Source organism: Pelecanus crispus, chromosome 1 (assembly GCF_030463565.1).
Source record: "Pelecanus crispus isolate bPelCri1 chromosome 1, bPelCri1.pri, whole genome shotgun sequence".
Lineage (NCBI taxonomy): Eukaryota > Metazoa > Chordata > Aves > Pelecaniformes > Pelecanidae > Pelecanus > Pelecanus crispus.
This window is the reverse complement of record NC_134643.1, coordinates 181,017,933-181,090,021: the sequence shown is the minus strand read 5'-3', so window position 1 is coordinate 181,090,021 and position 72,089 is coordinate 181,017,933.

Sequence of the window (72,089 nt, the reverse complement as noted above, 5' to 3'; positions counted from 1 at the left end):
GATCATTCATGGCCTGCCTTTTCCTCCTTCTTTTCTCCTCCCGGTCGGAGCTGTGGTCACAGTGGCCCTAGGCACAGTCTGGCTGGTGGCATTGTGGGATGTCCACCCTAACTGATGTCATCTCACCACCCTACTACCAGAAAAGTAATTTTCTCTTCCAGGGCAGCAAGAGAGAGACTCAGCCTCTTCTTCCTTGCTGCATCAGGTCCATCCATTGCATTCCCTCTGCTCTTTCCTACCACACCAGTACCCCAATCCCCTCACATAAAGAAAACTTAGGATTAAATTGTTCCACCAGCAGCTAACAAGCCACAGCAAAACTGGCCTGGCTGGTTGGAGACCAGCCAGACAGCAATACAGTGGATCATGTGTCATGGGTACTTATAGAAATGAAATGTCACAACACTCAAATAGAGAAGGAAGACTTGGTCTCAGGCCATGAGGTGTAAAAAAGCTTTATTGGAATCTTTGCTAGTTGAAACTGATCATATACTACTTATTGCCACTGCTAAAAGGGGCCTGGCAAGCATCTTGCTGGCAAACAATTTTTTTTTTTTCAGTTACAAATGTAAGAATTACAAACTGGATGCTAGCCTGAGTGAGCCTTGTGAAGCAGATAGACTCTCTAGAGCACCTGGGGAAAAATGCAGTGGAATAAAGTCCAGAGGTAGGTTATTTACATTGCAATTTTATTGAAAAGCCTGTCTGAGACAAAATATGCAGTGTGACTGCTATATATAAGCATGTGATCACACAAAAAGAGGCTGAGGCTTTCAGCATAATGTTTCTGGGAAAGTCTATTTCCAGTTTCTATTATCAGTGTTAAAAGAAGCTCTTAGTACTAGTAGGATTTTGGTTTAAGTGGTCAGGAGAATGAGCCTTAAAGTGTTATAATAAAGACAAGCGTTTTAAAGAATAATGTGAGTAGCAGGAAAGCAATCTAAGAAAGGTGCAAGAGACTGCCTTCAGACAAACAGAGAAATCTGTAAAGGCTTGACCTGTGTTGTTGATAGGTAACAAAGATGTGAGAGAATCCATATTCAGTATTTCAATCTAGGACTAGAAATAAAACAGGCTTCCTGACCCAAGTAATTATAATTAAGATGGATGCAAAAGCATACATTAATTTAGCAAGATGTACCACAACCAGGCAGGTCATCATGCATGTCAAGTATCTTTTTACTGGACAGGGTGCACTGTAATATCCGCTTGTGTGTCACAAGTCAGGCAAAAATTAAACAATGGGATTAAAAGGGCAGTGGATAATGTCAGAAATAGGCACCTGTTGCATCCAGCCTCTTGCCTGCTGCTTGATTCCCTGCATAGCTGGTCCCAGCCCTCTGCCAGGATTTGCTATGACCCAGCGTGGTCACACAACTCCAGACTTTTGGCCTTGTCAGGAGGTCTGCCCCAATGCCCAGCCTGTAGTTTTTCTGTGCTGCTGTGCCATGTCCACTCCACCCCCATGCTCCCCCCAGGCCTGCTTCCCATTCCCAAGGTTTTGCTTCAAGAGTCCTCCAGCTCCAACACTTAATCTCATTGTCTTTTTGTATCCTGCCTGGTCTTCCCTCATGCCGAAACTGCTCATATCCATTACCAAACCATGGTCATGTAGTATTTGTCTTCCTCTTTCTCAAGCTCTTTATCTAGAATTGCTGTCTGCATTTACACCATTGGACCCAAGAGTGCTTCCCAGTTCCCATGTCTGGATGTGTGCTTAGTCATGCCCTGGCTCCATGCTGGGATGGAAACCTGGACATGTGTGCTGGATGAGAGCTGCAGCGTGTCCCAACAGGCCCAACAGTTCAGATGACCAGGAAATGAGGGCCCTAAGATATGCTGCAGAGCAAGTAAGTACAGATGCAGCTGCTGTTTCTAAGCTAGCTGGCTCTCTAGTCCCAGGTCCCAGTCCAATTTTCCATACTCACTCATCACTCCCCATCTCTACACCCAGCCAGACTAGGTTTCTGTTCCATGCTTTGGGACCATCTCACAAAACTTCTCCTCCCAGTGGATCCCATTCTGACCCTCTGATCTGACTTTTATCACCTCACCCTTCAAACCACATCTCCGATTCCTCTTCCTGCTGCCTTGGTTCCAGCAGCAATCTCCCAGAGGATGCAGGAGAGACAGGTTTCTTGCTCTTGGTTCTTGTACATGATCCCTTTCCACTCCTAACCATTGCTACCAGCCACTGAGTCACAAAGAAGGTCTGCTTTCCTTTAGCTCAGCTGCTTTGTGGGGACACTCAGTGCTTGGGTCTACAGGGGCCATGCTTCCACCTCTGGTCTGAAAAGGATCCTATAGCCTGGTCATTAAAGGTCTGATGCCAAATGCCTTGAACATAGTGTTGACCAGAGTGTGAGCAAAGGACTTGGTTTTATATACACAGTGAGACCAGAGTCCTGCACAGGTGATCTAGAAGCAGATACCTGCCCAGACTTGCATGCTGTGCTTGGGACCATGTTTGTGTAGCACGATCACACGTAGGAACTTGTGAGAAACTCAAGCATGTTCAGTGACTCCACAGGATTTTAGCCTGAGCAAGCTAAAACACCTGCTCAGACAAATCTCTGAGCAGGTGCAGACTTCAAATTTTCAAATTTTTCAGTTTCCTGAATTTGGGTAGATTTTCATAGGGGCAGGGAGAAGCACAGAACTAGGTTGGCCATCATTGCTGGACTTCTGAGGACCAGCTAGAAAACATGGGAACCTGGGGCTGCTTAACAGAAAAGCTCGAGAATTGTTTTACATTCCAAAATGGCCAAAAATAATTTCAGAAATAGCAGGGGAATAAAAAGAAAACCCTGCAGGAGATAGACAGACACCTGTAAAATTTCAGGCCATATTGTTACATTTTGTTAGATTATAAGCAATCCTGCCTCAGCTGGGAAATGCCTACATTTGTGTTCTCAAGGGCTCTAAATGGGTGGGACAAGAAGACAGAAGACAAAGGACAGGGTGGATAAAACAGTGCCCAGAGATTTCAAAAGGGCAGCGCTCTGTGGGACTTGTACCGTTCTGCACTCCGATCTTTTGCTGTTGCAGGGAGAGACCCAGGCACCAGCTGTCTTTAGTCACCAGCATTACACTGTGTCATCCTGGAAGAAGCTGGAGAAGGCAGCCCGTGTGCTCTCACCACCAGGATTTGTTCCAGACAGGCTTAGTTCTGAGCTGCTCACTGGATCTGTGGCTGCGCCACGGCTGCTATTAATCCAAGAACAACCACTGCCTATGTTATTACTAGCCAGGTTCAGGCTTCACTCAAAGACATGACTGTCTGCTGCTGTGTATTTTCGTGAACCTAGGACACAAAGGCTTTTCCTTTCAGCATAGGATCGCTCTGTGGGACAGGGTGCTCATGAGAAACACTCGGCTTCCCACGTCTCTAGGATAGATTTAAAAGGGTTCTTTAGATGTTGATCTCAGCTGATCACGGCCTTTAAGGGACAGCTTGAGAGCAGGATCACTAGCTCTGCCGTCAGGAAGGTCCCTGGGGTCTGATGCTCAGCACTTCAACTCTGCCTGCTGGGGGCCAGTCACAGTCCCGGGCTGTGGTCGCTCACGCTGAGCTCTGCCGGGGTGCCATTGGGGCTGCCTGAGCAGCCGGGAGCTGGTGTGCACCCGTGTTTTACCTCTTTCTGGAGTCAGGATGCGGCTGGAGCGTGCACCCAGACCCAGCAGCTCAGGGGGGCCCCACACATACACCCCTCTCGGGGACCTGCCAAACAGCTGATGTTTGCTGAGGGTCAGCTGCTGTCTCATTCACTTTGTGAACTGCTGTCGTTCCCAGTTCTGTATTTTCTCTGTTCCCAGTGCCTCTCTCCCCTAGGTCCTTGCATTCAGGCTTCTTACACTTCATATTCTCTTGGTGGTTCCTTGGCTCCTTTGATGTGTGTATGAAAGTTGATGGAATTATTGAAGTCTACCAGCTGACTGACACAAACCACCACGAAACAGCCCAGGTCACATACCACATCCAAGTCAGCCTAAACCTAACAACACTGAATCCTCCATACTCCTTTGGCTAGTATGGCCAAGAAGAGCTGGGACTTTCAGCTAGATCTGTCATATCAAAACCAAGCAATTCACAGTCTCTTTGTTCCATGGCTGTATCAGGTTCTAGTCTGACTTGAATGGGAGAGGTATTCTTAAGACTGCTTTTGTTTATTTATTTTCAGATGCGCATACCACAAAAATTAGATTATGGTTTGGATTTTGTCACGGCTCTCTCCTGCAAAGACTGGTTCTGTCTGTAACAAGTATTTTCTGGAGGGTTTCTTCTATTAATTACATGCTGCCACCCACTTCTTTCCTTAAGGCAGATTTTGCATCCGTGATTTCCCTATGAAGCTTCCTTCCTTTAAGGTAGTACGTCTCTAAGGTGAGCAGACTGACAGAATAGAAAAGGCTTTTACGATCCAGGGGTCAAAAATTTTTTCTTCTGCCACACGGAGGGACGGAAAGTGCACAGATCGTGTGACAGAGAGCTTTAATTCACGCTGTGCTAACACTGGAAGCAATTGCAAACCAAGGTCACAGTGGGAGAATCCAGCGTTGCCTTGATCCTGCAATCCCACATGTGCTTGACTTGATATTTGTAAACAAGAAGCAGCATAAGATAAACGCACAACACTAGGGAGATGATAATCTGGAAGTCTGTTAACATAATTTGGTTTTTACTGGTTAAATGGCAGAATGGTTGAGGCATCTCGCTGAGGAGTTGGAGAGTGAGTGCAAGCCCGAGTGCAGACTGCAGTTAAGAGCCACTTCCAGTCAGCCACCTGTATATGGACACCTGGCCCTTCGGGCTAGAAAGTCAGAGATGGGGGCTGCCTACCAAAATACTGGCATGACGGGAGCCTCACCAGTCAGCCACACACAGAGACATACATCTCTGTCCTCGGTGTCAATGTCAGTTTTGCAGGGCAGCATCTCTTTGGTGACTCAGTGACCAGTGCCTGACAGCAAAGGTTCCTACATACTGTTGCTACATGTCCTCATGGGGAAATCTGGGAACCCTGGAAACTGCGGTTCTGTGATAACTGGAGGTGATCATAACCTCTAATGAGTTTGTCACTACTTTTTTATGACAGATTTGCAGGACCTTTTGGGGAATTCAGCACTCTCCTGCCCAACAGACCTTGTTTGCAGTAGCACTGTGTTTTCTTTTGTTTCTGTTTATCTTTCTCTCCCTGGCTTAATGAATATTTATTTATTCTCTTCAACGTGGGACTGTTTCTGAGGGAAGGTTCAGACAGCCCATCTACATACCTCAGGTATCCCCAGCTAATTTCAGGGATGTCTGGAAGAAGGTGTGAGATGTGTCCTCCCTCCACCTCCTTGGGTACGTGAAGGGATGGAAGCAGTCTCTCAAATCTTGACCAAGTGCTTTAACTACGAGGTACTGAGTACGAAACAATTTGCTACCATGTCCTTTCTCAGCAAGGCCTGGTGTTTGTTGTCTTACCTGCTCTGTGTGCCCTGAGCCCTGCAGCTAAAGCAGAGAGGCACGGCCGGTGTGCGTGCATCCCATGAAGACTTTGCTGCTGAGCTGCTTCGCACAGTCCTCCCCGAGGCCCTCATCACCTTGGATGCAAACACGTTACCTCAGGTTTTGTCTCTCTTGGTTTTTGCCACCCCCCCCCCCCTTTTTTTTTTAAATGGAAAACATTTGAGGGCTTGATGGAGCATCTCATAGCTTCAGAGCCACCTGAAAACCATCTTTCCCTTCCCCATTCACATACTCTGAGTGTAAACTGGGGTGAAAGCTCAGCCCTTTCACCCTTTGTAGGATGTTGATAGAAAAAACAGAAACATTTCTTGCTTTTAGATTGATATCTTCACTTTAGTTCTCCATCCCTGCTCTCATCTGCCCTTTAATTGTGTCAAAGGTTTGTTTGGAGTAGTTGTGGTTTAAAACTGGAGAAGGAAATATTCTGCTTTGGCAAACGTTTCATGCAGAAAATCTCCTGCAACATGGTTGTCAGTTCATGCTTTGTGACTTTATTTACAAGTACAGTTCAAGGGGTAGAAACTGAGTAGAGCACATTTTGACAAATACGTTAAAGCAGCCCTCCTTTGAGACAGCTGACTCTGAATTTTCCAGTTTTCTTTTCCAAAAACAGGAACTTATGAGCTGAGATCCTTTTATTTTCTGGTGATTTAAGTTGTGCTTCTTCCCATATACTAACTTCACAAATTGTATCAAATCACGCTGTATGTTACCTGGAGTAACCAGGGTTGGAGAATAAAGGTAGAAATGTACCCAAAATATGTGAGTTACCTGGAGACTATTAATCCAAGAGACTTCACTATATTGGTAAAACCACAGGGAGCTATACCTCCTGTGGCTGCCCTTCCATTTTTTTTGTCCTCAGGTTGCACAGCTGGCCTGAGCTGATAGAAAAACTCTATTCTGAATAGCACAAATAAAGCTGTAAATCGCCATGTGAGAGTCTAACTTCTCTACACTTAAAAATGTTCAGCCATGAAAGTTATTTGTTTCAAATTTTTAATAGAAGAATGTATGAATATTTAGTTGTATAACTCACGGTTCTCCACTCACTAAAGTGACATAGAGGCCCTGATGAAAGTTATCATTGAACAAGATTTTTAGCTCTCCTAAGCACACTAACATGACAAGTGAGTTTGCTAAGAAAGCCCAAATGCTCCTTAAATAATCATGAAAGGAAGCTGTAGCACCTCTGCTTAACGATAGCAAACAGAAAACAGTGAGAGAGCACTTGACGTTGAAAATTTAATTTTTGTCACCATGTATTTATCTGAGCTTAGCTCCCACTCTTGGCTGATAAGGAATAACTAATCATGATTTAAGCATTTCTTCAGACCTAGCAACCTGTTGAACAGCTTCTTAATGTGCCTATCAATCACTTGGAGATAAGAATAGTTTGCACTCATAATAGCTAGTTGTAAAAATAAATAGAAGTTACTATAACTAGTTCAATCAACAATGGGATCTTTGAGGTCAGAGTGGAAATAATCAAACAGTAAGTATGAATAGGCTGTAATTTTTCTGATTAACAAATGTTTTGCTTGTCATGTGATCCTGAGAGCTGCTCTTAGCTTCTTAGAGGACTGAAATACATTTCAGAATGTATGTATTTACATTAGAGGGTTAAACAAACGTATGCACATACCAGTTACTTTCTAAAGCTATCTGCACGTAAGGCTTTTTTTTTATTTTGAAAAGTATCTTCGTCCTAAAGTTAAATTCTCAACAGGCCACTCTACAAAGCATCCAGGATAAAAAAGGGAAATCTAATAATGTGCAGAAAGTACTGTGCATTGCAAACTACAAGTTACTGACATACAAAATAAACCTCTTAGTCACATCTCTCCGATACAGCTGAAAATATAACAGCCAACAGGAACATATTACACCTCAGCACCAGTTGCTGATCAAAATAACAGTGTCCATATATAGCTACTAGTTGTGTGAAAGGAGTAAGAGAACTATATCTATATCCGTATATACATTCAAATCAATGACAACCACAACCTGAATTCTGAGGAGACATTAACCCTAGCTTTATGAATCCAAATAGATGCTCCTGATCACCTTCTGGAGGCACCTATCTTTGCCAAGATCACAAGCCCCTCACTTTAGGTATTTTAAATTGCACCTGTGCTACACATCTAAAATAGCAAACGTAGATGATGTGAATATAGCTTTCTTCTGTCCTCACATTGCCTGTATAAAAATACAAGGTCTTCCTCTATACCTGGTGATAATCAATGCAGTGATTTCAGACAAAGGTAAATACGTCTGTAGCTCATATACTGTAGTCATATACGTGTACAACCTGGAAACATGTGCTCTTAAAAGATACAGAATCACAGAATCACTTAGGCAGGAAGAGACCTTGGGAGGTCTCTCATCCTATCTCCTGCCCAAGGCAGGGTGAGACACAAACTCAGACCAGGTTGTTGGGGCTTGATCTGGTTGGGTCTTGAAAACTTCCAAGGGGTGGTTATCTTCACAGTGTTTTGGGTTTTTTTTTCCCTTAAAGCCACTCTGAACCTCCCGTTTTTTCAACTTAAGGCCACCACCTCTTGTTTTCCTGCCACGCAGCACTGTGAAGGACCTGGCTCCATCTCCTTGCTGGCCTCCCTGTAGGTATGAGGGGGGTTGGGTGCCTCAGCAGCCCTCCCTTCTCCAGGCTGAACAAGCCCCTCTCCCTCATCCTCTCCTCACAGTACCAGTGCTCCAAGTGGAAATAAGCTGCTGATGGAAATCCCTGTGTTGGCAAGAAACCACAGCGTATTTGCTCTATCGGTTGGTTACCTCTTCTAACCTTGTTCATTCAGTCATGAAAGGAGTGGCAGACAGCACTTGACAGCTCTCCAGGGTTTACATGGTTAATTCATGTCAGCCTTTTCTCCCTGAAGAGGAGAGTGCCCAGTTCATCACAAAGTAGCATACAAAGTTTGGCCTGATTCTACAAAGCAATGAGCACTCACAACTTCTGCATGTCTAACGCCTCTCAGCAGCCAGCCCTCTGTTAAACATCATGAGGGTGTTGGCTATTTGGTGTATTTCAGTATTCAAAAGGAAAAACCAGTCAGGAGAGAAGGAACTACAAAGGAGCATTCTAGAGGAAAATTTGCTTAAAAACCATGAAAAGGATGAGATTCACTGATGTCTAGGAGAAGCAGGCAGGACTTCAAATACCATGGTGTTATCTTGAAAAAAATAAACCTCCTTTCCGGAACAGCAGATTGTGTGGAACTCACTTTATTTACCATGCAAGATCTGAATCAGTTTTGTTTAAGGAAAAGAGATGTTCTAAATGAGATGCTGTGACTACTTATCTATCAGTCACTTTGATCTATTTTGACTCATCTCTTTTAATTTGAGCACAACATAGGCATACAGCAACAGTAGCTTCCTCAGGAGTTGATTAAAGGAAACAGAATATAACAAAGAGATGAACAAATCCTCAGCATTGTACGAAGTTTAGCTGGGATGCGTTTTTTCAAAGAGCCATCCAGCTTTTATTTAGGGGTGTCAGGTGGAGAATCCTCTTGATCCCTTAGCATATTGTTCCACTCATTTATTACTCTAATAGCTGAAAAGAATAAAAGGTGTGTCTGTTCTCTGAACACAGTGGTTAGTGCAAATGTGTTCATTCAAAGGGATCAAAACAGATTTTTAGATGAATTTTCCAAGTTATTGCTTAGATCTCATTTGTGGGAAAGTGTGTATGAATGTTTGATTTAAACCCAAGTCTGTCACTCTACACTTGTTTTTTGTTTCATAAACTTAGTAAGACCTGTAAGTAAATTAAGTGGGAAATTACAAATATGCCACTGAGGACACACATAAATATAAACTATTGGATTTAAATAATGAAACCTTTGGAAAACATGCTCAGTAAACTTATCAGTATTCATATAAAGCCACACAGTTCCCCAGTAATATAATTCTAAAAGATGTCTTTCCCTCAAATAAGTAAACTTCAGGTCCTTGACTACTTGTAAGATTTTGAATGACATCACATGAAATATTGCATTATTCTGACTTAATAAAAATGGTTTTATTTGGTTTTGAGACTGCAGTAAGGGGTTGTTTGCAGTGCCAGCAATGGCTGCACAGTAACAGTTCTCATTTCAGTGCAGCAGCCGAGCATCTGTGATGTTTGAAATCATGTGAGTTGCAAGTTTAAAAGTTTAAAGCTTTCCCATAAATGGTCATAAGGAAATGGATTAAAGAGGCAAAATATAGAACTCGTTGAACTTGTCTCTATTTTAAACTGGAAGGATTATATCTGACAAAGCCTTTTGTTTTAAAGTAGTCATCTCAACAGCAGTGACAACAGATTGGGTTACTTAAAGGGCCACTGACAACTCAGGAGAAACAAACCTCTGTGGCTTAGGACAGCATGCTTCAGTGTCTGAACCGTGCGTTGGACATCATCTGCTGCTTTTGTTCATTCCTCCCCCTCTCATCCCATTGCCTTCACCAGGCTGTGATTCAATCTAAGAAGGCACAGAGCAAGGAGAGAGAAATCCCTTTCCTACTGTTTCTACCCAGGTTGGTGAGCTGCCCATCGGAGACCCAAGCGTGGGAGCCTGGGGAGAGATGCTGTGGAGCCCAAACCCACGCCGCTGGGGAGGCACAAGGCAGGTGCATGGCAAACTTCTTCTGCACCACTGGTTGAAAAAGTGAGATGGCCCCCCCATCCAAGTTAAGAAATCAAACTACAATTTAACTGACATTTTGGGGGGAATTTTGATGGAAAAAAACAGGTGGTCTTGAAATCATTGTCTGAGCAAGGGCCACAAAGCTGAGACAATATCAGTTAACAAATGAGACTATGCAATCTGGCTGGATATTTTCCCCTTCAAACTCCAGCTAAGACGAGGGCCTTGTTGATGTAGGCCGTGTCTGTGCAAACTAAGGGCTCGAGTCAGGTGCCTGAGCTTAGGCGTGTAGTGCCGTTCGATGAACCCTAGATGTGTGGTGCCATGGGACACCTCAGGGCAGCCAGGGCAATCACATGGGGCTGGCCAACAGAGCGCAGGAGTGCTGGGATGTTTTGGAGGCCATGTGAGGTACCTCACAGCACCTTGGAAATCCCTGGAGACCAGAGTCCAGGCAACTGAATTGAGCCCTAAATGGCAGTTGGAAGGGTTGGGATTCGGTTTCAGGTTGTAGGCACCTAAACTTAGGTGTCACTGCAGGCATAACATGGGAGCCAAGTGTCTGAGCAACCAGCACGGTCAGTGGATTTTTAGCCAACACAGTGGGTCCAGAGAGCTATGTGGTAGGTCTTCCTATGTGATAGATAGGTTGTACTCGCTATCAGCTGAATAGATTTCTGTATGTTCCATTTTTTACAGATGAGTGGATATACAGATTTTTGAATGAACTGCCTGGGATTACACTGAATATAGGGAAAAAAAAAAAAAAAAGCCAGGAATTATCTACAACTATCTATGCAGGGAACTGAGCTAAACCCAATGATGCAATTTTTATTTTTCTTTTTTTTAACAAGCTGAAACTGAACCATTAATGTGATGGTTTTGTGGAATGTGGACGACCCCTGAAGAAAGTTTTTCCATTTATTGGTTTCACTAAGACCTAGTTACTCATAGATTGGACCCATTCAGCTTTCAATGCTTTTCACTCCCTGAAGGCCTGCACAGCAGATCGAGTCTCATCCCCTTGTTTCCCTCCACCTGACTCACCAGTGCATGCAGCTCAAGTTTTCACTCCTAATCAGCAGCAATGATTTACTGGGGAGGGAAAGAAATGTCAAAGTCCTCATCTTCTGCTTCCCTGCTACATTGTCAAAGTTCTTTGTGCGACCCAAAGTTGCATCTTCTTACTGACCCCTACATGGAGGGAAATAATTAGGGTTATCAGGTAATGAATTGGTCTGACTTGCAACAATTTCTATGAGCATGAACCTCAGCTGGAATCAAATAAAAAAACCTCTGATGTTATTACTTTATTTAGACTTCCTGGTTTTGTTCTTACTTTGCCAACTCAGTCATGACAAAAAGGACCCAAATCGAGGTTTTTCAGCTCATTTCTCTCTTGTGGGCTTATCTGTGAATGCTTGGGTGTGGGTGTGTCTCTGTCATCTGGATTTCCAAATTGCTTCCGGTTCAAGCTTTGCATAGGGTCAGGTTTGCTTGGGTCCTTCTATCGGATACCGTTAGGCAGTCATGGCAGATGTGTCATCAAGGTTAGCCATCAGACCACCATTCCCAGTCAAAACTGAAAGAAAAAAACTGATCAGTGAATTTATCAAAAGATAAAATGCAGTTTATTTAAATGATTCTGTTAAACAGTACATCCACAGGGCACAAATTTTGGGGGCCTGTTGAACGCCAAGTTTTTCTATGACTTCAAACGCTGGAAAACTGACGTGTGTAGTCTTTCGTAACTATGTGCTTGATGCAGATGTGTCTGAACCTTTTCCAGAAATAAGTATGTGAAATGTGACACCTTGACCAATTCCATGTTTTAATTCCATTTTTAAGCACTAGGAGTAGATACTGTTATACAGCAATGTGGTACTATGGTGATGGGCTCCTGAAAATATCTACAAAATATAAATTTGGTTGTCCTGTTACAATAATAAGACATGTCAGTTTGTTTTTTACAAGGCATGAAACACGACCCAACATTTTCCTACTATCTTATTATTTATTCTAGGTTTTGTGGCTGCACATAGTGGTAGGAAATGGGCTTGTGTTGTTATCTAGGTACTAAACAAATTAAACATAAAAAAGATAGGACTTATATGTAGATTTGGCAAGAATAACAGCACATTTTAGAAAAGCTCAGGCGTTGTGTGTTGTTGGGAGAGCTACTGACACTTTTAAGTTTTATCCCACATGAGGAATACAGGAGATGCTCAAAGAGTGTCCAAGAGTGTCTTAATTTTTTTAAAGAGATGCTAACATCCTCTCATTTGAGAGTAAAGTGTGCATGTGTGTATACCTGCACAGATACAAGGTTCTCTCCCTAACACGTGTTTCCATACTTCCTGGTCATATTGTTCCCAAGGGACAGGGACGCCCAGTCTCCCACCTCTGTGTGATGTGGGAGAGACTATGTCTAGGCAGCTGATTGCTCAGGAGGCTGTGACATGGACATATCCACAGCTGGGACCAGCAACTACTCAGCTCTAGGAGACTGATGAGAGTATGGGAGGCATATCAGCAGTTGAACCTAATAACAGATTGGCCTTTCCTAGAATAATGGCTTGGGCCAGGTTGTTGCTGCTCTTTTCCGCAAGTTTTCTGATGGTCTGAGAATAACAAAAATGGTTGCTTTGTTCTATACAGCTGCAGATTGCACTATTAATAAACACTGTGTTTTGACAATATGTCTCCGCAGAAATCAATGACTTGGGATCCATGTATGCATCCACATATTTTTCATTTGATAAATTCAATTTTGGGAACAATTTGCAATTGCTGGTTCAATGAAGAGCTCTCAAGCTGTAACTGCAGAGATACCAGAAGTCTTACTGCAGCCCACACAGTTCAGTGAAACAATGTTCTCATGATGTCTTCCATGAATCTGGATGAATTTCTGGGTCAGGAAGAAAGGGTTTGAAAAGGATAATTAAAGTGTACTTCTGTGTGAGATGCCATCCCTGACTAACAAAACCAGAAAATACTACATTAGTTCCAATTTAAGTGTCACCCTGGCTTCCCTTAGTCTTGTTTAGATAGGAAGACATGTCAAAAAAGTGCAAAATTTATGAAACAAAACTTGAGTCAAACATCTGCCTTAATGCTAAATCTTCCCACTTCTAAATTTAAACTAGTATTTCCAAAATACATTTGTGAATACATTTCTTATTTAAAAGCAAAGAAAAATCCCCTGTATGGATAGGCTTCAAAAGTCCCTAATTATTTCTGAGTCTTGTTACAGTCTGTCAGATAATTGTTTGATCTTTCACTCTTTTAAGTCAATGTCAAAACTCTTACTGAGTTTAATGGGTTCAGAACTCAGGCCGAAGTAGGGAATTTTAAAAATACAGACTCTTGGCACCAGGTACCATAACATTTCTGAAGGCGTATAATGTTAAAAAGGCTCTTTAGCAAGCAGCAAAGTAAATTTCTTTGAAGTTATGCAGCCTATTGGGCATATGAATGTACAACAAGCACACAGTATGTTCGCACATTGAGGACTCTTGTAAAGTTTTAAATGATAAAAATTCCAAACGCTGTAAATGCTGCTTGAAACCCTTATTTGCTTTCACAGTTCTACACATCCCAATTTTTCACAAAATCTAATGCATAGTTCCCTCCTGAGTACAGAGCTAGATGTATGTTATGGAGACAGCTCCATTCTTTACCACCTCTCTAAGTTTGAACATCACTTTGTTGTTTTGAGAAGTTATTTTTTGAAGTGCAACTGGCTGAGTGGATTTTGAAACATAACTTTCGGCAGGAGTGGTCAAGAACTGAGTTTACATTAGAATCTCACCATAGCACTGGATGACTCTCATTACCATGACATGAAATTAAATTTACAGCCAGAACCGGCAAGAGGCTTAGTGCCTCCTTGCAGTTACCTCCTTGGTAGCTTCTGGTGGTCTGTGTAAGGAGGTTCTTGCTGCACTCTGTGGGTCTAACTACTTTAGCTACTTAGCTCTGGAGCAGTTATTGTTGAGGTTCAAATCTGCCTTATGTCTATAATTGGAGTCATGCAGCACACATGTGAGAGTACCCCACTGGCAGTGCGGGTGCAAGGTATCTCCAAAAGGGGTAAAGCACATCTTCCCTATGTCCCCCAGCAATCTGCAATTTGCACAAGTGCATGATTCTGCCAGCACACCTCAAAGCAGTCTGGGGCAGCTGTACAGAAATACACACTTTGCATTGCCTGCTGGGTACAGATGTGTGGTGTCACGTGCCTAGGACAGTCAATTAGTATGAAATTGATTGCTAAAGGTGCTCCTAGAACCAAGATGGATCACGCCAAATCAAATCTTACTCCTCCCTTTTCTTGCACCTCAACAGCTGGTAATATAAATGCCCACGATGTGGCAACTCACTTGAGAAACACAGCAGGTGTCTGGTCGTCTGGTCTATCTGTCTGCTTGTGTTTAGTTTTTCTCTTTAGCTCTGTGGGGCAAAGATCTTATCTCCATTTATGAGTAAAATCCTGTGGGGTTCTCAATTGAGCAACTTCAGTTCTCACTTAGGTCTTTCACAGACTACACATCTTCTGGGACTGAGACCATGACACTTGCCATGAGGAGATGGACAGATCCAGCACAATATTCATCAAGACACCAAAGTATAGAGTGGGTTGCGCATAAAATGGATTGCAGAATCACTCACTGTATCTGAAATTATTCCTGGAGTAAAGTTTTAGGTGTTATTGCAGTCAAGGTACTGAAGTGGCTTGTATGTTGACTGGAACCCCGTGCAAATTAACAAACAAAGCTTAAAATTGCATTGGGCAAATTAGACTTGCAGAGTTGCCAGGAAAACAGTTTTAATGGAAGGTGTATCTTTAGGAAAATGAATCCAAACTGGAATCCTTGGGTGTGAAAAGGCTACCCACCAAACCTTAGGGGAGTGGTCACTGCAAGCAGGAATAAGGAACATGGTCAAGGTATGGTGATAAGACTGTGCTGGTTTGTGCTGCAAATTGTCTCCAGGAATCTAAGCCTTGCACTGCTGAAATTACTAAGAGAACTGACTTTGATTTTTTTTTTTTTTTCCCCTGGAAAAAGAAAATAATGAAAATCTCTTTGCTAAAATTTTGCATGTCAAACTTTAACCTGGGACTGATTTGCCTGATCAGAATGAAGTCTCAGTGTGTGCACTCTGGTAACTTAAATACCAAACTGGATGACAGACCCTTCTACGGAGAGGGCAGGTGGGTCCACAGTTATGGCACAATTGCCATAGCTGCTGCAGAATCAAAAGTTGTGTAATGTTTGGAATAGGAGGATACTTAGCATGTCTACATGGCACAAAGCACTGCTTTGCAAAACTACCTCTAAATGAGTCGGAAGTAGTCCATCTTCGTGTAGCTTGCTCCTCGGGCTAATGAACTCTGCCTCTTGGCAGGGCTAATTAACCCATATGAAGTGCTATGCTAATACGGCTAAATTGTGTTTGCTACCCACATTACGTAGTTTCAAGTCAGGTTGGCTATCTCTGCATTAAACTGCAGTCATGGCTGTGCCAAGGGCATCAAAATACCTTACAAATGTGAGTCTCAGAGCTTGACTCTGCCTGTCCTCCTCAGAGAGAGTTCTCATTGCAGGCAGTGGGAACTTAGCCTAAGGAGCCCATGACTGGGCCTTTAAACATTCAAGACCAACATTTTGAATAATTGACTCTCTAGTTTGCCTCAGGATATTATGATAGTTTTCAAAGGCTGGTTCCAATATAGCAATAAGCCACAACAACGTGTGTGTTAGTATGCAATCGGTGCTTGCCTACAGTGCATTGGCTTGGAGCCTTTACCACCCAAGAAGTATTCCCAAAGTGATCCAAAGCCTACTGAAATCTGTGGAAAACTTTCTATTGACTTCAGTTGGCTTTGATTTCCATTGACTTCAATGGGCTTTGGATAGGCCCCAGAGATTCCCGTCCCTCATGCTAGGACTGTTTACATGAAATAATCATTAGATAAAATATACAAACAACTCTTGGAACAAGGACCAACACCTACTACTCTTTTTCCTTGGCCATGGATGCAGTCATACCCTTTCTTGCTTTTTCTCTCTCTAGGTCCCTGTGTTTGTCTTTTGTACAGCCTGGCAACTTCAACACAGCAGTGGCTGTAGCACTCCCTGGGGACTTGGAAGATGGGTAGCTGAACCTCTCCAGATGGGAAACTACCATAGGCTCCATATCACCCATCCTTCACAAATGCCCTAGCCACTTAATTGTTGTATACAAAGCGGTTGTTGGCAGCTCTTCTTTTGGCTATGTTTTACAAAAAGTGGTATGAGCCACCCTGTTGTATGGAGGCAGATGGATCCAGATAGTGTGTAGGATGCCTTAGGAAAGACCAATGGACCAAAGTTCCTCAGGTTGTGGATCCTAGTGAGGCTGAGGCTTGAGCAGGGGCCAAGTTTCTCAGCTCTGTCATGGGGGAAATACGCCTGGGGCATGATTCTAGGTGTGTAGGGAACTTCCTGAGTCAAAAAGGCAAGAATCTGTGGAAGTGAGGTGCCTGCCGTGGTACTGGGAAGTTGCAGGAAAGCAGGCTTGGATGTAGGTGCTCACATGCTGGTTAAGCCCCATGTTGCAGGCTGCTCCCAGTCCTGGCCCAAGTTACTTGTCATTGCAGAGAGTTCAGCACATTCAGCACTGCACCAACAAACTCAAGGCCTTCTCCATCCATGGTCTAGCTCGGGCTTTCAAGTTAGTGCCTATGGCAATAACATCTGGGTACATACTCAGTTTTTCTTAACCTCCTGTTGAAGAAAAATAGAGATGGAAACATAAGAGTCTAATCCCAAATAAAAACTCCCAGATTTGGGATTATCAGGAAGCCTTATTCAGGTATTACTCTGGCACTGAAATTCATTTTTATTGTGGAATGGGAGCTTCTTGATGGGTAAACTTTGATAACTGGTGCTGCAAAGGTTGTAGAGGTGGTGATAAGATCTGAGGTTATAGAAATGTGGTAGCTGTTTGGTGATAAAATGAGTGGTATTTCCACAGCCAGATTAGTAAAAATATCCTAGTAGGAAAGGAATTAAAATGTTCAGAATTCTTTAATAAGTATCCTTACATAATAATAATTTAATAAATGTATTTCTGATATACACATGATCTTTTTTTCAAATAATTTCATCTATAGGCATATTGATTAATGTATTAACAGAGAAGAAATTACCCAATAGAGTGCCTAGGTAATGTGTAGTTAATAACTAATGTGCTGTTAATAATAGTTAATGTATACTGTTTAGTTAAATACACACTCATTAGTCAAAACAGAGCAAGCTACAACAATGCTAAGTATTACTCTATCAGTGTATTGCCAGCTTGGATAGTGGTGTTAATTATAGGCCAGATGTTGATAATCTTGCTCAGATCAAGGAGTTACTTGTCCCATCAGTAGCCTCAGGGGATATTTCTACGTTCACTCTGAGATGCTCCCTGAGGCTGCTCCCATGACCACATGCACTGAGTCCACCTCTCTACTAGTAAATTAAATGGTGCTGAGGCACTGGAACTTAAGTTGTCAGAGTGGCCACTGACATGCTTTTGGCCTGGGCCATCAAGCACTCCCTGAAACAATTCCCTGGCATGACTAAGGACTCAGCAGAGGCTGGGGACTGTTCCCAGGTGGTCGTGTCTGTGTGGCCACCCTGTTTTGGGAGTTGAGAGAGTTGAATACTAATGGCATGGTACACTGTGAGTTGGCCAGTTTTGATGCTGGAGAATGGTCCCATGCAAGTGTCATTCATTAGTGTAAGTGCAGCTGGTCTGCACAAATGGTAAAATCTGTGAATGCAGCCCCAGCTGTGGCTGAAATCCACTTTGCAGTGTCCAAGGGACTTTCTCTCAGTTCACAAGCTGGTTATGCACCGCACAGCCCACCAGCAAACAGCGAATTGGGGGGGGAATCAGGGACAATCCTCTTTCCCAGCTGCATAGGCAACCCCACGGGTGCTAGTAGATGCTTCTGGAGTGCTACAGGTACTCTTAGAAGTGTGCAAGTGCTTTTCCCTTTCATTTGTTGCAAAAAATGGGTTGTAGCAGTTCAAGCACTTGAAACAAAGCCAGTGGAGGCCCTTCAAAATAGGACGCAGGTGCATCCGTTGCACGCTCTCGTAGCATACATGGATATCGATTGTTAGTCCAGTCCGGTGTGTTCAGTGTGTTGACTCATCTGTGAAAAGTCAATTGTGACCGTAGTGCTCTGCAGAACTGAGCCTGAGGTAACCAAACCAAATATTGTCTCTTATTTCAAGGAGTATATAAATATGTATAGGTATATACACTTATATATTGCTGACATGTAGCAACTGTTGATGGAGCAAGTTCTGATGCTGCTGTTAAACTGCACTGAGTAGTTAATCAGTGGCCCTGTTTTATTGGTTTTGACATTGCTTTCTACAGGTTGAAGAAGTTTGCCTTTAGAAGAAGCAGAAAGTTGACAGATATAGTAGATAATTCTGTTACGCCTGCTTGGAAATGATTAATGCTAAACTTTTGAACAGGTCTGCCTTGAAAAGGAAATGTCACCTGTTCAAACGCAGCTTTGTATGTTCTCCTGCGGTAATGTATTCAGTGCTTATCGACATGCTGATCTACTGGTAGTTTCAGGGAGTAAATGTGAGTTTCAGCAATTGAAGCCCAATCCTGCAGGTGCATGTTCAGGCAGAACTGCCATTAGTTTTAATGAGAGTTTTTCTTATTCAGAAGTGCAGGATGAAGCCAGCAAGTTGGTAAATGAAATATGTGAGCGCAAGGGTGGGTTTTTATTACTCAGAATACATTGATGTGCCTTTGAGACCTCCATCCGAAAATGTTTGGAGTTTGCTTGAATTTTGCATGCTAAACCAGTCATTGGAACATTTTTATGATTTATTAAATTCTCATTTTATTTCCCTCCCTTCCGGCTGCTTAATAAAGAGTTTCCAGCTGTTTGTACTTCCATTTGACAGATAAAGTAGAGCCTTATTCTGCAAAGCACTCAGGAACACGTGTAACTTCAAGTGTGTGAACAGTATCCTCTGACTGCGATGAGCTATCAGTGGGCTTGAAATTATGCATCTGCAGAGCCAGCTTTCCATAAGTACTTAGGTGTCTAAAAATATAGATGTGGTGCAATGGGATTTTTAAAGATGCTTAAACATGTTCCTCAATCTGTCTGTAAGGATTTCTTTAGTCCTCCATGTAGTAATTAGAGAATAGCCATTGCGGAGACCACTTGTACAGTAATATATTTCAACAAACTGCAGTTTCTTTAGTATGGGAAATTAGGAAAAGCAGGTTAAATTTAACATGAATGCCAGAAATAGAGGGAGACTAAATGATTGCAATACTTGGCTGTCATTTCCTCTCTAGAATTACAATAGCCATCTACAGGTTTATTACCACACTGCCTCTCAGACCTACTAGGACCCCACTGTTTCTAGTACTAAGCGAAACAGGAGGTCTTATGATCTATCAAGTTTTTTGAAGAACTCCAACTGTTTCTTCTGTTCATGATTTGCCTATGAGCTGTTCACGTTTTCCATGAATTTGTCCATTGTTCAGATTTGTATGAAATTTATTTTCTGGGAAAAGCCTATTAATTAACTAACCAAGGAACCAAAGATTGGGGCCAAAGGGCCAGATTTTCAAGCACTCACTAGGGAGAGTTCTGTTTATACATATTTCATGGGAGGGGTTATAATTTCAAAAATAATTGTGGTGGTTTGGAATTTGTAAATGCTTTGGGTGGATATAGTTACATACTAAGTTTTTGAAGTAACTAACATTCAAATGACATTCTTAGTCATTTAACTATTCAGTATTTGAACTTCTCCTTAGAAAGTAGTTTGACAAATACCAACACCATGGAAACTGTAATATTTATGTACTAATCGAATACAAATAGAACATTTCCCCTACCACTTGTCTTTGTACAGTGTAGACAGTTCCTCATTCCAGATCTGCCCTTCTATCTATATATCTCTCTATCTCTCTGTCTATCTACCTACCTATCTATCTTAACCTTGCCGTATTCAATTCTTAATGCGTATTACCAGCATTGTCTCAATAAAATTTTTGTTCTACACACTTGTCTCATTGATTAGTTTGCATATCAGTAATGCACTGATAGTCAGTTTGATCCTTTGAGTTTGACACAAATGAAACTGTAATTCAGTATGATTCGTTTTTCTCGCAAACAGGTAAGTTTTCCAGTTTCCTAAATTCCTGCATATTTTTACTGTATTCTGTATATTTACTGTTTTTATCTGGGTTCACATGTTTTGAATGAGACCAGTTCTTATGTACACATTTGAAGGCATTTAGGTGTTGCTACTGGGGTGTTTTCTTTTTTTACTGAACACTACAAAATGCACTGAGTTAGAAGAACAAATAAGAATTGACAGTCTTTTCTGGCTGTTACTGAAAATTGTTAGAAAACAAGCCTAGCAATCTCTTCCTTTTTAGGGTATATCTACATTTCAATCAAGGGTATCACTGTAGCCAGTGTTAATATTACCACACTAGCTGTAAATTAGCTAGTAGTGTAACTGCAATAGTATAGGGCTTTGCTTGGGCCTACCACAAGAATATTTACCTGGCCGAGCTACACATGCAGCCTGTACTAAACTTCATACTGATATTGCTCTCACTCGGTCTGATTAGTTTACAGTTAGCTCTGTTGTTCCTGCGAAAGCTGCCATTGTCTCAACGACTGTCCCCTAAGAAAGAGCTGTTGGTTAGCTGGAGGTTAATCAATGAGCAAGGAGAGCTAGTTTGGCAAGCAACTGATAGCCCAGAAATGAAAGGCTGGCTCTGACTTGCTTGGATGATTAAAATGCTCTTTTTAGAATTAGGTATACTGTCTTCTAGAAATGTTGATATTAATAGCGTTGATTGCAATAAATATACCAAAAGATGATCATATTTCTGCTGCAAATACACTGGTTCAAAGGATCGGTGACACAGGATGACTTGTTTTCAAATGAGCCTAGCTGTAGTGTGTTTAATAAGAATAATAAAAACAAAGAAGATACATTTTAGGCCTGAATCCCAGAGATTCCATACATCCCCTAGACCATCCCCTGGATGGCAAAACAGGATTTGGTTTAATGGATCAGATAAAGTGAAGGAGAAGAGAAATCCTTCTTCTCTAGCGCACAGAGTGACAGCAGAGCTGCCTGCAGACCTTACAGGACCAGTGGATGAAATAGCCACTGGACTTTAATACCTCCTGTGTCACTGTGCAAAGGGAATTCAGCAAGAAATGGAGGGCTTATGGGAGAGCTGTTGTCAGGCTATTTTCTTCTCTTGCCATGTGCCCTAGTACAGTAGTGTAGAAAGACGCAGCTCCTTGCAGCCACAAGAAGGATGCACTCTCTGCCTGGCTTTTCTTTTCCTCCTGGTCCCTCATGTGATGTAACAGCATCATTCCCACTGTCGGAGACTTTCCATTGCTCTCCTGGAAAAGACATAAGGACTCCTAGGGTATGCAAGTAACAGTCTGATTCACCTCCCATCCCCATGTAACGCTGAGCGGAGCCACATACCCTGTCTGAAGAACAGAAATTATTATGCAATCACAAATCACTCATTGATCATGCATCATACACAAGCATAAGTTATTATCTAATTTAAATTATTTAGCAGGTTAAAATATGCTGCCTTTCACTCCACGCAGAAATAAAATAGTATTTTGCAAAGAATCCCTGAGAAAGGCCCTTTAATGAGTTAACTGCCAGGTCATGAAGTGTCATTCCAGACACTGATTGAAGTACAAACTAGAAAATAGTGGTTATTTGATGACAGTCTCTATAACGATGCCCAGACTTTTTGTTTCCTCTCTTGTTCTGTGTACCAATATGGACCTAGTGTAAACAGAAACATGAGCTTTCATTACCTTGTATTCAAGGAGCTGCAATAAAAACTGCTAATGGAAGAGGAGGAAAGAAGAAGGAAAAGATCAAATGCCCTAAAAGATATTTACACAACATAAGAGTTTTGTGACCATGAGATACTATTTTGAGGTTACGTACAGGGAGTGAAGAAAGAAACTGCACTTTCAGGAAACTTTGTGACAAGAATAGGTGGGAAAATAATTATGTTGCATGACTAACCTTCTTTCTGTACAGACACATTATACAGCAAGTGCCAAAGCAAACAGTTTACAAGTGAAGTGTAAGTTTTATTCATTTGCTGTCTGATCAGAAGTATTTATACATACCTGTAGTACGAGTGTCTTTATTTTATTTTTTCTTTTTTAAACGTGAGAGGTTTATTAAATCACTGATAGGAAAATTCAGGCATTTATTTTAGAAATGGCTTTACTTTAGAATTTTGTTTAGAACGTAAGGACTATTGCATGATTCAGTGTGAAAGTATTGCCTTAATGTGACCTTTTCCTTCTTTGAGTGGATAAGTAGTCTGCTGAAGGGTGGGGGAACAGCAGATAAATATTTTGGTGAGTCTTTTTTGACACCATCTCTCATAATGTCATGAGCAAGGTAAGGAAGCACAGTCTATAGAAAATAACTGGAAAGTAGGACAGCCTGAAACATCTTTCTTAAAGAGTAAGCACAAGATTCACTGCAAAATTGTGAAGTCCTTCCAAGTGGGGTCCTTATAGGCTTTCATCCTGGTCCCAGCCTTAATCTAGGTTTTCATTAAGGGCCTAGACAACAGGCTAGAGAGCATACTTGCAGATGGCACCAACGGCATAATGCTCCAGTTACTTTGGAGGAGAGCTTCAGAAATCAAACAGGCTAAGTGGAAGGATGGCCTGGAATCCAGAGAATGAAACTAAGCAAGGGGAGGTGCAGAGAACTACAGTTCAGGAGGAAAAATCAAACACAGAAATAAAATGGAGAATAATGAGAGATACAGCAGCACAACAGGAAAGGATCTGGAGATTACTGTGCAGCACAAACAGCTAGGAGTCAGCAATATGAGGCCGTTGTGAACAAGACAAATTCAGCATGATGTGATCAAGAACATTATCTGTAAGAGATGGAAGGCAACTGCTTAGCTCTGTTTAGCATTGGTGAAACCTCAGCTGGAAGACTCCGCCCACTTTCAGGTGCCGCACTTGAACAAGGATGTAGGCAAACTCCAGGTGAAGGTAAAAAGCAAGGTAAGAGGTTTAGAAAACATGACATACAAAAGAAGAGCCGTAGAAAGAGTTGCTTGGTCTAAAAGGGGAAGACTGAGGAGGGAATGTAAAAGTCTACTACAGTAAGAAGATTACTATAAAAAGATAGCTTCTCTTGAGGGAATTGAAAACCTCCTGTTTTGGAGCCTTTTAAGGATGGGCTAGAAAAATGCCTGTAAGGATGATCTGGGAATACTGACTCCTCTTCAGCAACCTCCTAAAGTAATTTCCAGCCTTATATTGCTTTGATTCATTGACCCACCCTATAAAACTGCATCTGAAATCAAACATCTATTTTTAAATAGATTATTAGGAGAATTTTTTGGGTGGTATATTTTTAGCAGGGCACCCTACCATTTTTTTCCACAGACAGATAATTTTGTAATTCTGATGTCAGTGTTTCCTTAGTACTTGATGATTTTCATGAATATTCACGCTGAAGCTTTAGGAGGCTTTTTCTAAATCAGAATTATGTTTCAAAGGCCTTTGCTATAATGTTATATGTGTTCGTTAGATGCCAAATGTCTCTTTAATCTGTTTCCTCACAGATATTTAATGACAGAGGGTGAAGTTTTAATCTCTCTCTCAGAACAGTTGTAACATTTGTATTTAAGGTGCATACTGATTTTTAGTTGTAAAATACATGATTTTGAATACTTTTTATTTATCCAGTTCTTTCAGTTTCCAAGCCATATCTCGAAGTATTTTTTCACTGGCACTAGGGAGGTTCATTTGCATCACATTTGCTTCATTTGCATCACTTTGCAACGTTTTTGTTTCACAGCACTTGCCCTTTAACAATACAGTTACCTAGAAGTAGTGACCTCTGGATGCTGCCCTCAGTATAGTCAATGAGGCAAGATTGTGAGAACAATTGACTTTCTTGTTATCTTGATAACATTTTGTTGTCATTCAAGAAATCATGTTGGATTGATTGAAAATAAAATGTGCTGTGCAGATTTCAAATTGAATTTAGCATTCTACTTAAAAGAAAACCAAAATGCTTCATTTATTTTTGCAGCGGATGAAATGGAGAGACAGTTTTGCTTTAGAAAAAAGTTGTGAATGTGACAGTAATTTTAAAAATGTTTTGACTTAAATCCACATTTCTTTCAGCGAAAGTAGTTGTGTCCTGTCATTAGCGCTCACTACAAAACCCATTTGTTAGCAGAAGAGACACACATAAATTAATCACTGACAGAGTACAAGGTTATGCTTATTGTAATACTAATGCAGGCTCTGTTGTATGGAGAGTTAGGTGATAAACCGTTTGGCACGTGAAGGATCAGATGTGGCTGCACCTGATGCAACTCTGTTGTACCATTTGCTGCAGATTCATGGACAGAAGAGGTTCTGCAGTCACAGGACAGGATTTTTTTTTTTTTTTTAACTTAGCGTTTAGTCGGGATTTCGGTGCATTCTTTGTGGGCTGCACATTGACACACACAATAGACTTCTGCTGTGATAACTAGAAACACAGGTGGTGTTCACCTTCCATGCACTGGTGAGAGGCCTGTGTCCGCCTTCTTCCTGCTGGGGTGGCTGCAGGTCCTCTGGAATGGGGCTCCAGGCCCAGCCCTGCCCATGGGCCATGGATTCCCAGCCTGACTGCAAAGGGAAGCCTGTTCCCAGAGGGACAGTGGCAGCAGAGGAAATGTTGCAGCCCTGGGGGATGAATGAGGCAGGCTGGCTGGTGGTGCGGCTCGGCAGATCTCTGAGGCATGAAGTCACCTCAGTGAAGCCACCCCACAGATGTCAAAAAGACTGATAGATTATGTATGTGCGCTGCCTTGCCTTTCGGCTTCATGCCGTCAGCAGGTCTGCATGTGATGCCGCTCCTGCCCAGCAAGATTTTACCAGGGATTCCACTTAAATTCCCTTTCCACCAACCCAAACTTGACTTTTTCTTGGGAAGAGTTCACGTGTAGTTTCACACAGCTGCAGGGATCTCAGGTGAGCTGCTGGTTATTCCAGCCCTCTCGCATGGCAAGGTGTGTGTACACCAAGGATGCACCTCCTGTGGTTATTTTCCCTTTGAGGCAAGGGAGGTGAAATTGTTGCCATTCATTTTCCTCGTGGTAATGGGCAAACACCTTCTTCTTGCTGTTGGCTTTCCTTGATGGAACCTGCAATGCTGCACAGCTTTCCTATGTATTTACCCAGCCTGCAGGGCACCATATTCTGGTTTCATTCTTCAGGTTTCTTTGAAGCCAGCGAAGCAGGACTGGCTCTCGAAAGTGCAGAGGTTGGGATCCAACCCTTATTCATACCGTGTTATGCCTTAACTGTGCAGATTATGCCAAAGGACACATCAGGACCAAATAAGACATTAACTCATTTCTCAAGTCATCAAGAGACTTTTTTTTTCTCTTTATTGTATGGATTTTTATCCAGTCGTTCATCCCAAAATTTTAGCAATAGATTTCTGCTAATGATTTAAAGTCAAACCTTGCTATACCACAGACCTGAGTAAAGGGAAAGAAATGATTTATACTTTATCATTTCTGCTTGAAAATTAACAGAATTTCTTCTGCTACTTTCAAATCAAAGTAATACTTTCCCTGAAACAAGGCAGAAGACTATTGTCACATCTGAACAAAATACAGAGAGATATGTACTCTGTGCTTGAAGCTGTCTACACTGGAGTACTTAGCAGATGTAACAGTGGTGTTCTTCCAAGACTATGGCCAGTATAGGCAGGTCTCTTGTTGGTATGTCCCTATTTGTCAAACCTGGAAATCCCACATACAGTGACAAAGCTGTCCCAGCAGAAATGCAGAGCACAAACCAAGCCCTAGCTGTCCAGGTCCAGGCCCAGTCCAATGTTGCACTGAAGACGTGTTGAGGAAAAGTCCTACTCTGAATAAAAGAGAATGAGCTTGACAGGGGAGATGGGGGATTTGAGCAAAAAAATTAAGGCAAGGACCAAAAACTCTCATACATGCATTCAGACTGGAGCACAAACAATTTCTGTGACAAGGCACTGACAAACCATGAACAGCCTGCATCACTGAGAGGAGGGTGTACTCTTTTGCTCCTTTGCCAGTGTGTATGATATACTCTCCCCACTGTGGCAAGAACATGCTGTGTCTCATCCTTCATTCCCATTTGTGTATTCCATCCTCCTTTTCCTGAGCCTTCTGGCAGAGCCATGCATTTCCCACACTTCCCCCGTCTCATGGACACTGAGCATCGTTATCATCTCTGTGGCACTAATTGCTTGAGCTGCTACAACTTCTGCCTACGTTGCTTGAGTCCTTCTCTCATTTTCTCGACAAGCACTTTAGTTATGTCATCAAGAAAATGGTCAGATGAACTCTTGAAACGGGTTAAAATTTAGTGATCTTTGAACTATGATACCTAATGCTTCTGAGACAGTACTGGAAGGTGAGGGTAAATTTAGGGAAGAGAATCTGCCTTTTCCTTTCTTCATTTGGATGACAGCTGCACCTGACCTCATTTATCATAACACTTCTAATATACAGCAAATAGTTATGATGGTGAGTCTGAAGCGATTCTTCATACCCCACTGGTGTTTCACTTGAGAGCTGGGTGGACACATGATGCTGATTCCTCTTTGATGCCAGTTGCTAAACTGTAATACATCTCTGCTAAGGAAGAGCATAGATATTTTCCAATGCAGGCACTTGTCACTGGAATTTGGAAGGGGAGAGATTTTCGTTCGTGCCAGGTTTCAGTCAGAGGGGTAGGCTGGTGCTCAACCAGTGCATCCATTTCAGCAATTCAGCGCTCTGGACAAGTGATTGTTTAGGTGCAAATTTGCCTTGTGCCTGTTCTTGGAATTGTGCACCACACACGAGTGCATCCCAGGAACCAAGGCTGAAGCCAGACCCTGGGGCTCCATCCAGAACACTCCACCAGCAGTGGTGCAAGGTAACTCCAAAAGGAGGAAAGCACATCTTCCCTATGTCCTTCAGCAGTTCACCCTCTATGCAAGCACACAATTCTGTTAGTAATGGCAAAGCTGTACAGAAATCTACTTTGCATTGCAATATGCACCTTGGACAGACAACTGGTATCAACATCATTGCCAGAATCAACATGTTGTGGAATTGGTCCAATACGCTGTCCATGTTGTGCCACAGTCCAAACACCCACAAGTGACTTCAACAGTGGGGCAATTCAGTGTTGCCAGAAAAATAAAAAGGAACACAAAGTGCATGCTTGACTGTAGTCAAAATATCATCTCTTTGGTAACAACCACTTTGATTATGAAGCAATGATCACTTTCATTAATGTTGTTATATTACAGACAATGAATACTAACCCTTACATTTTGATTAATTTCATGTACCTACACAGCTCTGGTGGTTGTTATCTGTTAAAGCACCTTCCGTTGTTGCAGGGCAAGCTGTGTTTTAGATCCTCTTGCAAGACCTTTTCTACCACAGACCTCTCCTCTTTCCCCTTTTTTTTAAAAAAAAAAACCAATTGTAACCTGCTCTTTTTCCTGGCACCTGTCTGTCGTGGTAGAAACTGTCCCCCTAACAACTCTATGGCTGGACCTTGGACTGGGGAAGGCTACCTCTATCTCCTGATCATAACGTAACTGGGTTTGACACATGTACAGAAACATCTCTCCAAGAGCTTGTGTTGAATACCTTATTCAGGTAACCCATGTATTACTTATTAAAAAAAAAAACAAAACAAAACACTAAAGATGTCAAAAGGCTTGGATGTCTTCATCTAAGCCTTAGTCCTTCCTTGTGTGTTTTCCATATGTTCCACTCAGTTCTGTCCCACTTCTTTCCTACTAGAAGAAACAGATAGCCAGCAACTGCTACTTGTCTCCCACCCTTTCTACTCCAGGTAAAGAGTTTTAACAAGTTCAAGTTTCTTTGATCCTGACCTTAGAAACATTCATCTATAACCTATCTGGAGCCAGGTGCTAGACATTTCACTGTCATTAGTCGCTGTTCTTGAAGACTCCTAGGTATTCTCTCTGGAAGATATTAATCTTTGTCATGATTCTATTTAATATTTGTTTTTCTTAACAGTCTCCTTTAAGTCAGTATAATGGAACAAAAAAAAATAAAACAGATAAAATAAGGTGCTTATGATAGTCATGAAAATAATAGAGATACCTCATTCTTTACAACAACCAAATGAATATGAAGTGCTTCACACACTGCAACCTTACAATCTGGATATTACACAAGTAAAAATAAATGCACACACCCATAAAACTAGTAAAACTGGCTGTTGCAGCTACACATAGTTCCTTGTGTTCATTAAAATTCTATCTTTATTGAGCTTATCTTGATTGGCATGCAGATCAAAGTGAAAACATAATAAATAAAAGAATATACATAATGGAATCCAGGGAAAGAAGCTATTCAGAAGATAATCCCAGTAGGTAAATTGCAATGCAGTATTAAAAACAACAGTGCAGAAGCATTTGAAACATAACACGTCATAGACTGTTGAAGGGCCAGATCCTGAGGCCATTACTCACTTGCGTAGACACACTGACTTCAAAAGAATTACTCACTGTGAGTAAAGATAGTTGGAGTACAACTAAACAAGAGAGTATTAGCTCCTTCGGTGCGGCCATGTGCTGAACAACAACTCTGTGTGAGCATGATCCCATCGGCAATACCCAGCTCAGCCCATAATGGCAGCTCCAAGTCCCCTCTGGGAGATGGTGAGCACCTGTGTAGGGCAGAGGATCCCTGATCAAATGGAAAGTGGGAGCACAAATACGCATAAATATGAAATGAATATGTTTTCCTTCAGTTGTGCCCACCTGTGCTGCTTATGAAAATAATTTTCTTACTTCCCTAGCTCTGGCTGACCTTGCACAGCCCATACATGGAAAAGTGAGCTGGATCAGCCTCGTCTCATCCATTATTAAGCAAATAGTTGCGCTTTGCTGAACTGGGGCCCAGATTTCCATAGATGAATTTTTATAGCTGTTTAAATGTATGGAGAAAGAGCAGTTTGACTTTCAGATGTCAAGGATGAATTTTTAGGGCAAGCAACAAAGAAAAAAAATTTTTTTCACCTTAAACTGCTAACTAGAGTGTTTTGATGCAGTCATAGGACATGAACATAAGGCCTGTTAACGTCATTTTATTGAAATTTTTATTGACACAGTTACACAAGTGAGATAAGGGATGATTTACAAGATTCGTCACAAAAGATGAACAAAACGGAAAGTAGATGACAGTTTCTAGACATCAGAAACTAGAAGACAGGGTCTGTACATCGTGGGCTATTGAATAGAATGAGTTCGAACTAGAGCATGAGAGAAAGAACATGCAGGAAAAAAATTGACAAAGGAGAAGCCTAAGAGAAAGATTTCTTAAATAAATTTAGAAACCTAATGACATCAGCAGCTGCTGTTTGATTCTAGTGTTTGAGCATTGGGAACCAACAAAAAGACCTGGGTATGCCAGGTTCTGCTTTTCTGGAAAATAAAACTGAAGAAAATTTCTCCCACTTTGGTCTTTCATCCCTTTTATGTTTGAGCATTCTTATTACGTACACAGTATAACCAAGAATTAGCCCGGCTGTCGTGCCATAAGGATGAGTTTCAACAGAGAAAAACATTTGTCTGTGGTTACAGACTGGCTCTCTGGGAAAAAAACAGAACAAAAACTGGTTGCGGCAGTACGTACTGGAACTTCTAAAAGCAAAGCATTAGGGTAAGTTTACCTGTCTGCCTACCACTGCCTAGAGTGTTTTCCCAGGTCTCAGCTATTTTATAACATATAGTTACCTGCAGTCATGTGAAAGTGTTTTCAACCAGCCTGGTGAATTATTTGCAGCCACTACTCTTTTACATAAAAAACATTTCACACTATTTTGAAGTAGCAGGAGGCAGTGTCCCCTTCCTCAAAACATTAATAAGTATTTTGAGCCAAATCCACTACCTCTTTGACCCAATTTTATGTTCATATGGCTCAACTGATCCCAACAGTATTGCATCCATGTGTTGTTTTGGAATAAAACGCTGTAGTGAATCAGTCCCCTTTGCTCCTTTATTCTACATTTTTCCACCACCACCATGAGACATTCAAGGAAATTTTCCACATCTGAGAGCTTTCTGAGTAAGCAGTGGAAGATATTGGCATCCATAAAACCCTGACAAGAATCTCAGAGATTATGGTGTCTATAATACTGAAAAAATGCCACCCAGGTTATTTCAATATTTTTTTTTCTTGTTTATTTTTGTGAGCAAAACTAAATCCGATTCCAATAGCTGTGTGGAGCTTTCTCTTTAAATGAAAGCGTCTCCCCCAACTCACTGAAGCTCCTAACTGACACGGAAGTTAGCTTCATTATGTGGGCTTCAGGCCATCCTCAGCACAATCAGTCTTCGTCAAGCTGAAACTTGCTGTGTTTAGGCAGGTTGGGATTTCTAAACAGGTTGTTCAGCCCTATTTTCTATGCACAGTTGCCCAAGGATTTGTTTTCTTCCAAGAGCAACAACAAAGTATTTGGCTTACAAAAGTTTTGAAGGAGTCTGTCATTTTGGGAGATTTTTCTAGGCTTAAAATGGGCAGTTCCACTAGGACGGACACCCAGTTTTCAAGATGGAAGGGACTCTGCAAACTACGAAGGACTGGTGGGCTGTTACCTCTGGTTTTTCTCCTGAAATGGTGACATTTCAGGTATGCTGTGACATGGCAGCAGTTTGACAGGATCTGGAGGTCTAACTGAGGACACTTGAGGACTCTGAGGAAAGATTCCTCTTGAGTGTTAACACTGTTTTACTTGACCATATTCATTAATAAGGTATTTAGAGCCTAGAAAGGGCTTGACTATCTACTTAAGCCTAAATAATGGTGAATATCCTTTCATGTAGTGTATATGTTTGCATGATATTTGATGGTGCGGGACTTTGGTACAAAACTGTAATAAAATGCTTTTCCAGCATGTCATGTTCAAGTAAACATATATTTACTTGAAAAGAAAAAAAAAGAAAGGAAGAAGATCCAAGGCCTGCAGAGGATGTAAACTAACAAGTCTGCCAGCATCTCTTACAAAACAGTGAATAATAACAGTCTATGCAAGATATAGTTGCTTCCCATAAAGGGGAAAAAAAACCAATCCAAGCATATGTTCATATAAGTAACTTAAAGATTAAATGAAGTGTCCATCTCAATTATCAATACAGATCAATACAATATAGATCATGCAAGACTTTCTTTTGCCATATGTCCTGTACGTGCTAGAAACTGTTCTTAATGTCATATGTTGAGCTACACATTTAAGCAGCACTGTATGAATAAAAGATACACAAATATCCAACTTATTCAACTTAGCAGTTATCTTCACTGATGGAGTCAGCCTTGTGCCTGTAGACTCCTACAAAATTCTTAGACATTCAACAGCCATGCTGTTCACAAGCTTCATACTACTCTAGTAGTTCAAAGAAGAAGGAATAAAAACCCCAGTGTTTTTAGACAGGGGTTTCAAAACCTTCCAGTAGCACACACTTACAGAGTTTCTAGTGGTAGCCATAGACTTAACAGCTTCAGATCTAGGCATGTCTGTGGTACTCTGTATACAACAAACATCATATCTGCTGAAAATGTCATGCTAGTCCTAATGTTTTTTTCTAGCTTCAAATTCCGAACAAGAGAGGAATTCAGAGTTGTTAAATGCCACATGGAGAGCCTAGAAAAAGACAGTCCTTGCCACAAAATGTTTTTGAGGCTGCAAAAACAGGAGAAAGAAAGTACCGTTATCCCCATTTTATAAGTACGGGCATCGAGAGATGAAAGGACCTGCCTCTGTTATTCATGGAAAGATTATCATTGACTTCAGTGGGTGTAGTATCAGCCCTATAGCGGTATGAAACTTGGCTCCTAATTACATTAGGCCCACGTAGGCTTAGTTTCAGCCACAGTTCATTTTTATCGTCAGGTTGTTAACCTGTAAACCAAAGGTATTTCAACTGCTGACAGAGTCTGACTTGCGGTTCTAGGCTCCCAGGATGCTTGACTAAGAGAAACCCATGTCCAGTCACGTTTCGTTTGTGCTCCAAGTGTTTGGCTTCCATCAATGGTTTGGGATGGCCTGTTCTCTGCAGATTAAGAGGAAACAATATATGACGCACAGGCTTGTCTCACTCACTTCAAAGTGTGAGCAAGAGTGACTCACCCACCTCCACAGAAATCTTTAAACTCTGTGCTGAGTTTCCTATTTTTCTTCTTGTGTCATAGATAGCATTGCTGTCTTTTGTTTTCTCCAGCCTACGTTCACCAGCTTTGCAGAAATTTGAATGCAATTTGGCAATGAGGTTGGGCTTCTTTTTCTTACAGTGCCTTTGGGTTCCCATATTCTTTCATAGTTTACTTAACCAAACAGCATGTGTTTAAGTTTCTCAGTAACTCTGGGTGTTACCAAATAAGAATAATCTGCATAATATCAACATGAAAGGGAGGCTTGTTATTTACACTTCGTTATCATCTTGTCCCAACAGACAGCTGCTGTCACTGTTTGCCCTTTTCAGTGGAGGTGGTCTAAATTCATCCTAGTCACAGACGGGGGTAGGTGGCTGTGGTGCAGTCCCCATCCATTTGGAATAAGACATGTTAGATTGAGTTATTCTTTTACAGAGCAGGGAAGCTTATTGAACAGAAAAGGTTAATTAACCTAACTGTGGACCGAACTGGTCCATGCAGAACATCAGCTGGGACAGGAAGCACTTCCATAAGTTCTTCAAAATATACTTTGTTAGGAATAACATGAAAAAAACCCAGTAATTACCTTATTATAAAAGTCTTGACAGATAACACCATGGCTTCACCAGGAAGGATTTATCTGCTCTCGTGCTCGCAGTCTGATGCCAGAATTCAGTGAACCTGGGTCGTCCATGGCTGTGTAGGCTGTCGATCCTGTGGACTAGTATGCAAAAGATGGATACCACCACCACTGCTGCCGTTTCTCCTACACCACTGTTTTTGAATTAAAGTGACCGTGGCAGCTCTGCCCTACGCTGAACCCAGTGCCATTGATATGCATTAGACATGATCTAAGCATGCCCAGAAGATTGGGTTCCTTGGGGGCCTTAGGCAATGGAATACCTACTTTGTAAATCCCAAATGCACTTGGGGAGACTGCAGTTTACGTATTTAGTTCAGTCAAGGTGTCAGTGGTGTAATTTTAAGCATCAAAGTAAATTTTGTAATGGAAATTTTTAGTACCTTAGTGGGGCAAACGTTATTGGGAAAATCACTTTTCTCTTTCTTTGATGAAATTCCTCTTGGTTGCACCAAGAGTGCTTAGGTGCTTTATTTGAATCTTGCTGAAGGCACCTGCCTGTCTGAGTTTCAGCTCTTCTGGGTGTCCAGAGCACTGCTTTGGCACATGCCCAGAACAGTTTAAGCAGCCTGATAGCTATCTCCCACCTAAGAAGCTAGGCATTCCTCTGCTGAAGATTCCTGGGGGGCTCAAACCTGCAGACATTCTCAAAAAAACATCTAATGCACACCCAGAAGGCTCCTTGGAAAATACTTTGTGGGTGCTTTTTTAGAACAGACAGTGGAGGAGGATCTGCCACCCACCTTTCATACAATACTCTGTGGTTAAGTTGTTCGCTTAGGAAGTTAGACTCAGATTCAACACTTTGCTCTGACTGAAGGGGTTGAAACCAACATTTCTCCAAGGAAAATGTCCTTCCCAGGGGTGACATTGTTTAGAGGGGGAGAGATGGGATGTCATGCACACCCTCTACTTTTCCTCATGAAGTTGTTTTATTGTGTAGCAGAAAATTCAAAAGTCACTGGACAGGCACCTCCACAGAGGTGCATTATTCTGTAGCCTGCACAAAGTAGGTTTGAGCAGAGCTCCCTCTTCCAAGGCCTGTTTATGTGCTTTCTGGTCAACACCCTTTCAATTCAACTCAGAGAAGTAGGAGATCTGACACTTGAAAGACTGGAAGAAATTAAATCTTGGTCTCGCACTTTGCCTTCTACAGTTTTACTTGTACTAAATAGAAAGCAACCTTTCCATAACCAGCACATTTCAGAAGTATGCTTTTGAAAAGAGGAGATGTAGGCACCTACTTACAGGTTCTGATCTGTGAATGCGAAGTAAGACACGTCTTGATCTTCATATTTGCTGTAAAGTAGCTGAAAGTGCAGGCACTTGAATGGTGAGCATGGTGAAAATGTAGATTTGACTATGGTCTTGGGGCACCTGACCTTCCCTGTGCTGTGTACATAAAGCCTCATACATAGGTTCTGGTTTCCACTCCAATGGCCAACCACACAGGCTACAATTACTTGGCTTTTGTTATCCTTGGTAAGACTTAATAATGCCAATTTGAGTTCCTTCCCCCCTAACTGACAGCCCAGCAGTTCTTTCATTTACTGATATAATTTTGCTGTTTCTAGGTCTGCTTGTCTTTCTAGAGCCCTATATGTCACACTTAACCTCAATTATATTTGATCGCTTTTGTAGACAAAGATTTCAAATCATTCACAATGGCAAGAAGGTTATATTCTACTCTATTTATGGGTTCTGTCTTTCCTCTTTTTCATGGATGCACTTTTTTTCCTTGCCCACTAAGCAAACACTGAAGTGGATTCTTGGTGGAGAGTGTGAGGTCTTTAGATCCCTGCCAAAGCAGTGGAAACCCTAGGGAAATCCAGAAAGCAGGAAGGGTTAGGCAGAGAGTGCCCTGGGTTTTGATATCCAGTGGAAGCTCTGTCTCTGAAGTGACGGTGACAACAGAAGGTGGCAACAGCAGAGGAGGGTCATGTCTGTGTGGGGAAAGGAAGGGTTGGCAGAGGCCCCCGAAGCTTGGAGCAAGGGAGTTCAGGTGAGGGACAATGGGTGAGAAGTCCAGTTGGATGGACAGGAAAAACTAGGGCTTTGAGTTGCTGGGAATTTGGGGGTTAGTCTGGAACAAGGAGAAAGGGTATGTGGAAGTTCAAGTGGGAGGGATTTTTCTGCAGAAGAGTGGAGGGAGGGTTAGGAGAAGTCAGGACATAGTCGACACTTAAGAGAGCAAAGTGTAAGATCTGGGAATTGTGCCAGGGGAGGAAATTTCTCATCAGGAAAAGGACATCAGATGTATTGGGAGTTGGTAAAGGCCTCTGAGGAAGTATGGTAACTAGGAGCTCAATGCTTTGGAGGAAAAGACGGTCTGAGATCAGATTAAGTGGTACTAAGGGAATGGAGGCAGTCTCTTATCTTCCCCTCCTTACTGCTTCGACCTCCAGCGTCCTCAAAATTCCTGCATGGGATCAGCAATGTATACAAAGGACAACAACCTCTTCTTCCATCCTGCATCAGTCTTGATTGTGAAAGGACAGAGCTGTTTGAAGGTAGTGGCCATATGGATAACATGTTATGTCTCTCAGTGACTTGTTCCAGTACAAAAACCAGAGCAGCTGTGGCATGTCCATCCCTGGAGGACTCCAGCACTCAGCTGGACAAGGCCCTGGCTGAGCTGATCCAGTATTTGCGATAGTTCCACTTTGAGCTGGGGGTTGCTGTAGATGACCTCCAGAGCTCCCTATCCACAGGGTTTCCCATAGTCCCTGGTTCTAGGAATCTAGAAAGCTTTTAGTCATAGAGGCATCCTTGCCTTTGACACCTCACGCTATACCAGCCTCGTTCCATTTCCCTTTATTTTTGCTCAAGATGACAGATACATGTATCTGCATTATCCCATAATGTTGATGTTCCCATAGGCTTGCAGTAAGGTATTCCGAGTTCACATTTCCATAACAGAAAACAATATAATTCAGAGAACATAAAGAAGACCACCCAAGGGATTTGTGTGCCTCTTGCTGAATTCATCTTGCAGTTCAGGTGTCCTTCTAATCTCTCCATTTTGTCCCTCAAAATCATCACTTCTGCTTGACCTGCCTGTAGGCCAAAGATCAAGTTGATGGCTTCTTTCCAGCTCCTGTTAAAGGCCATTTCTAGAGTCATAAAGGTAGTTTGCTGAACAGTAAAGGCACACCTTTTCCTGTATGAACTGGTAATATAGCTGTTTTGCAGTGCTTACAGCTGAAGCTGGTGGGATGCTTCAGACCAAACATTCTTTCCTTTCTAATGACATGGAAGCTTTTGTGGAATCAGAAAGATTTTTCTTATGTTTCCTACCAAAAAAACCCCTTCTCCAAACCGAATTAAAAAGTAGGAACAATTACAGTATTTCACTGATTTATTTCGAAAACCAGGAGACATCAGGTTATGCCTGGACCTGCACTTGGTCCCTCCAGCTTCAGCCGCCCCGCTGAGCCACTGGCATTATAGTCCAGCCACCACGGCTCCCTCCACTCTTGTGGAGCCACCAAATCTCCATGTGACCCTAAGAAAGTGCCCATCTTCCTCCTGCAACATTAGAGGGAGTCTGAGGTGACTAACCCCCTAATTTACATGTCTCACATCAGTGATTAACATTAGGTAGGATGAATTGTGGCTGCAGTGTATCATTGAAACATCTTACCTTATTTTCCAGATCAAAGTATCTCATGCTTTTGTTCTGATGAAACAGTTTGGTACTTAACAAGAGAGGCATGTAAACATTCGACATACTAATTAGAGAAGCCAGCAGTTTACTGTATCTTTCCATTATCCTGCAATCCTGTTTCAACTAATATGTCATGGCTTGTGTTTTATTATGGACTTCCACAGTCGAGCCATAAAATTAAGTAAATATCTGTAACTGTAGTTGTATAAATTATATTACTAACAAGGAGAAATTTTAGGTTGGATTGAAATAAGAATTTTCCTTCAAGTTAATTTTTAAAATAAAAATGTAAAACTTTTTATGCTGTGGGAATTTTTAAAATATTTGGTTTAGTTGTGACTCAACACCAAAACAAATTTTGAAATTATATTTAACATGAACGGTGTTCACAATTTTAACCAGCCTGTCTGTCCCAGCAACAAGAGAGCTATTCAGCTATCAATTCTCATGTTTAAGAGTGAGTGAAAGTAATGAGAAATTCCAGTGGTCTTTGCTGGTAGTGGGTCAATAGACTGCGTTACCACTAAACTGCTGGGTACTACCCAAATCATTTGGCTTTAAGATTCAAAAGTAAGCTGAGTGTTTAAGGATATGATGAATACTCTTCAGAAAAGTTCTAGGTCAACATATTCTAAATGGATAATAAATATGGCTGTTTACCAAAGCATTTTCTAACAATAGTAAGAAAGTCACCAGAAACTTATTCAGCCTTAAAAAAAAAAAAAAAAAAAAAAATCTAAAAACCTTACATTGGTTTGAATAGATTATGGACTGAAGAACATACACAAAAAATCCATTTACAATATTGTTTGACTATGCAGTGTGCAACTAAAAATGTTATGATTGTTTGCAGAGTATCTACTATTAAACTAAACAAAAGCCTGCTGTGACTTGATTGACCTATGCATCAGTGCATGCCAATCTATTTGAGTTATTTCATAGTTTGGGAACGTTCTCACATAATCCTATACACATGCTTACTGCATTTGTTTTTTGAGTTAACTTGCCCTCTTTTGAACAGTACACATAATCTTCATTGTTCAGCTGGGAAAATAATTTATAAACAGTAATTCTCAGTAAAAAAGCAGCTCTGCTGCTTCTTGTTGGCAAGGGACTGGTACTGATATCACTGAATTTCTTGTAAAAGTCCACTTTACCTAAACAGCAAGAAATCTCTAATGCTATGTTAAAAGGAGATGTTGTGGTTCTATTACAGATAACAGATCCGAGTCAGCAGTGGACTGTGCTCAGGACTATGCAATCAAGGTGGTTTGTAAGTTGAGAAACATCTCAGCCGCATGCAGAGGAGGTGGCTTGGCATTTGGCAGGAATCTCCATCCTGCAACTGTCAAATCCACGATCACAAACCATCGTGCAGAATAATGGCTTCCTCCTTCCTGTTCACTCCATGGTCTAAGCATGATTTTCCATCTTGAATGCATCTAGTCTTTCACTTATGTTTTATTTTATTGTACACAATCAGATACACACTATGGTATTGTTAGAAAGTAACTATCTATTAGTCTTCATTAACAGAAATACTCCTTGTATTGGCATTTGATACTTGAAAGTAACCATTTATTTTACATGTTACGGTACACGTTGTGGTGTAACAGATGATGATTGTTGATTTTTCAACAATGGTCACTGCTGGGGTGAATGAGTACAAGGTGATGAGATAATCTGTACGCCTACTCACTTGTCTGTGGTAGAAAAGGGGTGGAAATAGGCAAAAAAGCAGAATTCCATTTCAGTAGTTATCAGTAAGTATCCAAGGTATTCCTGAGAAAAGTCTGCAGCCCTGATGAACTAGCAATTTTTAGCACCTACAGAAAAAAATTCACCTGAATGTCTAAAAGTGCTTTAAACATTATACACTTCAGGTACCAAATATATGAATATAATCTAATATTTTTTTTACCTTTTATAACAATAAGCAACATTTAGTATTGCCTTGCAGGAACTGCCTTAAAAAGAAACTCCTGATATACTCCAGATTCTTAGCCAAACGAAAGCTTAGATAGACAAACGTATTTATCAGCAGTCTCCAGGGAGTTAATTTTATGCTGAGTTAGAATGCAATGACTGGAAGTAAATAATTTTCCAGGGCTAAGATACTTTCTTTTACTTTTCAGTGCTAAGACACTTTTTTTTGCTTGATCCTTTTGGGGTTGAAAGCAGGATTCCTCCAAGCTGTTTGCAAATTAGGGTCTGAAGGAGAATTAGGAAACAGATGTGTTTACTGAGTAAGATTGTCCTGGTTTTGGCTGGGATAGAGTTATTTTCCTCTGAGTAGCTGGCATAGTGCTGTGTTTTGGATTTAGCATGAAAATAATGTGATAACACACTGATGTTTTAGTTGTTGCTAAGTACTGCTTACACTAAGTCAAGGATTTTTCAGCTTCCCATGCTCTGCCAGGTACACAAGAAGCTGGGAGGGGACATAGCCAGGACAGCTGATCTAAACTAGCCAAAGGGCTATTCCATACCATATGATGTCATGCTTGGTATATGAACTGGGGGAAGTTGGTCAGGAAGCAGTGATCACTGCTCAGGGACTTGCTGGGCATCGGTCAGCGGGTGGTGAGCGGTTGCATCACTTGCTTTTCCTGGGTTTCTCTCTCTCCTTTTGTTGTTTCCATTATTATTATTATTATTATTATTATTATTATTATTATTATTATTATTATTATTATTATTATTGTTATTGTTGTTGTTGTTGTTGTTGTTGTTGTTGTATTTCATTTTATTTCAATCATTAAATTGTTCTTCTCTCAACCCACAAGTTTTCTTACTTTTGCCCTTCCGATCCTCTCCCCCATCCCAGCAGGGGAGAGGGGGGAGGGTGAGCGAGCAGCTGTGTGGTGCTTTATTGCCAACTGGGGTTAAACCACGACAGTCCTGCCAGGTTATAGGGTTTAACATAGCAAGAACCCCTTGTTGCTAGCCAGGCTAGGAGCAAGGAGAGGAGTTCATTGCAATGTTAAACCCTGTAACCTGTCCCAAAGGGACCAGGGGTGGAGATTGTAATGGAAATACCTTTAAATGGTTGTAACCCATGCACTATACCAGCTACTAGGAGGAAAATTAACTCTATCCCAGCTGAAACCAGGGCAACTGAGTAAGATTAAGTCAGTGCATGAGCAGGGGAACAGGAAGGATCATAAACCAGAGAGACTAGTTCAAACCAATTTTCACAGAACTCCTCCCCTTAGTAACATTACTGTAAGTTACAAATATTACATCATCAGAACAAATGATTATTTGCTAATCCATGATTCAGAAGGCCAACCATTGTTAAACAGCACCCTTTGGAAACTGGTTAACCCTTTGTGCTCCATTTACTACATCACCAAATCTAAAGATGCAAAGAAACTATGAATGAAATGTGCCAAGAGGCAGTGACTATGAAATGGATAAAGTACATATACACTCCTTTATACAGATGTCTTGGTTTCAGCAGGGATAGAGTTAATTTTCTTCCTAGTAGCTGGTATAGTGCTGTGTTTTGGATTTAATATGAGAATAACTTTGATAACATACTAATGTTTAGAACAAGTGCAGTGCAAAAATCTTGCCATAACCCTGTTTAGTTAATGTATTACATTGCTGACAATTCATTTTCTGGAGACTGTGCTGAATTTCTTCTGAAGAATGTTAATTACAATAACTTCTTTGATGAGTACATCTGTAATTGGGGAAATGGACTCGGGCAACCACAGTCATATCATATAAAGACACTGATATCTGCATCTGCTCAGACCTCTAATTTTTTTCTGTCCCAGTGAATACTCTTGTTAGAAGACAGAAATACCTCTGGAGATTAATAGATGCATACAGCGTACGAAGATGTCCCAGGAACCACAAGGAGAACATACTACCAAAATCAGAAGATAGGAGAAGGAGCTGTTTAAGGAGAGCTCTTTATTAGTGTTCTTGTTTGCATTGGGAGTGCTACTTTGAGGGAAATCTCCTGACCACCCCTACCTAGTATAGAATCATAGAATCATAGACTGGTTTGAGTTGGAAGGGACCTTTAAAGGTCATCTAGACCAAACCCCCTGCAATGAGCAGGGACATCTTCAACTAGATCAGGTTGCTCAGAGCCCCTGACCTTGAGTGTTTCCAAGGATGGGGCATTGACCACCTCTCTGGGCAACCTGTTCCAGTGTTTCACCACCCTCATCATAAAAAATTTCTTCCTTACTTCTAGTCTAAATCTATTGTCTTTTAGTTTAAAACCATTACCCCTTGTCCTATCACAACAGACCCTATTAAAAAGTCTGTCCCCATCTTTCTTATAAGCCTCCTTTAAGTACTGAAAGACTGCAATAAGGTGTCCCTGGAGCCTTCCCTTCTCCAGACTGAACAACCCCAACTCTATCAGCCTTCTTTCATAGCAGAGGTGTTGCAGCCCTCTGATCATTTTTGTGGCCCTCCTCTGGACCCGCTCCAACAGGTCCATGTCTTTCCTGCACTGAGGACTCCAGAGCCGGACACAGTACTCCAGGTGGGGTCTCACCAGGGCAGAACAGAAGGGCAGAATCACCTCCCTCGACCTGCTGGCCAATGAAGGTTTTGTTTGCATCATGGAGCCTCTCAAAGCATGCAAGCTGGATTCCTTTTGGCTGATGCTAACTAGAAAACTTGCTCCAGAAGACTACCTAACACCCTTGAATTGCTAATGGAAATTCAGTCAACAGGACCAAACTAGAACTAATCTGACGTCAAACTCCTGAAATGTGTGCAGTGTACACATCATTCCTCAACACCTATTCCCATTGCTCTGTATTTGCTAATGCAGATGTAGCCTTAGATACCTCAGGTTTTCAGAGGCTCACTGCAGAGCTCTGAGAGGAGTCAACAAATGGTCCAGAACCACCTCATAGCAATTTGCAGCTATTCCATTTGTCTGCGACATGAGTGGGAAAGATGTTTTGTTGTTAGAGCCCTGAGAGCCTTTAGGAATGTCCATTTACTTTGGTCAGTTGTGGGTGAGTATTCTCCTATGCAATGTTGAACATAATTAGGCTACAGATGATGCTGATTGGGGTTTTCTCCATAGCACCTCATTTCCTTTGGGTTTGTTTTTTTTTATGTCTTCTTTTACTTTGCTCTTGCTGGTGTTCAGAATTAAAAAAGCAGTAGGAGTATTGAAAGGTCCTGAAAAAAGTAAGTTTCCTTTTAGAGAAAGTTCCTATGGACACTTGAGCATTAGTTGATTTCCTTGGGGCAGAGTTAGCAGTGTGTGCCGATGATCTTCTTGACTGTGTTTTTTGGTTGTTTTATTATGCCAGATAGTAATGGGTTACATTGATGTAAATGACTGTACAAAAGATGTAAATTGCTTTCACTTTCTATCTACAAATGATAGGGGATTCTTCAGTCTATGTTTAAGGATTCTAAGTATAATTGCAAAGGAAAAAGCATCTCATGAGAAGGATGTCTGAATTCAGAATAGTCCTAAATAAGTCAGGATAAGTTAGTCAAAGAAGCGTCCACAAACCTCGAAACAGAAGAGTGTCTGTTCCCCTCAAATCTGAGTGGGCAGGATTCAGCTCAGCCAAATTTAAGGTGTCTGCAGTGTAGATATCTGCACCCCAGTTAGGTACTAATCGCCTATTAAAGTTAATGGAGAGTCTGAAGGTTGCCTAAGCACATTCTTCTAGTGTCATTTGAGATGCCATCAAGAATATGAGATATCTGCATGAAGCGTGCAGATAAGACACAAGACCTAGGGGTGACCTGTGCTCTTCTGGAGCAGCCGAACGGTGACAACACACAGCATCTAACACATCAGTAAGACATCTATGCTTTGGATATGTCTGAATTGGATCTGAGCTTTCCCTTGACTCTGATGGGAACTTGGACAAGCTCAGATACAGACACCTGTGCTGCAGAGCTTAAATTCAGACAAGCTGAACTCTACCCAATATCTTATAATGAATGCCATGGAAGTGGTAAACAAGTGCTGGCAGTGTGAAGAATAGCCCTATTCACAGGGAAGAAAAGAGAGAGGTAAGTTGTAGTACTATTAATGAACAGGAATGGCATATTTATGTGTGCTGGAAATAGAGCCGTGCAAATAATGGATTTTGGGGTTTGGTGGTTGAACTGAAAGTTATACTATAAATTCCTTTCAGTTAACCTGAAATAGATTTTTTGTGTGTGTGTGTGTGTTAACTAATATAAAGAACATGTGTCTCATCTGGTTTGTTAATGACCAGGAACTAGATTTCTATGTAGCCTGTAGCCATGGGTTAAGCATGGTAGCTATACTCCTCTAGCTGTGGATTAAAAAGCTTAGAAGGATGCTGGGCAGGAACCACCGGATCATGAACCGAAAATTACCATGCAGCGATATGACAGGAAATAATAAACAATCTATTTTACAGCATGACTGGAAAGCTTATCTGCTATATTACATGTTTTATGGGTTCGACTCTGCACCTTTTACTTTGGATTGCATTCACTTGAAGTGCCATAATACTTATTCACCTATGTGAGTGAGCAAAAGTGATTCATCATGCAAAAACAATTGTGAAACTGGGCAGTATCTCTCATGTATCTGTGTGTTCACCCGTCTCCAAAATAATCATCCAAACCCCGTCATTTGAAGGGTATATGAGGCAGATTCTTATGCTCTGACATCAGATTTAGACCTGAAAGTCTGTCTGGTTTAATTATATTGTTAAACTGGTAAAATATGTCAGTCTAAACACGCTATCACAGTTTTGGAAGTACTGAAACTGCTTCAGGTTATGCCCATTCAGGATCTGGAATAAGCTATAATAGCATTAAAACTTACATGCCAGCATAACTGTATTTGCACCAGAGCACATAACTGTGCTCATAAAGCTGCTGGGTTTTACCTACTCTGAGTCAAATGAGAATGCTCACGTGAAGAAAATGAACAGACGTTGAGTCCTGATCAACACAAACAATCTATATGGAAAAAAAAGTAAAAATACCTGTGATATTAAGTTCATACCCATGAACAGTTTAAAGCTACAAATGTTTAGAAATACATAAGCTGAATTTTTCAAAGAAGATACATGTTGATACTTCATATTATCACACGGAAAGTTGTGCAGTTGGCAGCAAAAGTTGCTTTTCCTTAAAAAAAAAAAAGTTATATTAATATTTGCTTGATTGCCTGGTAAAAGTAATACTACAAAAGAATATTGCAAAACCTCGGAGGCTTGGCATGCTTCTCTGTGTGGGTGGAAAAATGTTGTGCCGAAGCCAAGCTGGAATGAATCATGAAACTGTAGCATAAAAAATATACTAGAAGATCTATATTTTTTTAAAAAGATGACAGCTAGAGTAATAAAGCTGTGGGCCTTACAAGTATATGCAACATAAACTTGTTGCTGGAATAATATTGGATAGTATATTACACAGGACAGGCTTTGATTGCAAGGACAGCAGTCGGGTTTTGGCCTTCGTTCACAAGTTTAGGCTCTGAACTGAGGTGTTGAAGTTAGAAGTCCCATCACCCAAGACATTCTCCATGGGAACTCAACAGGGACAGGATTTCCTCTGCTCTGTAAGTTCTAAGGGACATATTAAGGAGCATATTAAGGGATATAACTTCATTTCTTTCATTACATCTTCTATATTAATGATAAGTATCAAAATAATGCCCCACGGGTTAACCCAGCAGAGGTTGGCAGGTGGTCAGGTTTCTTTAGCCTTTATGCGTCTCATGTCTCAACACTTATGGGACAACTTCAGGGAAAGGCACACAAAATTTGATTGCTATGCTGACACCCCATCTGTCATCCTGTCAACCTAATGCCATAATTACCAGGTTGAAATAAAGACGCATGTAATGCCAGGTAAAAATAAGATTGTGTTAATCTCATGTGTAAGCATCTGTGCGTGTGTATGAAATGATGCTGTCTAAAAGAAAGGCAAGGACCATCCCCTCCCCTGGAGGCCAAGTGACGCTGGCTGGCTTGCATCAATGCTACCTAGCGCCAGTCCTTTTTACAGCAGTCTCATCCCAGAGACTGCATGGAGAGACAATCTTAAGGACAGGGCCAAGGAGTGAGCTAAGATTCAAGCAGTGTGACCATCAAGAGTCTGGTGAATAAGTTCACTAGCAGATTGTCTGTGTAAATGTACCCGTTGTGACTTATTATAGGTAAACAGGCATTGCAGATAATCCTATTCTAGTTATTAAAAGGTATGTTATGTAAATGTACCATATACACTTACCCTATCGACTGTTCTAGTCCTGTGTTTCTGCTTTTTATATCAATCATTAAAACATATTCACCAACCAACAAACATAGAACTATGTTTGAAGAATGCATGTATTTGCAAAATTTTATGAGATTTTTAGAATTCAAGCCAAAGCACTTTGGATGGACCAGCTTAAGAAAAGAGGAAGCAGAAGTACCAGATGCATGGAGAATTAACTTCACTGGTGTACTTTAGGGCCCAGATTTTGTTTTCTTTTAGAAAAAATGAGATGAAGGACTATTGAAACATCTTCAAGGAATTTGCTTTTAACATTCCACTGAGAACAGAGTAGTAGGGAACAAAAAAAAAAAAAAAAAAAAAGAAATGTATAGTTCTTTTTGAAAGGAGACAAAAAAATAACAAAGAAGAGCAGACAGATCAAAACCCAAGTAGGAGTATGCTCAGAAGCAAACATGAATGGGAGGAGCGGGATGTGCTTGTGCCCTTGTAGCTGCTACTTGCAGTTACTTCTCCCTGCCTCATGCATATGCGTGAGTAAGATCCCAGGGCTCTTATCACTCACCCCGTCTGGATTTGAGGCCGCTCCCCAGGCAAGCTCATTTGTCAGGAGCTTTGGCTGGGCATCACGAGCTGCATTTGGCCTCCAGGTCTTCACTTGAGGAATCTTGCTCCAAGGTCCAAATTCTGCTGCTCTCGCTGTCATCGAATAGTCCCTTATTTCCCAATCCTTTCACTATCTCTCTCAGGTCTCAATTTGGCCCTCAATTAGTAACACAGATAAGGTATTATTTACATTACACTGCGACTTTTATTGACATCAGAGAAATACACTCTGGGTGACGTCTCCATGTGCTACCTCTAACGATTGAATGAATGAGTAGTTGTGAAAGAGTGGGAGAAACTGAAGAACTCTTGAGCTCCATCCTTGTCTCCATAACTGAAGTACAGCAAGCCCTGCTCAGCTCTGATGCATTTGTGCCTATGCATCTACTTAAAGATTTTAATTTATTTTACCATTGGTTATTTATTATAGGCTTTACAATTCCATAAACATGAGCTCACTTTAAAACATATGACTGGATTAGGCTGCTGATGGTATTCACTATAAATGAAAGTTTTAAGCTTTGCAGAGCTTATATATATGTTCAGTATAATATATAATAGAGCCTTTTCTCTCTCTTTTTTTTTTTTTTTTTTTCATTTTACATAAAGCTAGGAAAAACATGTTTCCTATCAACAGTTTTTATAAGAAAAGGAAACATATTTTTAAAATATATATTCAAATAACATTAAAAATAAAATGTCTAAGAAATACAAAGGCTAGAAAATAATAATTAATCACAGGATTTCTACCAGCCTTTTTTGTCAGCTGTATTCAATCAATACAAGATCAGGGAATGAAGACAAGAAGGCATATGGATAGACAGAGCATTGTGTCTGTAGTTAGCCAAACAGTAAATATAACTTTACCTCCAGTCTAGTACTGTAATCAACTGCTTCTATCGTCACTGACTGTGGGCAACATTTCTTCTGCAGCAGCAATGTCTCCATGTTCCCTCAGGAAATTCCCACAGGACTTTCTGATCATTTTAATTGTACTTGTTAGAAATTTCATACTGTTTTCTTTCAGAAATTTTAATTTGATCTTCTGTGTTTGCAGCATATTTGGCAGTAGATGAGGTTTTACATGTTCATTAAAAAGCAATCCTTCCCAAAAGCCCACACACAATTTCTCTCAGAGCTTGGTGTTCCCTATCCTACTCAAAGATAAAATGTGAGGTTCAACTTTTCACATCTTTTCCAGAACCCAGGATCAGCAAGCAGATGAACAGTGAGTGAAATCGTTCATATTTGCCTATGTCTGAATGAGCTACATCAAATATTATAATTTATTATTCTCGTGGAAGGAGTCTAGAGCTAGAATCCAAAGTTTTGCTAGGAGGAGTCTTGAATATACCTCTGCCCTTTGAAGATTTTCCCTTTCCTAAGCTGATACCGTAACTCTTTCATTTAGCAGTGGATTCCTTGGTAGGGAACTTGCTGGAAAACAACAGAAACATGTCAACCAGAAACTCCAGCTAGTAGACATAGTTGTAGAAACAAGAAAAATGGGGACAGCAGACAACAACTTCTATGGGAAGGAGATTGTGATAGCGTATACATAACCCTGACATGATAGCAGCCCAGGAATAAGTAGTGACAAGGCAAATTAATTTCCCCAGCTGTGACGAAGTGAGACAACTAGAGACAACTGCTAAAAAACCAGTCCCAGTCAGAAGCATTCAATAGTTTGAGGTTCTGTAGGTCATCAGGGAGGTACGCAGCGTACAAGAAGCTGTTAAAAAGAGTGCAGAGAAAGTGTAATGCAAGGAGCCTTCCTAAATCATTTGTTTATGCAGTGGTATGACTACAACATAAACACTTTCCTTCCCTGTCCACCTTTGTCAGTGGCCTCGGAGGGGGACATAAGAAATGCTAGGCCAAATAAGACAAATATCCCCATAGCTCTGTCTTTGATACCACCCAGGAGCAGTTGCTTAGAATAAGTTTCTATAAACTAGTAGGGTATCTATTCTGGATTTTTATGATCAGAAGAGTTTGGAGTTGTATCCAAATCATTGTGCTTAACAGCCACCAATGAACTCTTCTGCCATGTTTGTCTAATTCCACTTCGAACACATTCACGCATTTGTCCCTCTGCATTATATGTGGAATATGTAGTCAGGCATTGTATGAAAAAGTTCTATGACCCCTCTACTAGTAGCTTAATTAGATGGCCTCCATTTTGTGAATTTTGTCAGAATAGTGCTTTCCTAACTAACAGTTATAGAGATCTGTATAGTTTCTGTTCTTTGCTAACTGTTCTTTAATGGGAGGAATCCTTTGTTCTGTAGTTACAGTAAGGGGTAAGGAACATAAAGAAGAATATATAATAAATACAGATGTAGGAACTTGCAGTAAGATGAATGATCTAAATGTTGTGCATATTGCTACTATTAGTCATCCATTTAAAGAAAAAATAGCTAATTCTTTAGTCCCAAATAGATAAATTAGGTGCCTTGGTCCTATTTTTTTCATAGGAGAACCAGATTCAGAGAGGGCTATACAAGGTTTCTGTGTTGTGGTCCTGTCCACCTAAACCCAAACACTGGATGTTAATCCAAAGCAAGGGCTTAATTTTCTTGTACAGCCAGATGCCTATGGAGTCAGTGGCTATGGAGGAATTTCAAAGGGACATCCAACCTGCTTAGGTTAGTCATGTCTCCATGCTTTTTTTAATGTTTGAGGTATCATTTGTCATATTGGTGGCTGCTGCATATGCAATTACTAAGTGCCTAACTCTCACACATCATGTAAGAAATACAGAGCTTTATAACTTCTGCTCCAAGAACCAGAAACACTAAATGATGACTTTAGATCACTTGAATATCAGGTCTTTTTTAGTAAATATTTTCATGTAATTTTATTTAAAAAGAAGCATTGGTACTCCAATGTGAAATCTGTGCCATTAGGTACATCAGGGGCCAACCCAATGTAAAGTTAAAATTGCATGTTTAACTGCATTTACATTCCTAGGATATTATTTTTTTTTTTTCCAGTGACAGAACTACATGATACATGATACATTTTTTTTTCTTTTTAAAGTAGGCATTAGAATATGTTACCTTATAAACATTCTGACAAACTTGATGTTAATAGGGGAGATCTCCAGTGATCCATATATGTTCTAATTCTGGTGGGCCTATCACTAAAAAGAGTGAGCTTGGCTTCCCATTGTCATTATTGGCCTTTAAAACTACATCTGCACTCCAACTGCCCTTACACCCCATTGAAAGTTATGAGAGATGGAGCAGGAAAAAATTTCCCTTGAGTCTTTCCTACGACTCTGTGATTGCCAGATAGAAGCCCTTGGCTGCTATCCTATTCTCTGAGCAGCAGGAAACCATTTTTTTTAGCAAATATTTAGTTATGTGTTTGTTTAGTTAGAGATAGCATTAGTGCATAGCATCCTGTTCATCGCTTCAAAAACAGCAAAAGCAGTTTTTGTAGTGTTAGGTCAGGGAAATGTTTTTTCCATTGCTGAAGATTGTTCTGTAACTAAGCAAAGTATTCTGATTTCAAGAACTGCCTTTCTTGCCATTCAGTGATGCTAAAACAATGGTCCACAGAAGCACTTTTTGGCCTTCAGGAGAGGCATGTTCTAGAAGAATGTTCCACCTCCCATTCTTTCCCTGAAAGGTCATAGGAAGCTGAAGAATATTGCTGCAAACGTTGCCTTTCAGTTTGTAAGTGCTGGAGTCCATGCTCCACTCCAAAGTTTGCCACAGACCCAGTCCTTTTTAGGACTTTTGATGTGAGCTTTGGCTCAGACCAGGCTCCCGTGTGCCTTCTATTAGGAAGGTTTCAGGGCACCAGAAAAGCAGCCAAGTCCTCCTTTACACAATGTCCTGACTGTGGTTGGAAAAAGCATTTTTCCTCAAGGGACTGAAAGGGTGGATTGCATTCCTTGGCCCCTGGAAGGGAGAGGTTTCACGTAATTCTCAAAAGGTAGCTCATGGGTCATACTTGGAAGGACAGCTGTGGGCAAAAATAGTCGTAACAGCAGTGTCAGCCTTCCTCTAGAACAGGTTTTTAGGTAGAGAGGCACTCATAAACATCACTTAGGACTGTTAACAGAAGAGTTTGACCTGCAGGCAGAATTTCACACTTGCATCCTCTGCAGTGCTGGGTCATATAACTGTACTTGCTGAGCTGCACTTGCCTCTTCTATCGTATGCAGCCTGTAGTATGCAGCTACAGTAATGAGCCTTTTCTTAGTGCTGAAAGGAGCACCTAATTCAGCCTGCTGAGGTTATCTCCTCTGTGAAAGAAACATCTGTCATCTTCTAAACAGGACAGTGAAATATTCCCAGTTCACTCAACTAATTTCTGCTTTTAATGGCAATGCTTGTAGACCCCAGAAAAGGATGAAGAAGTGCTGCCGTGGCCCTTTCCTACTAAACCACCTGCAATAAAAATTTCAGAGCTAGACCATCAACACTGAAGTTCTCATAAAGTTTAGAAGGGGATCTCTCTTGTGGTGAGCAGTAAGTCTGGTGAAGAAGGGAATGGCAAGGAGCATCTGCAGAACGATAACCTTGTTGCTATGCCTGCACTGTCAAATTACTTACCTTCCATTTTCTTCCCCAGGTTGGTCATATCATGTATTTGTTAATTCATTTTCAGTATCTCTTCTGGACTGAACCAACTCATTTCCTCTGAGATGATAACCAGTGCTGGGGATACTTCAGTTCAGGGACTGATGTCAATATGGACGTATCTCCACCAAATTTTTTTCCCCCTGTCCTCCACAGTTCTCTAAAACTATGCCTTAAGCAGCCCCAAGTGAATATATGCCGTATTGCAAGACATGTAACACATACCCTCATAATCACGCTGAGAAAGCACTGTTCCAGTGGCTGTAATGCAACACATGCCAGATGCTGAACTGGAAAAATGCACACAGAAATTATTAGTATGCCTTGGAGCTCCAAGGGAGCTGTGGTGTTCCCACTTGACACAAAGGAGGTCCAAGCCAACACGGCCATGAGGGATCCTGCAGTACTTGGCCCAGTAGGCCACAGATCTCTCTTTTGAGAGAATGCCTTTGTCAGATGTGTCCTGTGAACCTCTAAACCATCCCTTTGTTAGCCTCAAAAGAAGTTCGAATTCCTGAAACCCTCATTTTGGCAAGACAAGTAGCAAATATCTCAGGACTGTTTTCTTCAGGTGGAAATACTAAGGAATTCCTAGAGATGACACAGAGAGAACCCTGTCTCACATGCCCTTGGATATCCTCACATACTAGAGTTAGTTCACCTGGATAAGCTGGTTAACAAATGATTACTGAAGCTGGTAAGAAACGTGTGTTGGATGCTGACAAATGTAATACTAACCTCTAAAACAGATACTGTTAAGAAACTATTATGAAACTCATGGGGTTTTATCTTTTCCTTTGCCCATGAAATAGGGAAATGCTGGCACTGAAGTAAGGCCACTGAATTCCATAAAGACAGAGTCATGTTTATGTCTCACATTAGAGCTTTTACATACCATAGTCTCATCCCTACTTTTGCACTGGATTATTTATTTCATTATTCTTTTTTCAAAACCTGACTCTGACACAATAAAGCCAGATGGCTTTTCTGGATGTACATAGATGTCTTTTTAAAATGAGGATAGGACCGAAGTTTTCAGTTTCCCCAATGTTGTTTGCCAGTTTCACAGATAGGATGGAAAGTCAGACAGTTAGCCAGAGGCTATTTAAGTGGGTGTCTAATTGCATTAAGTTTGTTATGAGCTAACCAGATTAGATCTACCAATTCAGGTTAGAGATCATGCCACCACCAGAGTGCCAGCAGCCTCTGTGGCTTCCCTGAAAATTGTGTGCCTATCTCTGAAATCTGGAGGAGACTGGGGATCAGACCATAGATTTACACAACATTATTCTTTGGTTGAAAAATTAAAATCTGAAGCTTGCATTCTCAGAGCTGTCCTGTATCCATTATTTAAGGTAGTCTTCAAGTACTCTCACCTCCTACACATCAGGTCATTGCTTGTGAGTCATGGCAGCAGAAAACATAAGGATGTCAAGAAAGGATGTCACCTATGGAAATTTCCATTACTAGGGTTTCCCTTTGGCAGAATAAAATGGCTACAGTAACTGTGAGGATTCTTTGAGATATTGCCTAACCATCTCCTTGCTCTCCTTTTCACTGCCTTGGAGTTTTATAACACCTGAATTCTGTAATGGCAAAAAAAAATTCAGTCTTGGTGCAATGGGTGGAGGAGCTTCAGGGGGCAGGTGCAGGCTCAGTGGATGTGGTTGGCCAAAATAATCCAAGCATAAGTATGTGAAATTCAGGGATGCCAAGAGTGAAGTGCAAATGGACAAAGCGTCTGAAACTGCCATGGTTACTGTAGGGTAAGTAATGACTTCAGCTTGCCAAAGGGAAATCCTACTCACTGAAATTTTCCATAGTCTTCATCATTTCTTGACTTCGTGAGAGCTGTGCCAGCTCTAATGAATAATAATTGCAAGGTGAATCTTTGATTTTATTATCTGTTGTTTGCCATAAGAATTTGAAATCTAGGTGTTGACAATGACATACAATAAAATCAACTGACTTGACCAGTCTGGTCTCACTTGTGAGCCTGCTGAAAGGAACATGAAATTTAAATGGTGCAATCTGCATCAGGAAACGGAAAAGTAAAGCGAAAACCGCCCCATTTTTTTTCCAGACTAAGACGAAAATTAGTTGCTAGCCTCACTGACAGCAAATAATGGTTTCTGCATTTTTCTTAGATGTTGTGTTGTTATTGGACGTATTTTCAATGCACTGTGTGAAGTAATGCTTAATGTTTCTTAAGAAATAAGCCTGGGGCATGTTCATAGTTGGCACGGTGGAGAATATTTTTAGTGGAAGAGGGTGGTAGTGTTCTGATGATGTACACGATAAGATAAAGAGAGAAAAAGTACATTTTTCTGCATGTTTAAACTTTTTAAATTAGAAAATGCGATCAACTCAATGTGATGATTCAAACAAAAAATGACAGTGGGAAAACCGGCCTAATTTATAAATTGACTTGCCTTTTCTGCTGCCACTCCCATAAAATACAGGTAAATATAATGTGCTGTACACGCTCTGAGAAGAACCGTTCTTCCCCTTACTATTCTGTCAATGTGAAATTTCATGTGTTGATCTTCAGCCATGCTATTGCTAGATCTTACAGGAAAGCAAGAGTGGATGGAAAACTCTTCAGGAAATGAATTTTGCAGAAGGAAGTGATACTGATGACTCACTAGGTTGTATTTTTTGTTCTGAGTCAGAACCAGGTTGGTGCTTGGCAGGCTCCTGAGGGTGCATTTGCTGTCGAATAGCCACTTTTTGGGTGAACAGTCTATCCCATAGTGCTTTTCAGACTTGTGGCTCTTACGAACTGCCAGGTTGAGGTTTACATGTAGCCTTTCCTCCTCAAAATTCTCCTGCAGTTTGAAATTAGAATTGTCTATGTCTCCTTATTTTCTCTCCTTTTTTATCACATCATGTCATCCAATGCCTAGCACTACTTGCCCTCTTTCTCACAGTTCTTACATGACATACCTGATTCAGAGAGTGTTGGAGTCAATCAAAAGTCTGCAATGACCTCAGCGGCTCATGGTGTAGGTCTGAAGTATTTTGCCAAATGACAAAGGAAGACACTTTAGTTCTCAGATGCCTTCTTCAACCTACGATGCCATCTTTGAGAAAAAGACCATCAGCAAGTACCTTAAAATAACATTTTAACTCCAAAATGATATTGCCTAGGCAAAAGACTGCTCCTGATGTTTCATGCCCTGCTGACACAAGGTGTGTTGTACTAAGTTCCCAGAGCTTGTGTTCAGACACTGATTAGCTTCTCTCAGCATCTCTTTCCGAGACGTGCTTTCCAGTGTCGGTGAGGTGCTCTCTTTTATTTATATCTCCCTACGTGTTTATATGCTTGACAGTTGCTGAAGTGAATGTATGAACTCCTTCATTACCATTCTACACATAAAGGCATATTTTATGGTAACACATAGACAATATTATTTCTCCATTTCAGCACCAGTCATAAAATTAATAACTCTCCTTTTCTTGGCAATTTCTTACTGTATCAATAATGAAGTTCAACACTGTTACTTGGACTTCTAGATGACATAGATTACATAGACTTTTCTATTCTTACCAGTTCTTGTAGCTAAGTTTGACATAAACACATAACCTTCAAACATACTATTGCATGCCACCTGTTTCAGAAAGGTTCTGGGTGGACAAAATTCTGTTTGCATTTTGATAACAGAGGTGACTTACTGTCCTTTCCTGAATACTTGGTGTTCAGACAAGTTGTTCAGGTTATTTTATATGTATTGTATACACACTATGTATTTATATAAACATGATTTCCTTCAATCTATCACACACTCCGTCATGGTGAGTATAAAGAAAACCTGTTCTCCCAGCTCTGCAGATGGCAGAGAGAGGCATAACAGAGGTTAGAGCAATACCAATATTGCAATCATATTTAAACAGTTTGAGCCACACAGATGGTAAGCCTTGACTGGGCCTTTTAGTTCTTTTAAACCCTAGTCAATTTGGGGTTTATCACTAAGGAGAAACAATGAAAGGCCTCTCTTCAACCTCAGTGCAACCATCATTCTGTGGGCAGATAGCAGTGTCATTTATAGTACAAAATTCTGCTGTCTCAGAAGTCCATATACTCATGATGCAAAGAACTCTATCATGATTAAGTCTCTGCAGGTCTGGAGCTGAAATGTTTTACTCAGGCACCTTTAGACAACCATCATATAAAGGTGATTTCTTTTAGAAGCTGACACAAAATTTGGTCACCGTACATAGGATTTAGTTGCCTCAACATAACTGCCTAATGCTATCTGAGGTAGAGTCAGTTACCTAAGGCATCTGGATATCCGAGACACCTGCATGGCACTAGCAGATATGGGATATCTGTGCTGTTCTGCAGTAGCAGCTGTTGATCAGGCAGGATAACCTACTGTGTTTGAATTGTGCTAAATATCAATGTTTAAGCAGTTAACTTGAGTCCCATGGGTAGGATTCTCATCACAGACTCAGATTACTGAAGGCAGATGTCTTCACACAGGTGTTTACATGGAAGCCTGGTGGTTAAGTTCCCATTACAGTCAAGGTAGCTCTATCTGGCTGCTCGCAGGTGGAGCATTTGTAGTCACACGCAGGTATCTTGAACACCCTAGGGCACCTCATATGGTTAGAGGCCCAATGGCTATGTCTGTGTACTGGTAGATGAGACAGGACTGTTCTCTGGTCCTGAGGGTAAGTGGCAAGATGTGGCTCACAAGCACATAGCTTAAAGCTCCTCCATCCCCAAAACAGTGTAAATGCATCCACAGTTTCCTTAAGGGAACACTTCTTGGCCCATGCTATCCTCTAAACCATGTCCAGGCTCCTTCTGGCAGGTTACTAGCCTGGACTGAAACCAGACTAAGGTGTATCTTAAAACATAACAAAATGGGTGCTCACAGGACTGTGATGGAGCCCATACTTGGACCACTTTTGAACCTCTAGGTTATAACAAAACAAGAATGTTGTTTAAGCAAATAAATTTTTTTCCATCCTCCTGAGAAAAGTATAAAATTTATTTCTACTTTAAAAACTAAGGGTTTTAATGTCTAATGTATTTCATTCTCATTTTTGACATTTTCTCTGTTCAAAAGCTTTAGGAAAGCTCATCACCTTATATATACGTGGAAGAATTGCTATATAAATATAGCTATGATTATTTCTGTAGCACCACAAAACACATCAAACAGGCCCTTAATGACAGGATTTAAAAAATCTCATTTTTTAAATAATACAGTTTATACATTTCTAGCCCCCAAATCATAATGGGTTTATGCATTTTTCTTTCTATACATAAAAATATAATATTGCAAGTTAATCAAGAACCTATTCTAGTTACTTTTCAGGTGCATCTCTAATGCTCAATGACTGCATTTCAGAGATCCAGTTCCCACCAAATGTTGTGTCTTGAGATCTTGAGAACATGTACTCTTGAGAGCTAATAGCTACCTAAGTGAACTAGCATAGAGAATAGGAACAGGCATGCATACTAATTCAGCCTGCCTCTAAACAAATATTATTAGCTTATAAGCAGAGCTGCATTATTATATTAGTATATATTTTCCAGTTCTAGAGCGAGCTTGGAGAGGATCAGAGGGTCTTTGCATAATACTCCATTGCATCATGCAGATAGACCTGTAGCGTCAGTTATAAATTTAAATTGGGAGTAACTTGGAGATTTCACCATATAAAAATAGTGTAATGAAGAGAAGATTCAGGTCAGTGGTGTCTTAAATTAAAGACTATTTACTACCCTATTTTCTGAAAATGACTCTTTTTTGCTGTATCTCAAGATTTTATTATGAATCCTCATGTAGTTAATATTTTTCTTCAAACTTCACCTCCCTGAAGTATTGTACTTACAGAAGAATCTCAGCTTTTGTTTCAAATTAAGTGGGGTTGCAGAAATGCTTGAAAATGTGAACTCTGTCTAACTCAAATGTAGATGATCTAGGTAAAAGGGAACTTTCATCACCCTTAAGGTATGTCATTTACTTTTTCAACAGATTTGTGTAGTTCTCATAAAGAGAAAGAAAGGAAGAATTTATTTCAGTGTAAGTTTTTGACAATATAACAACTTGATGGAGGTATTTGCATTAAAAAGTTACTGAAATCTTAATTTCAGACAGAATTAGTAATAATTGACATACACAAATGACTTATTGCCAGCAAAGGAAATAGTTTATTAACAGAATTGTTCACTGACAGTAGCTGCAAGAAGTTATGCATGAAATCCTGATTTAATTCCAAAAGTTATATATACTATGGTGGAGGTGGCATTTTACTTGCTAGTCTAAAAGAAGAAAAAGGGACAAGAGACAGTCCTATTTGCATCCTCTTCATAATTATGTGGTTAACCGGCATGCTCATCACATTGGCACGCCAAAACAGTGGCTGCATAATGAGATACTCTGGCAAAAACATGCATTTTATATAACTGTAAATGCATGAATCAATCTCTTAGTTTCAAAGTGTTTCCCCCCATTATTTTCTAAAAGCAAGCCCATCTAATTCTGCTTGAGGCAGGAGCTGTGTTGCTGGGCATAGTAAAACCGTGTATTGTTTTCCCATATAACTGACTCGTAAGCCAAGATACTGAAGGGCACATTTCTGAAGCCTCCAAAGGCTCCCCGTCATACTGGCAACACACTGGCCCTTTTCAAGGGAGGCGTTGTCTATACCTCCTAACCAGTCTTACCTACTGTGTTTGTCTGCCTCTTACAGATAGCTTTGCGATTGGCATCCACCTCCCTGCACGGCCATGCCAGAAGAGTGAATAAACAATGGGATACCCTGGCACTGGGATGCATTTTCATAACGATGAAAAATGAGGATTTCACAGACGGTGTGACTCAACTTCCCACTTCAAAGACGAGTTAGCTGAAGTCTTTATTATGGCCAGACGATGCCCAACCCTATGCGAGAGAAGTGGGGACTGAGGGCAAAACCAGCTTACTCTCCTGGTGCCTCTTGGCACAGCCTGGAATGGAGGCAGCTTGAAGCCAGCAGAGCTATCCTGTCTGCCTACAGCTGACTGGGAACAGGTAAACACAATATTTTGGATAAACGAAGCAAACCATGCTGTCCTACTCCCTCACAGAGAAAAATCGGGCAACAGTCCCTTTTGGAGACCAAGAAGCTCAGCAGCAGACTCCCACCTGGCTCACCTGAGCTGGTTCTTTCCCAGCCTCTTGCCAAAATGCCTGAACGATACCATCTCTACCCAAAAGAGTGGCAAAGCTGTTGAAAAGTTCAGTTGAGTGAGCTGTATTAGGGCTTGATTCACAAGGGACTGGATATCAGGACTGAGAGGCATTTGCTAAAAGCAATTACATGGATTAATTACCTTATAGAAAAGCCTCTTTCTCTCTTTCTCTGGACTTGTGGAGGAGAAAATATATTCTTGACTTGTTTTATTTACTAAAATTAGGTGAGATCAAGCTATGTAGCCCATGTTTCTGTTTACCAGTTGGGAAATAATGTCCCATTGCACCTGCACTTACTTATCTTTGAAGCTGAGATGCATTACTCCAAACAGGTAGGAGTAGAAACAGAGAAGGATATTTGATGTGGTAACCTGGAAGTGTGGTGTCAGGTGCTTGACTCCTGAATATTTAGGAGCACTGTTTCACCCATAGTTTACATGGTCAGGCTAATTTTTACTCCAGCCCCATAATGACTGTTTAGTTTTGAGAGAAAGCATAAACTTTGACTGACATTAAATAAACTCTGACAACACTAAGATAACATGTCTTAGAGAGCATTTCAAGGTAGAAATGTTTTAAATGTGTATGATAAAACAACAGACATATATCATGATAATACAAAGAAATTAATTTTGTGGCTCTGGTGATTAATTAAGTTAACTCAACTCTGCAGGTTTATGGCGTTCCTGAATCTCAAAGAGTGAATTATAGCCCTTTATTGTACATATGAAGTTTTTACAGTTATATAAGAGAAAAGCTTTTGTAGTCTTGTACTCCAAGTACAATTTCAGGAACTACAGCAATACTTTGACACTGGGCTTCAATCATTTTAGAGAAATCAGTGTGCATAACAGGAAAGACTGAAACTGGGTTCCCAGGCAGTAGCACCATGATATGGGACATCATAGGGTGAGTGGCTTCATATTCCTTGTACCACATTTTTAATCTTTTAGTCCATTTTTATGCACCTTGCTCAACTCTACATTACCTGGAACTCTTTGCAGGCACAAGAAAATGTGCCATGCTCACAAATATCATTATTACATATGTTTTTCAATGGAGGACCTTGGGGGTCAGTACTAAAAGAGTTGTTAAAGACAGCATGATAGGCCAAAACACACAGAGATACTACTCCCTCTCTTGCTTCCTGCAAGTGAGGAGTGAGTGGGAAAGAAAAGGAGACAGAGCTGCCAGCCAGAAAACATACATTACACGGGGTACGGGGTCACTGCAAGGTTAATCCTCCTCCTCATCATCCATGACAAGGGTACTGAAAAGGAGCATGGTTTGATCTTGTGGATCATCCCATCACCAAGCAGCTCCATGGTGTTTGCCTGAGGCTGCTCAGCCAAGCCCTGCTCTCTGCAGGAAGCCCATGGCAAACCACAGCTTAGCTCTTGGAGCAGGTCTTCGCTGTTGCTTGGTAGCATCATCCTGCACGTACCCTGTTTTGCTGAAAGGGCAGGCTTAACATGTAGGTCATCTGAACAAATACCTTAGCCACACTCGAAACCTTGTGGATGTCTCTTCCCCCACCACCCACAAGTGAAAGACCAGACTGTGTCCAAACTGCAGGTTCATGCAAGGAGACCAACGTGTTAATGCCATTCAGTTTCAGGTACTGAGTTACCTTCCTCTGCTTCTCCATGCTTACCTCCCGGCACATGATTCAGCGCTGCTGACTTTTGATGCCTAATATTTAATTGTCTAAATGTAATCTACTTGTTTTGTCCTTTAGTGGAAAGAAATAAGCATGTTCAGCTGGAGATTCATCTACCTATCTTAGATTCCTGTCTTACACAGGGATGATTTGCCTGTCTCCCAGCATTCACTGAAGACAGAGCCTGAACAGCTAACTTCTGAACTTTTAGAGGTTTAACGTTAAATGAGATTAATCCATGCCTAGGTGCTTACTTGTGAACTATTTGGCTATGGATCATAGAGTGGAACAAGTGTTATTAGAAGAAATAAAATGCAGGTACAAGTTAAAATGGCTTTTACGTTGAGTTTTGACATCATGTGTATGCAATATATCTTGCTATTAAAAAAGAAAAAAAGATTCTTGCATGTACCTGTGCATATATTCGTGTACACAAGAAAATTAAGGTGTGTTAGTGGAGGTAACTAGCTGTTGTAGCTGAATAAATGTGACAAACTTTCAGGCACACTTTTAGTTTTGTGTGTGTGTATATATATATATATGCATATAAAGGAGTCAAAATGGAAACATGGAAACCTATTTGTCTTGTGACAATGTACATCTAAAGTCCAGGTACACTTTTGGTGTTCTTGAATGATATGCCATAACAGGTCATGCAGTCCCCTCAAAATCTCTCCTTGTCTGTATAATTGCATACATGTACATATATATACTATAGTATATGTAATAGTAATTCTGAATTGTTTAGTTTGACATATTACATTTATGACACAGTAGATGAGTAGATAGATGTACACTTGTATATATCTATAGTTGATTGTTCTATATACCTATATGCAATGTAATCGCTGGTATGTCAAACCTGTACGACTTGCCCAATCCTTCATTGCTTGCTCATGCTACTTTGCAACTAAAAAACATCCTTGAAGGTTTCACTGAGGATATCTTGACCTAAGATGGTGAAAGACATTGTAGCAAGCTCTAAACCCCTTTCTATTCACTTTGCTGATGGCATTTACAAGAAGACAGGAGAGATCCCATGGTGCTCTATTACATTGCCAAAGAGCATGCCACCAAAGTGTGAGCTTAGAAACAGCCCAGGTGCTCAGAGTGAGATCAACTACTTTCAGGGCTGTCCTGTTCCTGGACTGGGACAGTGATGATGTCACTTTGAACTAATTAAGCACAGCTGAGGACGGAGCTTCATCAATGTAGAAAAAAGACAAGTAAAATAAGAGTGTGCTAGTCATAAAATAATTCATTTGAAATATGTGCCCAAATCTTGTCAATTTAAAACATTCCTTTCTATTACGTTTATTTTATGCAGAAACTGATTGTGTTGTGACTAATGAGCTGCTGTCAAGAAAAAGAAATCAATTAATTGCTTAGATTTAAATCTGTACTTTAATAAAAAAAGCTTATCTGAACTGTAGACTGTTAACTTATTTTCATGTAATAATATAGGCAATCATTAATGTATAAGTCATAATAATAATTAAAAAAGGTAAATCAGCTGTTTTCTTAGCTGTAACTCTCAATTCTATTTAATTTACTTCTGAAAATACATCTCAGGGCCAAATGTTGCCTTTCTGTGTATTTGTCTCTGAAATCAAGGGAAATTGCACATGTAGATCTGAGCTTAAAATCTGGACCAGTGGTATGGTTGTGTTTTTTCTTTTACCCTGCTCACATAAATCCCATCTGTGGACCTGATCCAAAAACTTCTGAAATCAAAGGAAGTTTGTAATGAATTCAATGGATTTTGGAATAGAATTAAATTATCATGAAATGTTTTTAATTGAAAAAAAATGGCCATTCTTCAAAGCTAAAACTTTTCATGAGAAATAGCTGGTTTTGATATATTCAGTCTTGAAAATAATTTGGAAAGAAAAGTTTGTAATTGTCAAAATGTACAAAAAAGCTCCGCTTTTCCACTTCTTTTCATTTTTTATTTAGAAATATTCACCACAATAAAAATAATGTTGATCACATCCAATTTTAAAACAAATGTTTCATTGTTATCAAACTAAAAATGTCAAAGTGTCTGAACTAATTGTTCTTTTGTTTTCTTTCAAAAATTTTATGAAATTTGAAGTTTTCATCCTCATCCCTAATGGGATTTTAAGTATGAAGAAAATTTCAATGGATGAAGAAACTAGGTTATGAAGAACTCTCCTTTGGTTCAGGCCTTTAGTAGCAGAATGACTGTGAAGCAAATTCATATGTCCTGATAATGCCAACTGTAATTTCCTTTATACTGAGTTCAGCCTGCTGAAATGAGACAGAGCTTTCTCAACAGTACCCATTGCTCGTTGTGCCTAAAAAAAATAAATTAAGAAAAAATAAAACCAAACTATTTGTCTCTCCCCAACCCTGCAAAACCCCCCAGCTAACATATTTGCTGTCAACAGCAGAAAGAAACATTGATAACTTGAATCTGTCAGCTCTCTCTGCCAGGTTGCTAATAAGTCTTAACATTCAGCTGTTAAGTGTAATTCTGATAGATAGGCCTTCCAGTCCTCTCACTGCATTGCAGAATAAAGTAAGTCGTCTTCTTTATTGTGACTAAATGTTGTCTGAAATACCTCAATAGAACAACTGATAAAGTGATTACTGAGGAATGATCTGTTGCTGTAGAAGAATTCCTATTCTTTATAGAAATATAACATGGAAATAAATAATAGGGAAATAAACAATTTTAGGGTATATCTCATTAAACTGAAATGAGATACTGTCTTGAGTGATAGAAGTTCAATCCAAAACTACTAAAGGAATGACAGCTATTCCAAAACACAGATTTTTTTTTTTTTGCAATAAACCTTAATTTACATAAACATCATGGTCATTTGTGAACTTCCAAAAAGATAGAAAAAGAAAGAAAGGGGGAAAAAAAGTCCAGTAGAACTGAGAAGGAATTGCAATAATAAAAAATAAATCCCATGGTGTTTTAACTGGTAGTGTCAAACCTTTGAGTTAGAAGTGATCATACACACTAAGACACACTGATCATGTTGTGGATAGGCCTAGAGATGTGCATTTTTGTTCTGAACTGAATTAGAAATTCAAACTTTGGAAGATATGAAATGTTCAGACACATGATCAACTTATTGTTGTGCCTCATTGACACTCTACACATACACACTTGGCCCACGACTTATAACATGATTTGCAGTCTGGTCTGCAAAAAGAGAAGTTGAAGTTTAGTCATGTTACTTGGCAATTCTTTAACCTATTCCAGCATGCAATTACTTACTGCACAATATGATCATGCAAAGGTTTGGATTTGGTATGATACTCAGTTTGTACCTTCATTGAAAATCTATTCAAGTGGTATGAAGACAGCACAATTATCTGTAGGACATGAAATCAGCCAGCCAGTTCTTTGTTTGTTATAACAACAGGGAGGAGTTATTTTGCCAATGTTTTCATGATGTGGGCTAATGTCATGCAACTTCACTTCACATCATGTCCAGGAATGGGCATTTGCCATTTTCCAGGGCATTTTCAAAACCTACTATTTAACAGATATGTAACAGTTATCTACATGATAAGTACTGGGAAAAATACAAAGAAAGGAAAGGAAGTATTCATGTTTATTGCAGAAGTTAGCTTACAACCTTTAAAATCAGGCTTACAAACTTCTCTTTGTGTGATATAAAACCTGAGAAATCCAGGGGAATCCACTGGATCAGGTCTTTTAAAAGATATCTGTGCTATATTCAGCAAGTTGTTTCAACTTGGCTCCCTATCTTACAATGTAAAAAAGCAAGGCGAGGTGCTTTAGCCTCCTGACTAGCTGTAATGTTGACGCTGTAGAAACCTGGTAGGAACAGGGAACAAGACTGCTGCGGCGTGAGCCCTGAAAAGCAGAGTCAGCAGACTTTATGTGAATGCTGAGAGTGTTTGGGACAATGTGTACAGGAACAGACCTGCTATCAAGTAACCACAAAAAATAAGACAGATTATTCAACTGACTTTGCTGAGAAATTTTGAAATGAGGAAAAACGATGCCTGAAATTTCCTCAACTAGGACAACAAGACTGTCAAGTTGCCAACTCCAATCTTTACTTTAGCTGAACAGAGTAGAGTTGGTACAGTAAATGGGACTTAGAACATTTGAAAGAACTACTCTCTGGAAACCTTTAGCATAATCTATGTCTTGAAATAATTGCATTTCACGGTTCCATTCGAATCCATTTCTCCACAATGCAAAAATGCTAGAACAAATAGCATTATCTATCGAAATACCCTACTTTGGCTTAGATGAAGACTGAGACTGAAGCAGTGTTTGAAATCTAGCTCTGGAGTTCCTATACTGCCCATCACTGTGGTTTTTACATGCATTATTTTCAAGACCAGGATAGGCAGAAAAAGGAGATGCTTGCTAAGTAAGGTCATAGACTCTTATTTGTCAAACCTTCATTGACCATGTCTCAGGTCTCTCTGGATACATTTACACTATCAAATAACTGAGGTCTTCAATTCATTCCTGGGTCCATATTCCTTCACAGTCCATGTTGCATAAATCTTCACTTGCTGCCAGGCCATTCTCTGTAGTCAGTCAAGTAGTTCCTCTGAAACAAAACCCCAGTACAGTGTGGTAAGGGTGAGACTGCATCAGGTTTGTCTCCCTCTGCCTTGCACAGTCCTCCAACAATATTCCTGCAGGCTTTGCAGTCTCAAACTCCTCCCACTATGCTCATACCACACCTCAGGACATACAACACCTATTTTCAATCTCATGCTAAAAGAACAAAAACTCAGTGGATTACCAAGCAGATCTCAAATTATATTTTCTACTTTTATATATACACACATGTATATACATATTCACTCTATATTATACATATATATAAATGGTAACGGTATTTAAGGGCTATGGGAGTACCACGAGACAGCTGTATGCTACATCAGATCAGAAGTGCTGAGCTTTCTCTGCAAGAGGCTACACTTGAGCAGTCATTCTGCATCACTTGGCTGAGGATCCCGCTGTCAGTCTCTGGAGTCAATATGTGTCACACTATGCAATGCTTTGCAGAAATACCTCAGCTGGCTCTTAATAAAACCTGTTTTGACAGAAGAGTGAGGTGATACCAGAGGGATTAATGGTTTCTTCACTTAGCTCTTTAGTAAAAAAATGTCCTATCTTTTCATTCTGAAAAGTATGAAAAATGAAAAAGGGAAGACCATGCTTTCTTACTTCTCTCTATTTTTCTTCCCATCAGATATCCCAGCTACCATCTCCCTGCAAGATTTTCCTTAATGTGGCTAGCAAAGCACAGTGGGAGATACAGGTGAGGAACGTACAACTTGCAATAAGAAGTCCCCTAATTAATCAGGGCCATAGCAATGACTGAACAGTGTTTCAAATTTTCCAGAGCAAAACTATTTCACTAATATTCCCATAATCCTAGACAAAGTGAAAGGCCTGATATTTAAAAAAAAAAAAAAAGTTAACAACTGCCAGGTTCAAATAAGGGAAAACAGAAATTTGAGAACATTATGTACTAAGAGTGAAAAATGTAGATGAAAGTTGTGCCCATAGATATTATTATACCTACTGATTTAGGAATAATTGCCTACATGTGGGAAGGGTTGCATTTTGATAGCTTGCCCAGAGTACACATTGGGTGATGCCACGTCTCTCCGGATTGAATAATTTGTCTCTGAAGATAATAATTTCAGAAGCAATGAGTCAATCCACCTTTCTGGCACTGTTCTCCTTTTCTTTTTTCCTTTTTCTTTCTTTTTGCTTTTTGTTTGGATAATGCCTCCCTACCCATAAAGTGTTATGCCATTGCTGAATATCTAACTTTTATGGGAGTAAGATATTTATTAGGTAGTTAAACTAGGCGAGCAAGGTACAGGACTGTAAGAGAAATGTAAACAAGAACTCTGAGAATGAGTATTCCCAGTGGGCTGTATTTAATTCAGAGGTCTAATTTGCAACTAAAATAGTAATTATTGCTCATCTGGATACTGAAGAAAGGTTCATCTTGACAAACACATTCATGAGAGCCAAGGTGGATTAATTTGACCAAACAGAGATGTTTCTGATGTAGATGTTTCCATCTGAGCTAAGGCCAGATTTATAGATAGAGGTTGAAATTTTATTAGATTAATTGTTACAGCTGGGAAAAGACAAGGCTTCAGACCTACAAGCCCTTTCTCAAATCAGAAAAACTGAAAAGTCCTGAAGTTTTGCTACTTTTACCAACACTATTAGTTGTTCAAATAGAAGATATTACCTCTACCTAAAAACTTTGCTTCACCTTTGTCCTTAGACAATGAAGGTTACATCAATATCTGAGCTAGTCTCCACTTTTTAGTCAGTGGAGACAAATGGGAACATGATTCTTTTGACCCATTTTACATATGTGCAAAAGCATGAGATTAATCTTTTACTTATATTGACTTACTTTTCTTAATTGATATTAAGAGAAGATGAGGATGACCAGCTCAGATAGAAATGTCCCAAGTTAATTGATATCAATCCTATCTGATACATCTACATTGCAATGTGCATCTATCTCAAATACTAGAAGTAACATAACTACATTAAAATGGAATCCAGTGCAAATGAATTTATCTTATGAAATTAGACTTTTGATCGCTAACATTAAGAATATGAACTTGCTAATCAGCATAGCCTGCTGGAAGTAATAATTTAATGTGCTGAAGATGCTGTGGAAATAACTGACTAGTGTGATGTGCTTTGTGACTATTGGAACAAGGGAGATTAAAAAAAAATTATAAAAAGAGCCTTTTTATTCACTGCCAGCTGTATTGAATGTTGTGAGTTCCTAAGAGTCTTCTTTATGAGTCATCTTCTCTTGGAAAAGACTTCCTCTTCTTCATCGTTTATCACAAGATAGCAGTGAAAGAAAATCCTACGTTCAAAGGGCTTTCAGGGTACAGAGAGTTGATAAGCAGCAATTTTAGTTCTTGTTTGTACATAGAAATACTGTATTTTTTATTATTCTATATTATTTTGAATATTATATATTTATCTGTACATACCAAAAGGCAGGTAAGTGTTCTGTGTTCATAGGCTTGGTAGAAAAAAATGGTCAAATTATTTCAGTGCCAGTCCAGGACTGGAGAAGTCAAGGTTCCTTTTCCAACAGGATTCCTTGGGCACATAGCTCAGGCCTGTTTTTCAAAGGTATTTAGGCATTGCTCCAGTCAGTGTTGCAATGATTCTGTAATCTATCAAAGCTGTTACATGAACTAATAGCTCTAAGTTAAGTCAACACAGTTTAAGCAGAAAATAAGATGAAGTTTTTCACAAGGCTAATTAACCCTTGTTAGTAACAGATTATACATGCATAGGACAAATCAAATTCTCCAGACCCCCAAGTCTAAAGCAAGGTGGGAAGTCTTTCCAAAGGACATCTCTACTTTAGTAATATGTTATAAAAATTTTTCAGTGCACTTTTGGGCCTACGTAATGAAGAGGGTCACACTCTTCAAAATTGAGCTTTTCACTCTTGAGCTTCGGAATCTACCTATCTTAATTTCTCTATCACATGACTGCTAGTACCTACCTGCTTCTATAAGGTACCTATACGATCCTGTCTTTATGTCTGACAACTGTTGAGGTGTTTATCCTCATTAACAACCTTGTGAAACAGAGAGGTATTGCACCTGTTTCACAGACAAGGCAACAAACAGCTATGGCTTGTCTTTAAGACATATTTAGGATTTGCTCAGATCTAACATCGCAATGTTTCCCTGACCGGTGGCATATCTATATGCCAGAGTGATGCAGGAGCTGGGGCTGTGCTGTAGAGCAGCCCTGGTGGCTGTGCAGCAAAGACTGAGCAGTGCTATGAGACTGTGGGCATGGCTTTCATCTGATTTTATAAGGCATGTTTTCTAAACCACAGATTGCTGTTGCATGAATCCTCATCAAGTTTTCAACATCCAGTTCAGTGAAGGTGGCAAAACTAGATACAGGAAACATGACTTTTCAATGTCACAAGCACCAATAATGCCACCGGCCAACTCCAGCTTAAACCCCTACTTGTATATCTGAGTAATGTCTTCGTTTGCTTTTGCAACAAGATGTGTTGGGAATCATGTTCAGGTGGTTCTGAACATTGACCTCTGTGTTCTTTTTAGTGTCACTGCTTTCTGGATTGCAGTCATCTGGTAAATGTGACTAATCTTTTTTATTTTTGTCTTCCCTATGGCTGTATGACAGTGTCGTTGATCATATCTAGCCCTCTGTTGCACTTGATTTTGAGTTCAAAGATTTTGAAACTAGGGCAAGGGGTATATTTTAACTTAGACACATCCCCCTGATTGCCCATGGATATGGTTACTTAATGACAATAAATTTAACACAAGAATCAGAGCACAGCTTTGTTCCCATTTGCCTAAATCTGCCCACCTTCTTTCTCTATCACGTTATCAGCGTCCAAGGAGACACATGGGAGCTGATGTAAAGCTATCGCTTCTAAGTCACATTCCTATGGCAAGGTAATAAACTTGTGTATGTATAAATATTAGTACACCCTTCGCACAGCTTATTTGACCCACTTGGGATTTCATCAACAGTAAACTCAGAAGGGCAAAACTTGTCCTGTTACTGCAGCTGCAGTTTCAGGACACAGTAGCTATGGGGCAATGCCACCTTAAACAGTTTGGCTCTTCTGTCCCCTGCCTTCCTGCCTTGCTCTCATCCCAGAGCAGAGGCCCCATCACTTGCGCTGACACAACTGCTCTCAGCACTACAGCGTGGACTGGATTGCTGAAATGGTCTGGGTTAAGGAAAAGCTCTGATAAAATGGGGTTCAGAGCCCAGCCTTTCGAACAATTGTACTGGCAAAGCCGAGGGGACCTGGCACTGCAGCACTGGGAGGAAGGAGGAGGAGGAGGAAGAGGAGTGAAAAGCTGGAGCTGGGTGGGGTGGGAATTCCCGAAACTGGCACTGCCACCGAATCTGTCTGCTTGCGGATGGCACCCAGAGCCTGAAGGACAAAAGCACCATGGAAAACAGTAGTGTAACCAGTTTGCAACCCTTTTTTCTGCAGCGTTGGTTATCCTCCTGTACTCATTTTTAGGAAAAGTGAGGTGCTCTCTAACACCTTTCTGGGGTTTACATGTGAAGCCTTTTCCCCGGTTCAGTTTGTGGCAATGACTCACACTCCTGAGCTCTTCCTCACTACTCTTTGTCCTTTTCTTACGCAGAAATGACTGCTCTGACTGGAAAAGGTTTGATGCAGATCAATGTGCGTGCCAGCATATGGGGAGCAAGGCAGATAACTTTTTTCCTCCCAGTTTCCTGTTTAATTTTGTAAGGTGATAGTTCCAGTTAGTCTCTAAAGGCATAATATAAGCTTTGTGCAAAGGCTTTATAGTTCTGACGACGTTAATGCTGTATTTTCTGTATAGTGAAAATGGTTGTCTTAATCTGGGGTGCAATATTGTTCAAAAATCTTCCAACTACTTTAGGTAAGAAAAATGTTACTTTGCCTATTTTAAGAAGTTGGGGTGGGTTGATTTTTTTGGTTTTTTGGGGTTTTTTGGGGGGTTTTTTTTATTGGTGCTGAACATCACAATCTAAACAAATATTACCTGGATACTTAGGTCACAAAGTATTTTTAGTTTTGAAGATGGCATTCTCTTTTAAAGTAGCTTTTCACATAACTAAGCTGTCATCACTTGCAAGCAAGGGCTGAAGTTACAGATCAAGTTTGGACATGTGGCTTTACACAAGGTTTTGCAAAGATTCTGATAGCATGAAATATTCCTGAAAGATTGTTTTGACTTTCACCTAATACTTAAGTCTATTTAGTCATGTCAGGGATTTTGCCAGTGGTCTGAACCATGTTATCAACTCTATAGACTGTCTACTTTCATAGACATGCAGAAACTATGCAGGTACAGGGGACTACCCAGACTTGGCCTTCACATCTGCCTTCAACAGTTTTCATCTTATCTCAGTGATAAGGAATTTCCCTGATAAAATGATCAGGTAGAACCAATTTGACCAGATATTAGGCAACTGCTGTAGATATACTAATCTTTATTAGTTCATCGTGGAGTGACTAAGATTTTGAAAGAGATCCTGGTGACATAAAAATGAAGAGGCAAATAAATTCAATTAAAAAAATATGGAAGACATAAATTCTTGTGTGTGTGAAAGCATGAGAGAGCTAAGGAAGTATTTTCATTACATTTATTATTCAACAAGGACCTACATCTGTTTCCAGTTTGCACTGATTATTGACACATCTGGCTATTTGGCCTTAGGAGCTACAAGTTGCTGTTGTGGCATTATTCTCTGAATCAACTTTTTAGACCACCCGGAAAATAATACAGCAAGTGCTGTGAGAAGGTTGTGTTATTTGTAATAAGATTACCTTTTGGCATCTAGATGTATTGTACAAATGGGATTCTGTCATCTTCTGTTTTATAAATTACAATTTTGCAGTTTTTACACCTTCGGGGAAAATACGGCTGTAGCCAAAGGGCTTACTATTTGACAAAGATAAATCAGGATGGCCTGATAAAGTTTCAAGTAGATGCTAGATACAGTAGTAACTATTTGCCTTACATGGAAAAATACCTTTGTTTCAGTAGAAACACAATACAGCTTAAGTCACAGAACTGAGAAAGATGTTTCTTTAACCTATGGTGAGATGTATTTTTTCTGATTAATATCCCACTGTTGGAATTGAATACTGTCCAAGTCCTTGACCCTTCAAATGCTTTCTTCTGTAATAAACAGTTAAATTTTCTCCATCAGTGGTTTGAGAGTGGTAATCTAGTCCAAGAGTCTAAAAGACAGATATTGTGAAGTATATGGTGAAGAGTTTGAACAACCAAAGGATAAAATCATAGGACAGAAGGGACCACCTAGATTACCAAGCCCAGTCCTTTCCAATTGCATGCAAAAGATAGGATAGTCCTGAAGGATTCACAGAACATCTACTCCAAACACCCCCTCAAACCACAGGCCACAAAACACTTCCAATACCCTGTCACAGAGTTAAGACATAGTAGTAAAAGAGCAACAGCCACAGCTTTAATGTGCCACAGGAAGGAACATGATGAAACACTTATTTGTTTTATTACAAATACTTTTAAACTAGGGTAATTTGTTTTTTTTAAAAGAATAGTCTAGATAATCTATATGGCCACATGAAGCCACAATGTAGCTTCACTTGCTATGTTGAATTACATGTGGTATTAATTTGACCTTCTGCATAAAACTAGCACAAGCCTTGAAGATGCATAGAATAAAGATATATAGGAAACAATTTGCTGCTTTTTGATGAATTGCAGGATTGTAAATGTTTTTGTGTGCTTTCTCTGAGAAAGTTTGGAGAGCCTCAACAGCTATTTCCATTCCTTCAGGTCAAGGATGCAGTTTTTAATGTGCGTTATTGAATTTTTAATTCCTTTAATAGCTAAAGAATATAAAGTACAGAGGGCAGGGCAGCAAAATCACTGGGAGGCAAGAGCAGAGAATGAATACTGTATTCTTTGCAGTGCTATACTACACTCTGCTATTCTCTTTAGGCTTGCTCTTTGTCCCTTTCAACATTGTGACCCGATGAGTGGTTTGATTTCTCTTGTTTTCTCCTTAAGAGAAGAATCTTAGGGCAACCTTTGTGGTTGGGAATTGGCACCTTCTGCCAGGCGTGCTACCATACAAACTGTCAACCCTGTCTTCTGCCTTGCCACATCTTCTGCGCACCTTCATGGAAATGATGATGATGTCTTCTCCTAGCTGCCTGGCCAACGTAAGTGTCTGCAATTGGAGAGAGCATACCCAGTTGGGAAATGACCATACTAGTGCACAGTTTGCCAGTAATTAAACATATGCAAGAATGAGTGAGGCAAAACAAATAATTAAAACTAGAAACTACTCCAGGTGATTGTGCATTTAGTGGACTTAGGACTTCTGCAAGACTTTTGAAAAGTGATTTAGAGCTAGTTTCATAACACCTGTTTTGAATGTTATCTTTGCCATGGCTACAGAGCTTCTGCCCAGTGACCAGTGAATAACTCCAAGTACCTAAATCAGGTGTTCAGGCAGCCTAATCAGACAAGTAAGAAAGTTAGGCATCCTGAGAGGGTGATTCAGTGTCTCATATGCTGAGCAATAACTTGCCTGGAGTTCTGAGACCTCGCCGTTAGGGCACTCTGCAGGGAGCAGGGAGATGTCTGGTTCCCCTCCCAGAGGTGCTTATGCAGTTTGCATGAGATAGACATGGGATTTAGAAAAAAGAAGACACTCTAGGATCAGAACCTGAACCAGGTCTCCCCCTCCCAGCTGAATGACCTGACCAACAGGTTCCTGAATTGTTTGTTGTTCTCCTTCCAGCAGTAAGGGAATAATCTGTCTTAAATCTGGATCCTGCTTGAAAAACAAAGCCTTAGCAGGAGGAAAGTAGAGTGCCTAGCTGAACCTGGTCTAGAGCACGAAGTTTAGGTCACAGCTCTAGAAAGGAGGAATATGATTTGACTCCCCTCAGGCTAAAAAGACTCAGGCATCCAAATTTCCTGCATCCTGGATGAGTGCTTAAACCAGTAAGCTGTTATGCAGAGCACAGGCTGTATTTTGAAAAGCAAGCTCTGCCTTTGTGAATGCCTAATCTCAGAGTGGGTACAGCAGCTTGAAACCTATGTAGTTAGGAGTGCCTCTCCCCAGATCCTTGGTTAGCTGCCTAAGCTCTGGAGAAGGGACAGGTCAGTGCTGACTTCTGCTGGCTGGATCTCAACCATTTTCTTGTCAGATGGAGGGCTGATTCATGCAGTGCAAGCACCTCATTTGCATTAATCAACTCCAAAGTCAAGCAGGCTTGTCTAAACCCCTCGAGAATGGTTGTTCTCTTATACAGAGTGTGTCCAGACACCTATGAGGCTCAGTTACCATTCATGGAGACACAAACTGTTGAGGTACTAAGGTGCTTGAAATTCTTGAAGTTCTTGAAGAAAATCCTATCCAGGATTTTCAGGAAGTACACAAATGTACCCTTGAAATTGGGACCTAGGCTGTCAAGCTACTCAGGTGCTTTAGAACATTTTTCCTTTAGAT